Source organism: Acomys russatus, chromosome 17 (assembly GCF_903995435.1).
Source record: "Acomys russatus chromosome 17, mAcoRus1.1, whole genome shotgun sequence".
NCBI classification, from domain to species: Eukaryota; Metazoa; Chordata; class Mammalia; order Rodentia; family Muridae; genus Acomys; species Acomys russatus.
Genome location: NC_067153.1, coordinates 64,777,928 through 64,848,210, shown reverse-complemented (window position 1 = coordinate 64,848,210; position 70,283 = coordinate 64,777,928). Strand labels below are relative to the sequence as shown.

The 70,283-nt window shown below is 52.7% G+C and overlaps 1 protein-coding gene across 2 annotated transcripts; it reads left to right on the top strand.

The window, feature by feature from the left end:
- Positions 1-28,732: 28,732 nt before the first annotated feature.
- Smug1 (single-strand-selective monofunctional uracil-DNA glycosylase 1) lies at positions 28,733-37,275 on the top strand. Of its 2 annotated transcripts, none has more exons than XM_051160466.1 (3): positions 28,733-29,021; positions 35,007-35,308; positions 36,256-37,275. In XM_051160466.1, exons 1-3 carry the CDS (start codon positions 29,006-29,008, stop codon positions 36,799-36,801), a joined length of 864 nt encoding a protein of 287 aa, XP_051016423.1. In that variant the 5' UTR covers positions 28,733-29,005; the 3' UTR covers positions 36,802-37,275. The 2 variants fall into 2 exon arrangements, with proteins under 2 accessions (XP_051016423.1, XP_051016424.1); XM_051160467.1 differs by lacking the exon at positions 28,733-29,021 and adding an exon at positions 29,805-29,924.
- The last annotated feature ends 33,008 nt before the right edge of the window (positions 37,276-70,283 follow it).

Genomic DNA, 70,283 nt, shown 5'->3' with positions numbered 1-70,283 from the left:
CAAAGCTGCCTTTCTCGTATATGGTGGTTGGTTGTTTTGTTTTTTAAGGGCGACCTTACTGACATGCTTTGAACTCTAGCACTTGGGAGACAGAGGCGGATAGATCTCTGGAGAGAGTTCCAGGCCAAGCCCACACACTGAGGTGAGACCTTATCTATCTGAAGGGGTTTGTGGGAAGACAAAGCGAAGGCTGTGGTCAGTTGGAGTGTGGGCATCTGCCATAGGCACTGGGTGGCTTTTGGCAAACCCTGAGCCCACCAATTCAGTGTCAGGACATTATAGGCCTGAGGCTCTAGCCTCCTGCCCGATCTCCACGTTGCCTCTGTTCCCACCGCTCTCTCCACTCAGCCTGTGCCGCCCCCTTTTTATGGCAGTTGCCTTTCGCTTGCTGTATTGTATGTACTTGGCTGGTTCTCTTGTCTCTTCCCCCACCCCCCCACCCCCATTTTCTGATTTCTTTACTTATAAGTGACCTTCATTTTAACCAAATTATCGTGTTTCTTGCAGCAATCTGGGACTCTGTGTGAGCTCATTCTACCCCACGTCTGCTTCCGGAAGCAGGTGCATGCATGTCTTTCTGTGTGAAATACGGCCCTACCCCCCTCCTCCAGGCTAGGAGAAGATGCTGCTGCTGGCCCACTAGCCTTCAGCTCCCTCACCAAAGCCTAGTCTGATAATTTGGTTGTGAGCCAAGGAGGGAGAGATGCTGATGATTTTAAATGGGGCTGCAACCACCCTTCCCCCTCCCTCCTGCCACTGCTGCCTTTGGAGAGGAAAGGGCATACGGGAGCCCGGAGCCGCAGCATTGGTCACAGCTGCTGCAGCTTGTGAAATTCTGCCGCATCTGCAAGGAGACAGAGGAGCAGGCGCCCTTGCCTTGCAGTGTGGGAGTTGGGTGGACTTCTCCATCTAGTCCAAGGCAGCCTGCCTTCCCCGTAATTGTGTATTTCCATTCATGGTGGGAGCCAGGAATGTTCAGCTCCTAGGGACCTGGGCCTGTCTGTCCTTGTGTCGTCTCTACCGCCTGAGGCCCTAGCTAGCTTCTGCCTGACAGTCTCATCCAGGCACGTATGAATGGTTGTAAGCCACCCTGTGGGTGATGGTAGGAACCAGACATGGGTTCTCTGCAAGAAAAGCAGGTGCTCTTAACCACCAAAGCAATTTTCCATAAGACTGGAAGTCGTTGGTTTAAAGCTGCTGGACTCTTTGAGAAACGACGCTTTTATGAGGCAGGGTCTTACTATGCAGCCAAGGATGTCTTGAACTCTTTATTTTTTGGCCTTGGCTTCCTGAATGCTGAGATTACAGGCATGCACCACCATCCCTAGTTTCTGTCTGAAGTAATTGTTCCTTTTATCGTATCTGTAAACATGCCCCATTCACCAGCCTGGGGGAGTGTGTAGGTAGCTGGGATCCTGGTACGTGAGGTTGGCCTCACACTCAACTGTGCACCCAATAGTGAGCTTCAGTGTCTGATCTTTCTGCTTTTACCTCCCAGGTGCTGGGATTCCAGGTGTGCACCATCTGGCCTGGTTTCACACTAGAGCCTGTGCAAGCTAGGCAAAGGCAAGTGCTTTCTCTACCAACCGAGTTGCATCTCCGTTCTCCACCCCTGCCCTTCACTTCTCAGTCTGGAGGAATGAGTCTGGGGCAGGGATTAAAGAGCGGGTCAGTGTAGTTTGGGGATCAAAGTACAGGCTTGGGGGGGGGGGGCGAGGAAGAGGAGGTGGAGAGGGAGAGAGAGGGAGAAACAGACTTGTACCTGTGAAAATTAGCAGATGAATGAGATACAGGAAAAGCAGAGGTGAGAAACTTAGCGAAATCAGATGTGTCACGTGTGCCAAGCAGATTCAAGGACTACAAAGCCTTAGTGGAAGGGACGTGCCTGGGTTCTGCGGCTCCAGGCAGCAGCCTTACGCGCTACAAACACAGCAGGCTAGAACTTCGATTCCTAAGAGCTCTAGGCAATGAACTCAGCCTCTGCCCTCCATTTTCTGAGACAGGAGAGGCTTCCCTGGAAACTGGGAGAAAAGTGGTCCCTATCAGAGATCTCAAGGGCCAAGTGACACTTTTGAGCTCTTCCCAACATCTCTGGGTCCCTCACAAGGAATTGGTTCATCTGCATTCTGATGACCTGGAGGAAATGATTCACTTGAAGATGTTGGTGCTCATTTGACTGTGTTAAATTCCACTGAGCCTAAGCTGAGCCACTCACCAGACATGGGCGGGAAACAGTTGCCTGGAAAACTCAAGGTAGCACACAATCTGCAGATCGTTTATGAAAATGGTCAAACGATGCTTGTGTTGCTGCTAGGAAGGGTTTCCCTCAGCCTAGAGGAAGAAGCTACTTGCTTTCTCTCCTACTTCCTCTCCAAGCCTGCACCTTAGTCCCTACGCTGCCTACCACCCCACAGCTCCTTAATGGTAGGCCTTCGAGTCCTCTGTTCTGGGAGAAGTGAAAAGTATGGGGGAAACGGAACTGGGAATGTGACTCAGTTGCCTAGCACATACAAGGCTCTGGCTTTGGTCCCCGGTACCACATAAAACTAGCCATGCCACCCAGAAGTAGGAAACTGCTGGCGGGAGGCCAGAATGCTTTAGAGGCAGCGCACTCTGGAAGATCAGGCATGTGAAGAGCCCAGGGCACACAAAATGGCAGCATGGATAAGCACCATAAACCCAGAGGTGACCAGTGGACCCCCTGAACACCCTAGGCTCTGGGAATTTGGGCTGGGTGCCTGTCAAGAGAGCACATGCTGTGTGCAACCCCTGCACCACTGACATACAAGTGTGTTGGTTCTGTTGTTGCTGCACAGTCTGCTGTGTAACAGCAGTTAAATCAACCCTCTGTATCCGTTTCCTGAGGACACCAGGATGCATAGACATCCATGCAGGCAAACATACACACTTTTTCCCCCAACAGTTATTTTTATTTTATGTGCATTGGTGTTTTGGCTGCACGTGTGTCTGCGTAAGGGTGTTGGATGCCCTGGAACAGGGGTTATAGACAGAGGTGAGCTGCCACACGAGTGCTCAGAATTGAACCACAATCCTCTGGAAGAGTTGCTGAGCTATCTCTCCAGCCCCCAAAATTTCTTTTTAAGATAGGGACTCACTATGTAGCTCTGGCTGTCCTGGATCTTACTATGTAGACCAGGCTGGCCTTGAACTCAGAGATTTGCCTGCCTCTGCCTCCTAAGTGCTGGGATTAAAGGTGTGTGCCGCTACTCCTGGATTTTAAAAAGTTTTCTAGTGGGACTGGAGAGATTGCTCAGCAGTTAAGGGCACTGCTCTTCCAGAGGACTAAGATTCAAATCCCAGCACCCACATGGCAGCTCACAACTGTCTACAACTCCAAGATTTGACACTCCCACAGACATATATGCAGGCAAAACACCAATATGCGTAAAAGTAAATTTTAGGGCTGGAGAGATGGCTCAGTGGTTAAGAGCACACTGTCTGCTCTTCCAGAGGTCCTGAGTTCAATTCCCAGCAACCACATGGTGGATCACAACCATCTATAATGAGATCTGGTGCCCTTTTCTGGTGTGCAGGCATACATGCAGGCAGAATACTGTATGTAATAAATTTTAAAGTAAATTTTTGAAAATGCATGATCCTTTTTAAAAAGTTATTTAGCTTTATGAATTTTTTTTTAATGTTAGTAGGCTGGTGTGGTGTCTCTGTAAATGTGACTGAAGCCCTGGGCCTGACGCCTGGAGTTTGAGCCCTGGAGCCCACGTAGACGTGGAAGGAGAGAACCAAGTCCACAAAGTTGATCTCTACACATGCGCTGTGGCATGGTGTGCACGCACACATGCATGCTTACACATGCCTCGTTAATTCATTAATTTAAAAATATTTACAAATTATACTTGTATAAACTTACAGGGTTCGAAGTAATCTGTATATGCACTGTGCGGTAATTGAATCGAATAAACATATCCATCACCTCAGATGCTTCCCATCTCTTACTCCCATCTACCTGGACCGCTTCCACCCTTTGACCATCAGGCTCTTCCCAGGCACCTCGACCTACAGCTCAGAGCAAAGTGAACCCGCTCCAGGTGTCTGGGTCCTCTGTAACAGAACCAGGCATGATTCCAGCAGGACCCCCCGAGAGGCTCCTTTCCCAGAGACTTAAGCCCAGTCACCCAACTCTTCCGCTGCCAATTTAGGGCCTGTGACCACTGTGAGAGGCGGGCTCCCCAACGACTAGAAGATAGCAGCTGGGTTAGAGCTATCAGTCCTGAGAACCTCCGGTTCAGGCTGCTCGAGGTGATTTTGGGGTTCGTGCTGCCCTCTGGCAGCCACGATTGAAATCGCGTCCCAGTCGGGTCAGTGCCTGAGCAGACCACCTGGGCCACCATGGAGTCCCATCCAACTGGATGCTGGCAGGACTCAAGCCCAGTGTCCAGGATTGCCAATGACATGTTCTCCTGTCCACGGCCAAGGGAGCAAGAGACACCCTTTCACTCCATGAGTGGGGTCTATCTGGGTCATTCCACGCGTACCGGGGAGTCAGAACCACAGCCTCTTGGTCCCATCTGGAGCTCTCCCTGCCAGGCTTGCACTTGCAACACCCAGGTTTCTCAGGGGTACTTGCGCGTACTCGGGGTGGGGTGGGGGGGGGTGGGGCAGTTTGGAGAGATGCGTAGGAACCGGGCTCATAGGGAGGGTCTTTCCTAAGCGCTTTTCACAGTTACCCTTGAGGCTGCCTGCATGACCTTGGAGCGTCTGTGCGCCATGCTCTTGCTGTTGAAAGGATCTGGCTTCACTGGCTAGTTCACCATCCAGTGTTTGTGACTATCCCTGGGGCTCTAGACTCCGTGGCCAAAAGCAGGACGCAGCAAAGAACTGACATGTTCCCTGTCTTGAGAGCGCTCATAGTCTGAGGAGGGCGAGGAGCCAAATGTCTCTGCAGTGCCTGGCCAAAGGCCTTGGTGCCAGGAGTCCCGTGGAGGACTTTTATCCTGGGGCATGTGTGGAAAGAACCTTTCATACTGTAGGCAAGTGCTCTACCACTGAAATATATTCCCAGCCTTTAAAGATAAGCGTTTTGTTTTGTTTTGTTTTTCCAGATAGGGTTTCTCTGTGTAACAGCACTGGCTGTCCTGGATTTGCTTTGTAGAGCAGGCTGGCCTCGAACTCACAGTGATCCACCTGCCTCTGTCCCCCCATTGCTGGGATTAGAGGCGTGTGCCACCACCGCTCAGCAAAGATAAGCATTATTAATAACAATCATTATTGTAACAAGGTCCTGCTATGTAGCTCTGGCTGGCCTGGAATTCACCAGGTAGCCTCGTCTGAACTGAAACTCAAAGACAATGCCCCTGCCTCATCATCCAGGGTGCTAGGAGTACAGGTGTCAGCTAATACCTGAGACAGTTTTAAATTTTTATTTAATAGGGTCTTTCTACGTTGCCCAGGCTTTGCTGAAATTTATGATACTCTTGTTTCAACCCCTGAGCAGCTGGAATCCCAGGCCTATAGCACCAACTCTTATCTGTCCAGGAGCCGAGAGGGCTGGAGGGCCATCTTGGTGGGCGACAGCTCGTGAGCAATCCAAGGGGTGCAGGTAGTCAGGGTTAGGGTTAAGGCCAGTGGGTGCAAGCCCTGGCCCAGAAGCAAGAGACCAAGCTACACGGGGCTGTTGGCAGAAGGCAAAGAATGACCTCTTCCAGAGCAGACACCATAATCTTTGTTCGAAAGTTTGGAGAGCCCCTGGAGTTTTGGGGGTACCCCAATCACATACACCCCATTTCAACAGGGCATCTGTCTAGGAGATTGCACCAATCCTTCAGGAAGGTCGGACGAGGGGGGAGCCCAGGCTTTCTTGGAGGATAGTCTGAGTCTAAGATCGGGTGTAGGCAGGCAAATGAGGCCCAGGGATGCCCAGAAGGTGGCGCGAGCTGGCGATGGCGGTTGGGCACGGACAGCGGATGCTCCGGTGGTGCTCACTCTCCGCTGTAGTACCGCCCGCCTACCAGGAACCGAGGGCTGCAGCGGTGCGCAGCTGGGTATGCAAATAGGTGCAAATGACACGGCGGCAGCGAAGATTCTAAGGGTGGGGGAGGGAGGGCGGCGCTGTCACCGCTCTTGCTTCGAAGTGGGAGTAGGGTGTGCATGGTCCCAATCCTGCTTTTTGGGTGACTGTTTCTAGTGATCCGGGCTCCCACACACTCAGCCCTTACCCTGCCTAAGGTGCAGGCAAAGAGCAGGCCTCTGGCATGGAGAAATATCTCCGCCCCGCCTGTCAGCTTGAGCACGGTTCCTTAGTGAACAGGCAGGTGAGACACGGCAGGGCAGGCCGTAACAATCCCACGACAACCCCACACTCACACCCGCTCAGAATCCACTCTTCCCAGGACTAGGCGATGGCCGGATCTGAAGGTCTGCCCTCCTCCACCCTTTCGTTGAGATCCGTCTTCCTGCTTGCTACCCGAAGTCCTTCCAGGAGTCTAACCGCAGTCACTCTTGCTGCTGTTTGTACTTCACTTTTCCTTGCGGTTTGGCGAAGCCGTTTCTGCAAGTCCAAGCTGCTGTGTTTTCAGTGTGCGTGAACAGGTTGAAGGATTCGGGCGTGGTGGGGGTGGGGCATTTCTGAGGACGTCGGGGAGTGAGTCCCTAGCCCAGGCTTCGGAGAACCCCGGGAATGGGGTCCTGCGCGTGGCGGCTCTCCCTCGCCTGCGCCTCCCGCAACCGCCACACGGGGTCTTCCTTGCGCTATGAATGGGAACTCGCGCGCCCAGGGAGGGTGCGGGCAGGGTGCGGGACTCTGCGCGGAGCCGCAGACCTCCCACCAAGCACCTCCCTCCCCCTGCAGCCGCCCGCGACCTTCAGCTTCCGACCGTAGGAGCTGCTGCCCTGAGCCCAGAGGGCCGGGAGGGAGCCACAGGCGCAGTCCGGTGCCCTCCCCGGGAAACTGGTCCAGCTTTGTGGGGCTTGGGTGTTGGCGTGGAAGAGGGCCATCAGGAGCAGCGTTTGGGTGGCCCGGATGACAAAAGCGAACGGGATGCAAGATGGGGATCTCGGGGTAGGGTGGGGGGAGCTTTTCCTGGAGGGGGATGGAGTTGTGAGCATGGGAAGAAAAATCAAGGCGCTCACTTTCTCCAATGAGGCTATAACACGTAAGATTTGGCTGCGGCTGCAGTAGGAGAAACGGTGGTCAGACCCCTTGAAGGACTTCCCCAAAGGAGTCAAATCTGGATATCCCGGGAGAAGGGCTGAAGATGAGATTTCCGAGGACTGTAACTTGAAGCCCCTTCATACTGGAAACTGGTGGAGGGAGGAGGGATGGGAAACGCTGCCTAGAGTGAGGCTGTGGGTGGACGCTCAGGTGGAGTGGGTCGCCCTCCCCCACCGAAGCAGCGGCGGGTCGACCAGGTGCTCGCGCGGTGGCCGCCCACTGGGGCGCAGGTGTCCGGCAGGGGGCGCCCGTGAACGTGAGGTCCTGCCCTTGGCGGCTCGCCTCGCGCGCGCCCTCTGCTGGCCGCGACCCTGCGTCAGGCAGGCCGGCCTGGTTCCTCTCCATGCATCCATCCGAGCTGTGGGAAGATTTTTACAACAGCGCTCCCACCCAGTTCTGCAGCCACTCAAGACCAGGAGAGAAAGGAAACCCCTGCAGCCCGACGCCGAGGGATCTTCGCGTCCACCGTGGAGGCCTGGAAGCCAGCCTGTTCCCGGGGTCTCCCAGCCTGGCGCCCCAGTGTAGCAGCGCTGTTCCCCATTTGCCAGAACTGCCTTCCTAACACACAAATCAGTGTGAGTCTCTCTCCTACCTCCACACTGCCCACAGGAAAGGGACACTCCTCGGGCCACCCCAGCCTTGCCCACGTCCACGCGGGGTGCCGCCCTTACACACTTGTTCTGCTCCTCGACAGCCTTGGCCGTGGCTTGTAGCTTTCACTAGTAGGTTTCCTGCTCATTTCCTTAAAGTTCTGTCCAGATGTCCACTCCGGAGTGTTTTCTTCCGACGCAGTCCAGCTGGGCCTCTAGCTTGTAGCAGAGTCTGGCCTTGAACTCCCTGACGCCGGGCGCACACCACCACCCTAAGGTGCATGAACTTTAGAAGCGTCTCTTTTTTAAGGAGACTTTTACCCTAGGCACGATCTATTTACTATTCTACTTTCTGTGCTTCCAGCTAGAAAAAGATGGAGTTCTTATCCACACTTAGCGATGCTGGGAGCTCACCTTAGCTCTCCGTCAAGCACCCAAGCACCCCTGGCTCAAGTGTGGCCCCTAGGCCTAGACTGACCTCCACCTGTCCACCAGAGGGACAAGCCACTCCTGGAGTAAGCTGTGTCTCCATCCTCACCTCCCAAGAGACCTGCTGTCTTATTTCTCTGGCTGGGAACCCGAATCTAAGGGGTCTGCAAAGCCTAGATGCAGATGGAGGGGGCCTCGCTCCCTGGAGAGTCCTGAGGACTCTGGCATCTTCTTGGGTCCTGCCTAACTCTTGTTCATCTAAATTGGGGATTGAGGGCAAAAATCATAGATTTGGAAGGCAAGAGGAGAGATAAAGATCATTTGTTGAAAATGGTGTCGTCAATCATGTGCTGGAAAGAATGTGTATAAAAGTCCTCCAAACATCCAGGCGCGGTGGCGCAGCCTGTGATCCCAGCACTCTGGAGGCAGAGGCAGGCAGATCTTGGGAGTTCGAGGCCAGCCTGGTCTACAAAGTGAATCCAGGCCAGGCAAAGCTACACAGAGAAATCCTGTCTCAAAAAACAAAACAAGGATTCCCCAAACCTAGGTGTTCAGATGCAGGGCTCCAGGCCAATTTGAAGTTGCCAACCTCTAGTCATCTCCTCTCTGCGCTTGAGGTTCCTGTGGGTTCCCTTCTTTTCTCTGTATTATCTGAACTGCCCCTCGCTCCCAGTCCTTTCCTCTCCCACCTGGGAAGGGTTTCGGGATGGAGAGAGGCACCCCAGCCCACCCTGTTAAAGATTATATTTTTGAAAGAGCCTGGAGGGAAGATTCCCAAACTCCCAGTTTCTGAGTTTCAAGTTGAGGACAGCCAGATAAATAATGGCTTGCCAAATTAATTAATTATTTTATTAGCCTGAGTAATTATTAATCAGGCCATTAATCACCCAGCTGTGTCCTATGAATAGCAATTAGTTGGGTGGGGGTGAGGGTATCGGAGAATCAGGTCACGGTTGTAAGGTCTGCCAGCCTAAGAGACTTGGGGAGATTTCGTTGTGTCCCCATCTCTCTCTCTCCTTTCACCCTCACACCCAGGTGTGGATGTAGACTCCAGAGTGGGGTCTGGCAGGACGCCTTTGCCCTCTCTCTTGGCTTTCTGAGGTCATACCGGGTAAGACCACATACACAGGGGAAAGGAAGTGAAAACTGGGTATAGAGATGGTGACATATGCCAGATGTCTCCACAGCCCCGACAGGTCACCGACATAAGAGACGAATGATTATTTTGCCCCTAACACAATGAATGTGACCATGGAGTGCAGAGATGGCTCAATGACTAACAACACCTGCTATTTTCCAGAGGATCCAGGTTCAATTCCCAGCATGTAGAGACTTACAAACTGTAACTTTATTTCTGCAACTCCAGTTCCAAGGAATCTGATGCCCTCTTTCTGGCTTCTGAGAGCACCAACTGTCCCTGCTGTACACAGACAGGTAAAACACTCATATACATAAAGTGATAATAAAATGATTTTTTAAAAATCTAGTGTGTTGGGAGTGTGGAGTTGGGGGAGGTGGAGGACCAAGGAGAGTAGGTCAGGTGGGATGGAGCACAGCTGGGTGGAGGACCAAGGAGAGTAGGTCAGGTGGGATGGAGCACAGCCCGGTGGAAGGAAAAGGATAAATGATGTGCTGGAGACAGATTGGCTTTTTACCTTGGAGTTAGGAGCCTGCCCCTCCAGAATAGATGTGGGGGATGGGGGCGGTGCCATGGGGGACACTCACTGCTAAACCAGCTTTTGGTTTGGGCCTAGCTCTTGATTCTTAGTCCCTTGGTACTTTCTGGCATCCTGTCAGTGCACCCTTGGGTAGGGGTGTGTGAGATGATGGAGAGCTGGTGAGACTGTGATGGCCTGGACGCAGTCCCTGTGCTTTCTCACCCCCTGCCCTTCAGGTGTCTAAGAGCACCCCTCCCTCTGATGCCCTGGAGATCCTCTCCCTTCTGTTTATGGAGGCCCCCCGCTTTGTATTTACAGTAGACCTGTTTGGTTTACAACCTACCCCCACCCCACCCCCCACTCCCCACCCTGGCCCACTCCCTACCGCCCCCACCTCTCCCCCACCCCCTCACAGCTGCACTTGGGAATCTCAGGCCCTGTTCCTTGCACTGTGTTTACTCCTGAGTGAAGGAGACAGTCCTGACAGCTGGGGGGGGGGGGGGTGGGGGAGGCGGCAGATGGGTTAAAGAGGCAGCATCCAGAACACAGACACACTGGGGCGGCAGGAGGGACCCTTTCAACCCGCTTGCTGCCAAGTCAGCTGGGAAAGAGACTTCTCATGCCAGGCCAACTTTTTTGGGGGCTCAGACTAACTATGGCAGAAACAGTTTTCCTCCAGCCTCAGACAGGGAGGGCCAGTCCACCAGTCCCTGTGCAATGTATCTTCCAGCAGAGCTCTGGGGGTCAGAGGTGGGCAGCTTCTGGCCAGACAGAGCTTGCCCTGACATAAACAGGGCCTGGATCCCAGCCTCTTGTTTGGAATTCTTGGCAGCTGGAGTGGTGGTGTGGGAAGGGATGGTTGGGTAGTTGGTAGGAAAGGGAGTGGAGAGGGCAGGGCAGACCTTAGGGCGGGTGGGGATGGAGTGGGTGGCACAGCTCCATGGACTGTGACTGTTGTGGACCTTGGCTTTCAAGAAAGGTCTACCACCCAAAGTCTGTTGAGCTTGCTTGACACCCTCTCTTGCACACGCACGCGTGGACAGGACAGGAAACAGGAAGAAAGAAGGGCTGCAAGACTTTATGGCTTGGGGCCATATAGACCTTCCCCTAGCACCTCCATTGCCCACCCACCTTCCTCAGGCTGGGGGCATCTCAGGAAAAGGCCATGTCGGTGTTTTTTCTCTAGCTCCTCTGCGGAGCTAACGAACTACTGCCCCTGAAACTGTTCCACAAGGGCTACGCTCCACCTAGAGCCTGATTCCTACTCCCAAACCTCGCTAGTCTGCATGCCTGTGACTCCTTTGCAGATCCCTGGGGACCTGGGGACATGGAGAAGAGCCTCTTCCAGCCCCAGGTTCCCAGACAGTCCGTGGCAGAGAGTGCAGTTCTCCGCACTGCCAGCAGAGGGAAACACGAACGCAAGTGCGGGAGAAGGGTGCAGAGGGGCGCTGGTGCACTAGGGCACGTAGCTTGGGCAGACTCAGCAGCGGACCGAGTGTAGGGCTGCTGGCGGAGGGATTCTTCAGTTCTTTGGCTTATTTACAGACTCCATAAAGCTAATCATATCAGCTATAACTTGAAGCAAGAAGTGTGTACCTGACATGTCACATTCTCGAAATAATCGTGAGGAGCCAAGATTTTCATTCTTCTAAGACTGAACTGAAGCTGGGGGAAGGTTAAACCATGGAGCCCAAGGTCACACGGCAGGAACAAGCAGGGGCGCTTAGGTGGTGTTAGGTGGCCCTACCTGGGGGGTCCTGCTCCTCCAGCTCAGTATGCCCTCCTGCAGGCCCCACGTCCCAGCCTCTTCCTTCCGGCGCCCAGCAGGGTTCAAAGGAGGGCTGGGCGGGGAACCACCCCCCTATCCCCCGCCCCCCAAGCCTCCTGGCCAGGCCAGATGCCTTTGGGGCCTGGAGACAAGGGCTGGAAAATGGGGCAGCCATAAACAGTGTCCCGGGCTGCGGGAGGCTGTAAAACTAGCGGAGGCTGGAATGCGCAAGGATCCGGGAAGGGTTTTCCGCAGGGTCTGGCTGATAGCATCTTTGGGGCCCGGGGTCAAAGGGGAACTCACCTCCCTTCCCTTCCTCCACCCCGCAGTCCTGCAGCTCTGGCACTGTCTGGAGATGCCTGTCACGTGTCTGTCTCCCAGACTCTTCCTGCTCTTTCCCAGGAGTAAGGTCCCCACTTGAGCCTACTGGCTGTGTAGCTTCAGGCTTGCTCCGCCTTGCTCCCCTTCTCTGTAAAACCCTAACCACTGAGACCACATCCCCTCAGATCTGCAAATCACGCAGGGCAGGACCTAGTTCACATTTCGATTGTTTATTCATTTCTAAATACCACCGTGTTCCTGATTCTTTTTCTGTGGAGGGATCAGGGTCGGTGGAGCCTCTTTCTTGTTCTTCCTACAGCCTTCACTGGGACTCAGGAAGGAAGGAGTTGGGTAGGGTGAAAGCTGGTGAGCCTACCTGCCACCAAGCCTAGCTGTGGCAGGAGAGGCTGCCACGCCACTTTTGGCCAGCAGGGGGCAACAGACGCCCGGCCTGTGGCACTCAGAAGCAGTGTGCCAGCTGACCGGGCACTGGTGGCAAAGCTGAGGAAGACCAGGGCTTTCGAACCGCAAGGTCAGGCCAATGCCTTTAACTCTGAACCTCTGTGTGTACAAGAGTGAGGTAGGAAAGAGTCTCCTCGTCCACTAAAGTCCCGGTGATATGTATGTCTTAGAATGCAACACCGAGTCATTTTCTTATTATGGTCAGAGGGGACTCAGATTGTCTGATGGCCCAGTCCTTTAATCTTAAAATGAGGTAGCTGGGGGAGGTCAAGCTGCTCATCCAGGCTTGCAGCAGTTTGTGCGTCACTGGTCTGGTCGGTGCAGAAGCTCAGCCTGGGAGCTCGCTCCTGCTCAGCTCCCAGTTCTAACTCTCCTGCCTCTGCCCTGGTCTCTCTCCCTTAAGGCTCAGGTGACCCACTTCATGAAGGCAGAGCACTTTCTTCTCTGAATTCTAGTGTTTGGAGCCAGGGCAGGACATCTGGTAATAAAAAGTGTAAACCTTGGCCGGCGTGGTGGTGCACGCCTTTAATCCCAGAAGGAGGCAGAGGCAGGTGGGTCTCTGTGAGTTTTGATGCCAGCCTAGACTACACAGTGAGTTCTAGGACTGCCACAGCTACATGGTGAGACCCTGTCTCAGAAAACCAAAAAGAAAAGAAAATTCTCTCTCTCTCTCTCTCTCTCTCTCTCTCTCTCTCTCTCTCTCTGTGTATGTGTGTGTGTGTGTGTCCCCCCTCCTCTTGAATCTGTCTTGAATAAGAAGCTAATTGTCCCGATGGGATCAAACCCACTATGTACTGACCTTGAATTCCTGTTCCTCTGCTTCCTCGCTCTTCCCTCCACATCCTGAGTGCTGGTATTACCTGTGTCCCACTATACCTATGATGGATAGAGTCTAGGGATACATAGACGCTAGCGAAGCACGGCACCAACTGAGCTCTGCCCTCAGCCTAAAGCCGCTATTATTCCTATCGCTGTTATAGCTGACATTTGTACGGAGATTGTTGCCACACACATCAGATCACTTAATTACTCTATCCCTCAATAGCCCCACAAGGGAGGCATCCTGACCACTCGTCCTTTATACACGAGACATCGAAGCTCAGAAGGGTCAAGGGTCTAGCCTGAAATCACACAGCCAGCCAGTGCCCAGGCTGTAACGAGCACCAAGTTCCATCCATAGTGTGTCCCATACAATGATGCCAGCCACCTGACAACCTGCCCTGGTAGCCTCTAGGATGCTTATCCATCAAATGCCAAAAAATCAGTTCTCACTTACTATGGCCCTGAATTGCCAGCCAAACCCTGTAAAGCACTTGACAGAGGAGTGAGGGTATGGGGGAAAGGTGCCAAGCCTCTCAGCCCCGTTGTTGTCTGGAGTCTTCACTAAAGTCACAAGCACAGTAGATTCTGAAACAAAACCTGGATTCCCGAGGCCTCTCTTCCAGAGGGACCCAGGTTCAAGTCTCAGCACCACATGGCTGCTGACAACCATCTGTAACTCCAGTTACAGGAGATCTGACACCGTCTTCTGGTCCCCATAGGTACACAGGTGATCTGTGCCAGCAACCCACAGTTAGTCAGTCAGGCATGCGCGTGTACACACACACACACACACACACACACACACACACACACACACACACAGAGGATTCCTGGCCTCTTGGATGCTCTCGGGAGGGCCCTGGTGTTCTGGGAAGGCAGGCTACTAGGTGAGGCTGGACACCAAGGTTCTTTCATCTTCCTGGGTTTTGGTTTCCCCTTCGGCTCATCCCTCCTTTTATTCTGCTTGCTGTCTGTCCTCTCATCCCTCAGCTTCCCAGGTGGGCTCTAGGTCACTTGTTCTCAGCCTGTCTGGACTGGCTTGTAGGTGTGGCTTTGAATGACAGTGCCAGTCTGCCCTGCAGTGCTGCTTAGGTTCTCGCGCTCACCTTACCTAGGATGATGCCTGCACCAGCTTCTTGCAAGAGAGCTTGAGGGCTGGCTGCTGGCTGAGGAAGGAGGCCGACCTTAGCACGGGGTGGGGGTGGGGTATCAGTCATACTCAGGCTGCAAAGGAAAACGAGTTCCCAAGGTCACCTCTGGCTTGCAGTATAGCCAGGCCCTGTTGTTGACTGCTCCCTGCCTTGGCTGGGGTGCTAGTGCCCTATTCCCCAGAGTTTTCCCTGTCCTGACCCCAGCATAGATTCAGGATCTTTGGTACCCTGGCCAGCCCAACTGAGGGAGAACTGGGACCCAGGCCTTTTCCAGACCCTGGCAACATGCAGCTCTACAGTGTCCAGGGGCCCTTCCCGTAGCAGACACCGAGCTAGGCTCAGACTGGCAGAGCCTCTGGCTCTGGGGACTGAAAGGGGATTTGGGGTAGGGGCCACCACAATCGGAACCAGGGGATGCGCACTGAGAGGCAGGACAGTGTGTGTCCCCTCCCCAGAAGGTGGAAGCCAACTTGGTGGGGCCTGGCCTTGTTTCCCTTTCTGTGTCAGGACAAGGCCATGTGAGTGGGTCGGTGGTGACTTAAAACCAGGGGTATGGGGCACGAAGACCCCAATGCCTGGGTTCTGAGGGGTAGCACACAGAGGCAGAAGCCTCTGATCTCCTCAGGCTTGAGGAGATCTTCTCAAAGCCCGTGCCCCCCAAGAGCACTTGTCAGTCCACATGGGGAACCAGTGTGGGTGTTCTCAAGCTAGGCCTCAGTCAGGGGCCATGCCTAGCCATTTCCATCTGAGGTGCGGTCTTGAGGGCATGTCTGTCGCCTTCTCTCTGCTGTGTGTGCTTATTTCTCCTCTTCCTTCCCTATCTGCTGTCCTCTTTCCCACTGTCACGCTCAGTTTCTAATTAGCTAATGTGTTTTCAGAAAATGTCATTGTGAGTCCTGTTCTGGGAAGTCCTCCCTGTGGTCTCTCTCAGGTCTCTCCTCCGAAGCAGCCCACATCTCAGTTCATCCCTCAAGGGAGAAGACAGGCCTTGTGCCGGTGTCCGCCCAACTGTCACAGCACTGTCTGATGCCACCCTGTCTCCCTCCCTCCCCTTCTGTTTACCTCTCTCTCTCTCTCCTCTTCAGAGTTCCAAAACAGTTTCTTGGGTTTGTTTGTTTGTTTTTTGGGCCAGGGTCTCTCTGTAACAGCTCTGGCTTTCCTGGAACTCTGTAGTCCAGGCTGGCTTCGAACTCACGGAGATCCACCTGCCTCTGCCTCCCAAGTGCTGGGATTAAAGGTGTGCGAAACCACTGCCCGGCTTCCAAAACAGTTTCTATGGCTTAAAAAAGGCAAGAAGCGGGGCTGGGGAGATGGCTCAGAGGTTAAGGGCACTGACTGCTCTTCCAGAGGTCCTGAGTTCAATTCCCAGCAACCACATCTATAATGTGATTTGGTGCCCCCTTCTGGAGTGCAGGTGTACATGCAGGCAGAGCACTGCATACATAATAAATTAAAAAAAAAAAAAAAAAAAAAAAAAAAAGGCAAGAAGCTAACCTAACCCCCATAGTGAAACTCTCTAGGTTAGACTTCTGGAAGAACTTCCAAACAGCCCACGGGAATAGCCCTAGAGAGTGTGGGTCCGGGAGGAGACTGGCCTCTGTGTTAGAGTTCCTCCCAAATTGGGCGTGGTGGTGCACACCTTTAATCCCAGCACTGTGGGGCGGGGGTGGGGTCGGGGGTGAGGCAGAGGTAGGTGGATCACTGTGAGTTTGAGGCCAGCCTGGTCTACAAAGCGAGTCCAGGACAAAGAAACCCTGTCTTGAAAAAAACAAAACAAAACAAACAAACAAACAAAAAGGTCCTCCCACCTCCCCCATTCCTTCTTACCACACATTTCCTACCCTGTAAGGACCCTCGGCCTCCCCCATAACAGCTAGCAAGGGGCCAAAGCTCCTGGTCTCCTCAGGGCCCCACCAATGCACAGGCACCCATCTCTTGCCCTTTGCTCCTCGTCTGCTTACAGCCAGCCTACCCAGCCTACGGAGTCTCTGGGCGAGCCACATGTGGGGAGCCCCGAGTGTGGAGATGTGCCTGTGGCTTCAGTGCTGTGGGAGGCTGAGCCTCTTACCCAGGACGGCAGCCTCTGGGCTCTGCTCCACCTTGACCCTGTGAGGAGGGAGAGGATCACAGCCCAAGCGCATGGTGACATGGCAAGGGGGATGCTAGCTCAAGCGCATGGTGACATGGCAAGGGGGATGCTAGCTCTTGAGGGTTCCCTGGTCTCCTGCTGGCCTCTTGTGGTCCCAGGACAAGGCTTGGAGGCCACCCAGCCCAGAAGGTACTGCAGAAGGGCTTGAGTCTTCAGAGTCTCTGTGATTCCTTGTAGGGGATCCCGGGACCCCCAAAGACCTCAGTAGGAGGAGAGACATGGGGGGTAGAGCCCTTGGTGCCTCTGTGTCCAGTACCTGAGCCTTTACCCGTACAATACACTAAAGCCTTTTTGTCTTTGTTTGCTTTTTGTTTTGTTTTTTCAAGACAGGGTTTCTCTGTGTAGTCTTGGCTGTTCTGGAACTCCTCTCTGTAGACCAGGCTGGCCTCGAACTCAGAGATCCTCCTGCCTCCTGAGTGCTGGGACTAAAGGAGTGTGCCTTGCTGGAGTTTCACATGCTGAAGTCTTTACAACTGTTCACAGAAGGCCAGATATGGTAGTTTCAGCTTGTATTCTCAGCACTTGTAAGACAGGAGGGTTGCAGTAAGTCTGAGACCAGCCAGCTCCTCTGGCTTCAGTTCCCCCATCCCCCAGGAGGGCTGGGGGCTGGGGTTACACGTGTGCAGAAATCATCCAAAGTCAATTTGATCTCTTTGGATGGATGAGGAGACGTGCTAAGGGCCGGTGACTGTGAGAGCCCAAGGCATTAACCCCTGTCCTCTGCTCTGGGCTGTCCCTCCAGGCCTCACACCACAGCCAGGCTGGGTGCGAGCTCCGGAGCCAGTCCTGTCCAAAGCGGCCACAAGAGGGCTCTGGGACCAGGCTTTCTCCTTCTGGTGGCTGATGCTGCGAGGACTCCTGCGAAGCCAGCACACAGCTTCTTTGCACCTTGGGTAGTTACCCCAGTTCCTGCGCCCCCACCCCCACCCCGCAGCTACCACCCAGGGGCCTGCTAGACCTATGCAGACTTTGACACCATCTTCCTATCCCAGAATTCCTCCCTTGCCTCAGTCAGCTAGTCCTTCCAGTCGTCTGCCCTCCATTTCAACTGCAACTAGGGGAGAGAGGAGGTGATGGACGCTGCCTCCTCCTCACAGTCCTCCCGCTGCCCCTCCCTAGTCCTCACCTGGTAATCCTCTTCCTCCTCCCACTCCCTCATTCAAGACTGACAGCTGTATTTCGCTTGCCCACCATCCCCCAAAGCACTAGAGCTCTGGCTCTGCTCTGTCATTCTTCAAAAATGGAGTATTAAGAAAGATGTAAGCTCTGGACCAGGAAGGAGTCATGAGCTACAGGATTTGGTGAACTGGAGGAGGCTGAATACAGGAAAGCAGCTAATTCCTCTGGAGCTGGGCTCTGGCTCCGTGTGTGTGTGTGTGTGTGGGGGGGGGGTGACCCACTGGCCTCAGCCTACGTTCCCTCGGGAAGCAGGGGGCAGTGGCAGTCCAGTGACCTGCACTGTGCATCTTTGCGCCTCGGACAACCATAGACACGCGGCGCCAAAAGCGCCTGAGCCTTTTGCCAGGGTCAGAGGAAGGAAGCAGCTTCCGCAGTCACTCGTGTGCCCGGAGGCTCAGACGGCTAGATAGAGGCTGACAGCTTCCCACGAAGGGGTAAACTACCGCCTGCCTGCGCCCGGGGCTACACAGTACCCGGGTCTCAGCGGACGGGTGACAACCTTCTGCGGACTCTTATTCCAAGGTCGGGGAGAGGGCAGTAGGAAGATGGGTAAACTGGCTAAGTGTGTGTATGGCGGCTCACACCTGTAATTCGAGCCTAGAGAGCTGAGGCTGGAGGATCACTGCCAGTTCCAGGACAGCTGAGACCACACTGGGAGACCCTATCAGACAAACAAAGCCCAAATCAAACCAAACCGAAAAACCAGGGCAGGAATGACCAGGCCCAGAGGGATCCGCACCACTGGGCTCCGCCCTGCCGCTCCTCCCTGCCGCTCCTCCCTGCCGCTCCGCCCTGCCGCTCCTCCCTGCCTCTTCTGTCCTTGCTTTGCGTTCCTCTACTCTTCCGTGCCTCCCCCTACGACCCTCCCTTCCAGGCCCTGCCCTTCCATGCTCTATATGCAAAGGGACCATTTGGGAATGCAGAAGGCGTCCTTGGTGCACCCAGGACCCCAGCCTGGTCCTGGCTTCCGGGGTTGCTATTCCTTCCAGACCTCTCCCGGGGTGCGCCCCGGCTGGGTACTTGGAATGCTAAGGAGATCTGAGCCATGTCTCTTAAGTGGTGTGTTCTGGGGAAAGTTGAACAGGATGTGTGGCTCCTGCCTAGTGCTGGGGGTGGCGGTGTTGAGGAGGAACGTTAGGGAGGGCTTCCCAGGGGAGGTGACTGTTGAACAGGTTTTGAGGGGTGCGCTGGAGTTTGCCAGGTTCATAAAGGGAGAAAACAGTTCTATTTGAGAGATCATCATGAGTTGGTCTATAAGCTGTGAATGCCCTGTGCCATCCTCTGGTGACAAGTCAGACAGTTTTAAAGGGGCCTTTCAGCACGGAAGAGGCTGGCTGCAGTTGGGCAAACAGTTGAAGGCCCGGGAGGGGTCAGGGATGGTCATAGCCCGGGCTCCTGGGATTGGCAGGGCCTCCTGGGGCCGGGTGGCTTTAACCCGCGCAACGGCGACTTGTGCTGCAGTGCGCAGTGACTCCCCTAGACTCCACTGGGCTATTTTCTCACGCCCAATGTCACTGGGGCCTAGCTGAAGTCCAAGGCGGGGGTGGGGTGGGGGGGGGGTGCACTGCAGAGTCCGTGGTGGAGGACTGGGAACTGCTACATGTAAATGAGATGCAAATGATGCGCCGGTCACACCCACACTTTGGGCCTGGAGGAGCCACACCCGCGCATCCTAGCAGCTTTGCTGGGCTGCCTCGGCCTTCTCCAGCCTAGAATGTGCCTTGCGCCTTCCTCCACTGGGGAGTCTGGGGAGATTCCTCACGCTCACAGAGATGTCTGTTTCCATGAGCCAGGGCGAAGGGCAGGTCACGAGGTGCGGTGACTGGACCGGGGTCACAGATAGGGGGAACGAAGGGCAGGCGTGGTGAGCTCCGAGGCAGGAGAATGAGCGAGACACAGACTAGAGCCAAGCACCCCAGAGACCCCGGCCACATTCCTGCAGAGCCTTGAGTGACAAGGGCAGGCGGGAGGGCTGGTTCACGTGCCTACCGGCGGACGTGCAGCTGTCTCTGCCTCGTGGCTGTCTGCCTGTCCCCAGCTACAGTCCCTTTGTCTGTCCAGAGCTTTGTGTGTTTCTTTCTTTGTCTGCTCGCTTCTCTCCCATCCCCCTTTCTTCCTCTGCCCGCTGTCTGTTGGTCCAGACCCCGCTGTCTGTCCCTGCGCTGTGTGTCGGCGCCTTGGGTCCTAGCCTGTTTCCAGTTCGGGTCTCCATTTTCTTCTTTCTAGGGTGGCCCAGCCGTCTGTATTCTATCATGCTTGCAAAACTCAAGAGCGTGGGCAGGTGGCTTTACTTGGACTGCTCGGGCATTGTATCTAACAAAGGATTTAAAGTATGTGAGAGGCGGCATGGCTCTCTTATCTTCCAAAGAAGAAACAAGAAGAAAATGAAGCATGAGGCACAATGGTTAGACAGTCAGAAGGACTTCCCCGAAGAGAGGTGCAGCAAATATTAGAAGCGGTCCATAGAGGTTAACCAAAGAGGTTAAACGACCACCATTATACTCTGCATCAGGAGGACGGACGACAAAACCTAGCCGCCCCAAGAAAAGGCAGCAGGGACTTGCACAGGGCACAACCCCTGTGAGGCTGCCACCTGCAGAAGCTCTTAGGTGGGGAAGGGGCGCGCGGTCACGGGCGGCTCTCCACCTCCACTCGGCTTCCTCGCATCCTCAGCTCAGGACCCCGGGCAGCCCCCCCCCCCACCCCGACTCCCCGCCGCTCGCTGAGAGATGTCTGCTGGGGACGGAGTGATGTATGGAACGTAGATAAAATGTCAGCAGTTCTAAATGGGTCCGGAGATGCAGCCGTGGGGGGCGCGGGGTCCCACCCCCACTCCCTGCGAGCCCCGCGGCCGGAGCCCAAATGAGGTTTTGAAGAGGAGCCGGCGGGCGGGGCGGCGGCCGGGAGGGGCGGCGGGCGCTGATGTATGGCGGTTTCATAACTTCCTCGGTATTAAAGGCGGGTTCACGCGGAGGGCAGCGCCATCAATCAGCGGCCTCAATGGGCTGGGATCCTCCGCGAGACGCGCGGCTGCGCGGCCCGGCAGGCGCGGGGGCGCGGGGACCCAGGCCGCACCCCGGAGGATGTGCGGGGTGGCCCGCCCGCACGGGGCGAGGGGCAAGCTTTGAACGTGAAGTTGATCACATGCAAATTGCATGCAAATGTATGCAAGGGAGCTTTTGCTGTGGGGGGCCGCCGCTCCCGCGTCCTCCTTCCCCGGGGAAAGCTGGGGAGGGTTTGCATCCGGTTCCGCCTGGTGCCCCGGGGTGCCTGGGCTCCCTCTTCATCCTGGCTGCGGGGGGTGGGGGCGAGATGGGACCGGGCAGAGTGACAAGGAGTGTTGGGAAAGGCTGCTGACAGACTGGACAAGGAGCAGAAGGTTCCTGGGGCCTGGGCCTGGGCCTGGCGTCCTCTCTGACAGGTGGAGTATCAGCCCAGCGTAGGTGGCAAGCAGGTATCCCAAGTCTGCTCTGATACTTTGTTTCTTGACGTAACCAGCTGAGGAGGATGACCTTGAGTACCCGAAGCTCCTGCCTCCACCTCTCCCTGCTGGACTGCAGGTGTGTGCCACCTTGTCTACTCTGTTATTTTCTTTCTTCCTTGTGGAAATTAGAACCCAGGACCTGGAAGCTGCTAAGCCAGGGCTCCCCAGCCCCGCACAGGGAGTCACTAGAACCCTGGAGAGAAGCAAGTGCCATTCTCCAGGGATACACACAGTCTGGCAGAGTCATAAGCCCTAAAGCTCCACCAGACATGCTGAACTATCGGTTCCAAGGGTTGCCAGCCTGACACAGGCAAAGGGGAATCCTTCCCATAGGGTGACTTGGGATATGGAAATAATTCCAGGCCAGGGGCAAGAGTGGTGTGGCATTGAGGATGAGAAAGTCAAAGTACGGGGAGGGCTGGGAGCCCTCCTGTAGCACTTCCGCGGTGTCCTGTGTGGGAGGAGACTCAGCAGAGATCAGCCTCTCCTGCTGGCTTCCCAACACTGTTCTGTAAGCTGTGGAGTATAGAGGTGAGGAGAGGGTCGTGTGTGTGTGTGTGTGTGTGTGTGTGTGTGTGTGTGTGTGTGTGTGTAGGGGATGTCAGGGGCGTTGGAGGGTACTACATGGGACGGAGTCAAAGAAGGGGGCTGTGGGGGAAGGCCGGTGAGAGAACAGAGTTAAGTGTGGCCTTCAAATCTTCCTTTGTGTCCAGCCGGCTGTGGACACAGTCAGGGGTCAGGGTGATGGCTAGGTGGCATGTTGGGTCACAGGACACCTTCCCACTTGGCTTTGTGGCCTTGCTTCCGGCCTGGATCTCCTTCCTTTCCTAGTTGCTCTGCTCTGCTCAAGCGTGGGAGATGCTCTCAGTCTGCAAAAATCGAAATCTGACGTTCATTTTTCTCATTCCAAGACCTGGGTATCAGTCCCTCGCCCACCCCAAATGCCGTCTGTCTGACGTCTGTGTGGTCCCCTCAGGATAACTGGTCCGAACAGCTCTAACACCACTCAGACAGATTACGAGGCCTCCTAGCTCCCGACCTCTCCCATCACCGCATCCAGCCAAATTACTCAGCACCCCCCTCCCCCAGCCCGGGGCTCAGATGAAATCCGATTAGTGAGAAGTGAGCCTCACTGAGCTGACGGGTCCTCCGATAATTGCTTCCCAAGTAAGCAATGCACATCAGCTCTTGAGCTGCCTACCTGTCTCCTGGGTACCCACGCATCCAGAGCCAGGAGCTGGGCATCTGAGCTGCAAGATTAGGAAGCTGCCACCTGCCTTCAGTTAAGTGGGTTTAAGCCCAAAAGGTTGGCTTCTGTTGGCTTGGGACTGAGGGTCAGAGTAAAGCTTTAGCCAATGGACGCCCACATTTCTACCTTCTCACCACACTGGGGAAATCTCCGTACCTATTTCTCTGTAGGATAGAGGAAGGCAGACATAGAGACCAGAGGCTGGGAATCAGCTTGATATGAACTCAGCTTCCCCGCTTGGGAATTGGGGCCTGGGCACCTGCAGGCAGCACCCTCATCTATAGATTAACTCCTGGAAGTACTGGACAGTCCTGTAACAGATGCCTTCGCAGGCTGATCAGCCTTTGAGGTTTCTGAGCCAGAGTCAAGGATGGCCTTGGCTTCATGCACACGCTTACACACACACACACACACACACACACACACACACACACACACACCCTGCCCTCCCTCTTCCCCAAAGCAGGACATTTAGTGGGTTTGGTGTCTGCTTGGCATTTATTTATTTATGAATGTGTGATCATGTGCCACTGCACATATAAAGGCCAGAAGACAGCCGGCAGGGTCCACGTGCTCTCTCCTTCCACCGTGTGGACTGGGGTCCTTTGCCTGCTGAGGCACCCTGCCAGTCTCGCCCCTCCCCTTTTGTTTCTTTTCTTTTTCTTTTTTCTTTTATACAAGGTCTGGCTGCATAGCCCAGGCTGGTTTCAAACTTGTGATCCTCCTGCCTCAGTCTCCAGTGTTGACATTACAGGTCTATGGAGCTATACCCAGCAAGAAGGGCGTTTTATGTGCCTGCTGTTCTCTCCTTATTGTCTTTCAGTGTGTGTGTGTGTGTGTGCACTGGCATGGGACCCAGTGTGTGCATGCTAATCTGTACTTCACCACTGAGCTATACCCTGCCCTCCTTCCTTCGTCTCTACTGAAAACCCTTCCTTTTTCTGATGGTTCATCTAATCTCCTCCCAACCTTTGGAGACTGAAAGGTACTGTGCACCACTGACTCCCAGGGCTAATCCTAACTCTGGTAGAGTGTGCTCTCTGATGGACTCTCGGGGCGATGAGTTGGCTAGTACTGTGCCTTTGTGTCTGGCCATGAGGTGGAGGGCTCAGTCCAGCATCCCCTACAGGCCTGCCTGTAGCCATAGCAACAAGGACTAACCTTCACAGGGCCCCTTCTGGGCCAGGGCTTAATAAAGCACCTTGCCAGTTAATTTATCATGAAAGACATAGAGATTTCAAGGATTGTACCATTTTACAGCTGGGATAACCGATGCACAGAGAAGTGAAGTAACCTGCCTGAGGTCCCCATCGGTAAGCCAAGATCATGTCTGCAGATCTAGCCCCGTTCCAGATTATCAGTTTTCATTCTGATGTTCCCTCATGTTTGCTGACCTGGCTGGGAAAGAGGAGATCAGAGCGTGGAGAGAAACCCCAGAAAGGCCTTTGGAGTTCCCCAGGGAAGTGGCCAGGTGACACCTGGTACCCGGAGAGGGGGAAACGTGGCTTGCATTCATCCAATAGGCAATTTTAGCATTGTGCAGCCATGGAGGCCCTTTGCAAGGGAAGGGAAGGGTTGCCTGGCCTAAAAAATCTCAGCGAGGCAAAACCAGCTCCCTCAACAGCCGATAGGTGGCACTCGTGGCCCAACACAGCTCCTGCAGCCGGGGAAATCTGAGGGAAACAAGAAAGCAAATTAACCCTTCTGCAGGCTGAGTAGCAGCGGTTGGCCCTCAGAGGCCTCTCCAAAGCCCAGGGCACACCTGCTAGCTCCTCCTGAGCCATGGCCAGGATCTACCGTCCCCCCTGCCTCTCAAGGTCATGAACCACTGTCAGCCTGTAGATTGAAGGCTTCTGGAGGGCCAGGAGACTAGGGAAGGGCTACGCCCACCTCTCATCTCTGGGAAATCTCTGGGTCTCATCTCTAAGCATCTTTCCTCCAGCAGAGCTCTAAGCCCACGATTTCTGAAAGAGAGAAGGACTTTGGGGGAGGGCTTCCTGAGCAAACTGTTCTAGGAGAACTTGGAAAGATGGAGTGTGTAATGGCTCACAGGGGTCAGCATTAGCAGTTCAAGGTGACTGCCTGCACCTGTTTCTCTTTCTCTTGGGACTTGCTCTGAGCTTCCAGGAGTCAGTGGGCTCATAGGGACAGAAAAGCCACTCAGTTCTACAGAAGTAGACATTAGGTGTTGAGCATCTTTTTTTGTTTTGTTGTTTGTTTGTTTGTTTTTGTTTTTGAGAGAGGGTCTTACTATATATTCCAGAGATCTGTCTTCTCCAGCTCACTGAATGCTAGCATTAAAGGCAAGAGCCACCATGTCAGGCATGTGGGGAGCAATTTGTAGGCTCTCTGTTTTCCAGTTACTCACTTTACTGATTGTTGTTCTGCCTGAGGCCAACTTGGGTGCTGAGGGGTTGTTGTAAATAATTGGCCCACATCAGCTTTTAGTCCTAGCATTCAGGAGATGGAGTCAGGCAGATCTTTGAGTTTGGGGCCAACTTGGTCTGCATAGTGAGTTCTGGGACAGCCAAGATGAGATCCTGGGGGGCAGGGGTATCTAAAAGGATGGTAGGACCTATAATTAATTTCTTCTGTCCCTCCATCAATCTCTTTTCTTTTCTTTTTTTTTTTTTTAAGATTTATTTTTTATACACTGTTCTGCTTGCATGTACACCTTAACATCAGAAGAAGGCATTAGATCTCACTATAGATGGCTGTGAGCCACCATGTGGTTGCTGGGAATTGAACTCAGGACCTTTGGAAGAGCAGGCAGTGCTCTTAACCTCTGAGCCATCTCTCCAGCCCTCAATCTCTTTTCTTTTTTGTCCCTTTTGGACAAGATTTCACTTGGCCTCAGATGTGACATGTAGCAGAGGGATTTCTTAGCTTATGATACTCCTGAATCCTGGTGGGATTACCTCACCAGGTTCTTAGGATTTTTAAAAAAAGATTTATTTATTTATTTATTATGTATACAATGTCCTGCCTGCAAGCCAGAAGAGGACACCAGATCTCATTATAGATGGCTGTGAGCCACCATGTGGTTGCTGGGAATTGAACTCAGGACCTCTGGAAGAGCAGTCGGTGCTCTTAACCTCTGAGCCATCTCTCTAGCCCCCCCCCCCCCTTTTTAAAAAGATTTATTTATTTTATGTATGTGAGTGCTTTGTCTGCATTACCCCTGCAGGCCAGAAGACAGTGCTCTTAACCGCTGAGCCACCTCTCTAGGCCAGGTTCTTAGGATTTTTAAAAAGATGTACATTGGTGTTTTGACTGGACATACGTCTGTGTGAAGGTGTCAGACCCGCTGGAACAGGAGTTACAGACAGTTGTGAGCTGCCGTGTGGGTACTGGGAATTGAACCTGGGTCCTCTGGAAGAGCAGTCAGTGCTCTTTACTGCTGAGCCATAGGTCCAGCCTGCTCTTAGGCTCCTTAAATAATAAGATGACCACTATGGTGAAGTCCCTCCTCCCTTATTTTTGTTTGGAGAAAGGAGAATGTACAAATAATGAAATAGAAGTTTATTTTCATTTATTGCAGAGGAAGCAGAGACATTGAGATACACCCAGGGGAAGAGAGAGGCGGCTAGCCACAGAGAGAAAGCCACGCAAGAGGCAAGTGACAAATCTAGATTTGCACAGCAGAAAAGGGGCAAGACTCAGAGGGAAGAGGCTGCTGCACGCTATAGCTCAGCAAACAACGGGCAGTCTCTGGTGTCATGGGAATGCAGGTGACTCCTCACCTCTATGCTAGAGGTCATAGCAGCCGCACCCATTGCTTTTATCTGTTCATGGGACACTAGAACAGTCTTGGCAAAGGAATAGTGTTTTGGGCACACTGGTTTTCTTCCCTAACAGCTGCTGGGGACCTTACTTTATCGTTGAGAACCCTGGATTTCTCAGGCATGTGTGTTGGGGGAGGCAGAGGACCCAGAAGATAACTATCTGTATAAAAGATTCCACAGTCAGCACACAGAAGCATCCAGATGGTCAGGAACAAATCAGGAACCGAACAGCTTTGGAACTCAGTGCAGAGGAGACAGATAGTCAGGTGTATTTAGGGACTAGGAGTTGTTGGGGAAGGTCTTGTGGGTAGACTATAGTAGGAGAACTTGGAAAGGTGGGAAATGCAATGGCTGTGTTTGTTTGTTTTCCAAGACAGGGTCTCTCTGTGCTAGCCTTGGTTGTTCTGAACTCACTTTTTGTAGACCTGGCTGGTCTCGAACTCACAGCGATCCACCTGCCTCTGCCTCCTGAGTGCTGGGATTAAAGGTGTGAGGCACCACCACACCCGGCGCAGTGGCTAGTTTTATATGTCCACTTATGTGGGCTAAGGGACACCCAGAGTTGGTAAACAACAAACATCTGAGGTTTGAATTGGCACACCAAGTCGGGAGAATTCTCCTGGGCGATTCAATCTGGGTGGGCAGCACCCAACATCTTCAGAGCCCAGTGGAACAAGTGACTGAGCAAGGCTCTCTCTCTAGGGCCTCCCTGTGTAGCCCAGGCTGGCCTTCAACTGATGGTGCTGCTTCAGCCACTCAAGTCATTGGGTTACAGGTATGCGCCACCACACCGGCCATACTGGCTTCCAATTCTGTCCCTGCAGACTGGGCCGTGTCTACCCTCTGCCTTCAGGCATCGTGGGAGACTTGTCTGAGAGCCTTGGTTCTCAGATCTTTCCCTGCGGCTTCTCTCAGAAGCTTCTTCTGTAGAACCACTTCAGGCGCAGACAACTGCACAGAGGGCTTTCCTCATAACTTGGGGCAGCAGAAGGGCTAAAAAGGGTCTCTGGTGGGTGAAGGATTGGAGATGGCTGGAGAGTCCAGATTGTTGTGACGTCTTAATTTAAATCACATTATTAAACTACAATCCCCAGCGACCCGTGGAGCTCGTGTAGCGAGCTTCCCGGGGATCTGGCATTTCCGGAGGAAGCGGACGCTGCTAGCCATTCTCCTTGTTTAAATGCTGTTGACTACGACTCCCAGTGTCCTTCTCGCCGGAACGAAGAAAGGAAGCGGAAGCTGCAAGGGGAGCTGGTGCAGGTGAGGGCGTAGTGGGGCTGCATCTATGCGCTGGGCGGAGGGGCCTCGTGGGGCTCCGGAGGGGTGGGGCGCTGCGACGCCGAAGCCTTACAGGGACCCCTGTGAGCCCTGCAGCGCTATTTTGATTGAAATCCTGTGGATTCCTGGAGTGCCTACAACGGGCAGGGGCTAGCTAGTGGCTTGGACTCTTGTTTTTATTTTAGGGTTATTTATTTATGTATTTTACACATATGGGTGTTTTGTCTGCACACCAAAAGAGGGCACTGGATCCTATAGGATTACAGTTAGATTGTTGTGAGCCGCTTTGTGGGTGCTGGGAATTGAACTCAGGGCCATTGGAAGATCAGCCAGTGTTCTTGCCGGCCGAGCCATCTCTCTACCCCATTGTGGGCTGGGTTCTATTAAACTTCTTGGAGTTAATTTCACAAAGGTTGCATAAAAGTATGAAGTTTACCCCTGACCATGTGTATCTCAGTGTCTCCCTTTGCTTTTAAATGTATTTCGAAATGTGTGATACATTTCTTAAGCTTTTGGTTTTTTTTTCTTTTTGAGGAAAGAAAACGCATAGTCCAAGTTGGTCTAACCCATGGTATGGGAGATTGCTCTTGGTCGGCTCATCTTTCTGCCTCTACCTCCTGAGTGCTGGCCTTGTAGGCATGCGCCTTAGTTCTTGGCTTTCCTTAACCCTGTCTTACATTTTATTCATTTAGGAGACTGATATGTAAGGGACTCATAAATATTTAAAAATAAACATCAGCTGGTGGTAAGTTGGTGGAATATGTGGCTCCTGTCAAGAAGAGCCTTAAAATGCAGGAGAGTCTTCTTAGGTATCTTGGCTGGGAGGGCATTTGCTGCCAAACCTCATAACCTGAGTTCGATCCTCAGAGACTTGACAGAAGAAGAGAACCAGCTCTCAAAAGTTGTCTATGACCACACGTGTGATACAGCTTGCTGTCCCCAGTTAATACATAAATGTTAAGAGGAAATAAACCAGGACTAGAATTCAAGTCAGCTAACTTTTAGCTTGTGATACTTGCTGTCAGACTGGGCTTTAACAATTGAATAGTGAGCCGGGCGGTGGTGGCCCACGCCTTTAATCCCAGCACTCAGGAAGCAGAGGCAGGCGGACCGTTGTAAGTTCGAGGCCAGCCTGGTCTACGTAGTTAGTCCAGGACAGCCAAGGCTACACAGAGAAACCTTGTCTCGAAAAACCAAAAAAAGAACAAACAAAACCAACCAACCAAACAAAAAACAATTGAATAGTGAAAACAAAATCTTAACGTTTTCTGTTTGTCCATTTTCTGTATGTCTGTCCTTGCTGTCTTCAGCAAACAGCAGGTCTACCTCAGACCTGAGAGAGATCACGACTGCTGCTTTTTCTAATATTGGTCCTGCACAGGGAACTGTGAAGCGAGGTCCCAGAAAACCCAGTTCAGCACACCATCCTCAGTTTTCCAGAATGTTCTGGGAGCCCATGTGGACAAATCAGTTAAATATTTCTGGCCTGGTATGGTGACACATGCAGGTAATTCTAGCACTCAGGAGACCAAGGCGGGAAGGATGCCACCAGTTTGCGGTTTGTCTGGTCTCGGAACACATAACTTAAAGATAAAGTCGAAAAGAAAAGAGGAGGAGGAGGCGGCAGCAGCTGGTGATGTGGCTTAGTGATACAGAGTTATTATACTGTCATAACTGTCTTCCATACTGGGGCTGTGGGCTCCATCACGAATGGTTCATTGATCGATGGTTCAATGATCAGGGCAGCTGACTAGTAAAATTCTTGTCTGGCCCCAGGGCTCTATCCCTAACACAGAGAAACAAAAACGCATTGTTTGAAGGTAGCTTTATTTATTTTTTATTTTTTTGTTTTTTTGAGACAGGGTTTCTCTGTGTAGCCCTGGCTGTCCTGGACTCACTTTGTAGACCAGGCTGGCCTCGAACTCACAGTGATCCACCTGCTTCTGCCTCTCCAGTGCTGAGATTGAAGGCGTGCGCCACCACTGCCCGGCTCTGAAGGTAGCTTTAAACAAGACTGATAAAGTAGAAATGGAAAGAATTGGGCAGGGATTGCTAAGAACCTAATAATTCCTAGGATCTTGTAGATGTGGCAGGGAATCAAACAGAGCCTGGCCCCTGGTCTCCCTGGCTCCGGTTGGGGAGGCAAAGGGTGAATTCATGAAGAAGCCACTAAGTTTGGCAGCACCCCGAGGCTCTCAGCTTTCACCTGCTCGTGCGAACCACGCATTGTTTGAGACACTTATGCATTGGCTTCGCAGCCAGCCTCCTTGTGTTCGATCTGTTAGGCGATTTATTGCTGGGATAGATCCCCGAAAAGAAGAGCACGAGAGAGGAAAGATAACCCTGGCTCACACTCAGAGGGTCCAGTCCTCGGTGGCTTGTGCTGAGGCAGGGCACCCATGATGGAAAGGTGGGTACAGGGCAAAGCTGCTGGTAGCCTGTTAGCCAGGAAGCAGAGCAGTGGGTGGCTGGAGGGGACCAGGGCCAAGATACACCCTTCAAAGACCCTACTTCCCTCCAACTAGGCCTCATGCCCAATAGCCTATGAAGTTAGCATCTTCATTCATAGAGCCATCTCTCCATAGTGCCGCCAGCTGGGGGCCAAGCCTTCCACATTCTATAATCCTTGCTGTGGGGTGGGGCTGGGCTCTGAGGAATGTCCTGGTACACTGAAGAGGCAAAGCACCAAGGAGATGGTTTGAGCTGCACCTTGAAGGATAAGTATGAACCGGGTCGCCCTCTTGGCTGGCTGCCGGTTGGTGTCCTGGTTAACTCGGGGATCGTATTAGGTTGGGTTGGTAGAAGTGACCTGGGCAAAGTGTTGGGAGTTGGGGGTTAGGAGAAACATTTTGAAAGTGAGCAGGATGGCCAGCGACAAGCCCTGGGTGTGCATAGGCGTGTGAGAAAGAACAGCTGTTGCAGCTTAGAAGGCTTGCTGCTGGGTCCCTTCCCCTCTCCCCATTTACAGACAGCTTTATGAAGTGGGCATTATTATGATGCCCCGTATTCAGATGTGAAAGCCCGGTGCTCTGGCCATGGTTGTGTAGCTTATAAGAGTCTACTTAGAGTCTAGTAATCATCCCACTTACCTCTGAGGATTCTTGAGTGTGGGAGATAAGCTGGGCTGGCCTAGGGCTAGGGGCCTGTAGAATTAGTAGGGTGCCCATAAAACCATCTAAGGCAAGATGGTGTGGGTGGTTAAGAGCATAGCGTGAGTCAGATATTGTGGGTTCAAATCCCAGCTTCATTACTTGCTAACTGCATGACCCTAGGCAGCTTGCTTGATGTTGTTAAGCCTCAGTCTCCTGGCTTGTAACTTGGGAGCAATAGTACCCACCTCATGGGGTTGTTATGGAGATCAATGATGTGTACCTGGCATAGAGCAATTGCTCGCCACCTGGAAGATGCTGTAATTAGCCCTCTCAAGTCTCTGGGCTGTGGCTGTGCACCTGCATCTCATTCGTCAGCTCAGTATTTGCAGGACAGGCTCATCCTGGCTGGACTGGTTTTTTTTTTTTTTTAATTAAGGATGACATTGGAGAGAAAGGATGCCATAGATGTGTAGCCTGGCTTGGTGCTGTAATCCCAGCACTTTAGACGTGGAGGCAGGAGGATCGGGGGTTTCTGACCATCAGCAGCCACGTAGCAAGCTTGAGACCAGTCTGGGCACCTGTGACCCGATCTCAATAAATACGTAAGGAAGGAGGTAAGGACCCTAGTGGCTAAGAGTGTGTTCTGCTCTTGCAGAGTTTAGTTCCCAGCACCCACCTCCTTGATCGCCACACATGTAGTGAGCGCGCGGGCGCGGGCGCGCGCACACACACACACACACACACACACACACACACACACACACAGAGAGAGAGAGAGAGGCAGACAGGCGGGCGCGCACGCACGCACACACACACACACACACACACACACAGAGAGAGAGGCAGACAGGCGGGCGCACACACACACACACACACACACACACACACACACAGAGAGAGAGAGAGAGAGGCAGACAGGCGGGCGCGCACGCACACACACACACACACACACACACACACAGAGAGAGAGAGAGAGAGAGGCAGACAGGCGGGCGCGCACGCGCACACACACACACACACACACACACACACACACAGAGAGAGAGAGAGAGGCAGACAGGCGGGCGCGCACGCACACACACACACACACACACACAGAGAGAGAGAGAGAGAGAGAGAGAGGCAGACAGGTGGGCGCGCACACACACACACACACACACACACACAGAGAGAGAGAGAGAGAGGCAGACAGGCGGGCGCGCACGCACACACACACACACACACACACACACACAGAGAGAGAGAGAGAGGCAGACAGGCGGGCGCGCGCACACACACACACACACACACACACACACACACACACACACACAGAGAGAGAGGCAGACAGGCGGGCGCGCACACGCACACACACACACACACACACAGAGAGAGAGAGAGAGAGGCAGACAGGCGGGCGCGCACGCACGCACACACACACACACACACACAGAGAGAGAGAGAGAGAGAGGCAGACAGGCGGGCGCGCACACACACACACACACACACACACACACACAGAGAGAGAGAGAGAGAGAGGCAGAGGCAGACAGGCGGGCGTGCACGCACGCACGCACGCACGCACACACACACACACACACACACAGAGAGAGAGAGAGAGGCAGACAGGCGGGCGCGCGCGCGCGCACACACACACACACACACACACACACACACAGAGAGAGAGAGAGAGAGAGGCAGACAGGCAGACAGAGACATACACACAAATAAAGACAAATATTTTTCTTTTGGGGGGAGGTGTTGTGGGTTTTGTTGTTGTTGTTGGTTTCTTTTCTTTTTCTTTTCTTTCTTTTGGTTTTTTGAGACAGGCTTTCTCTGTGAAATAGCCCTGGCTGTCCTAGAATTCTCTTTGTAGACCAGGCTGGCCTCGAATTCACAGAGATCTGTCTGCCTCTGCCTCCCGAGTGCTGGGATTAAAAGCGTGTGTCACCATGCCCAGCTCTGGTTTTGATTTTGTTTTTTTTGTTTGTTTGTTTGTTTTTTTTGAGATAGGGTCTCTCTTTGTAGGCCTGTCTGTCTTGGAACTCACTCTGTAGACATGGCTGGCCTCAGAATTCACTCCCTGCCTCTGCCTCCTGCGTGCCGGGATTAACGGTGTGTGCCACCACCACCTGGAGGCTTGAGGCGTTTCTTTGAGATAGTCTCCGACATAGCCCTGAATTTACTGTCTAGACCAGGCTGCCTTCAAAGTCACAGAGATCCACCTGCCTCTGAAGTGCTGATTAAAGGCATTACCAAAATGCCTGGCACTTTTTTAAAAAAATGATTTATTTATTATTTATACAGTATTCTGCCCACATGTGTTCCTGCACTCCAGAAGAGGGCACCAAATTTCACCAAAGATGGTTATGAGCCACCATGTGGTTGCTGGGAATTCAACTCAGAATTCAGGACCTTTGGAAGAACAGACAGTGCTCTTCACCTTTGAGCCATCTTTCCAGCCCCACTTTTTTTTTTTTTAAAGAAAAGAAATGTCAGCCAGGCATGGTGGCACACATCTGTAATCTCAGCACTCCAGGGAGGCAGAGGCAGGCGGATCTCCGTGAGTTCAAGGCCAGCCTAATCTACAAATTGAGTCCAAGACAGTCAAGGCTACACAGAGTCTCGGAAAAACAAAACAGAACAACAACAAAAACAAAAAAAGAGAGAAAAGAAATATACTAGATAACCATGCCTGATTGTGCAGGTTGAAATCCCACTTATTTCAGAGGCTTGAGGCAGGCAACAGGATCACAAGTTCAGAGCCAACCTAGGCTAGAGATTAAAAGCCAGCTTGAGTAACTTCGTGAGACACCCCCTTCAAAACGTGGAAAGGGTTAGGACTGTAGAGCACTGCCTAGCATGGTCAATAGCTCGGGTGTAATTTATCACTGGAGGAAAAAAAAAAAAGAGAGAGAAAGGAAGAAAGAAAATGTGCTGTGTGTTCAGCGTGGCCTAAGAACCATTGGCTCTGGCCTCGGCTGGTGGAAGGTTTGGGATGGCTACCGTTACGGATAATATCTAGGCCAATGTGATAGGGTCTGGAATGGCTTTGAAGGCGAGTCTCTGGGTGTGTCTGTGAAAGACTTTCTTTTTTTTTTTTTAAGATTTATTTGTTTATATATGTATACAGTGCTGTGTCTGCATGTACACCTGCAGGCCAGAAGAGGGCACCAGATAACATTACACATGGTTGTGAGCCACCATGGTTGCTGGCAATTGAACTCAGGACCTCTGGAAGAGCAGCCAGTGCTCTTAACCTCTGCGCCATCTCTCCAGCCCCATGAAAGACTTTCTAAATTAGGCCAATTGAGGTGAGAGAACCTGTACTGTGTGTGTGTGGGCACCATGGGCTCGGGGCCGTGGACTGTCTTAGGGTTTCTGTTGCTCGCACAAAACACCATGACCAAAAGCAACTAAGGGAGGGAAGGGTTTGTTTTAGCTTGTTGTTCATGTCACAGTCCCTCACCAAGGATGTCAGCGCAGGAAGCTGAATCAGAGGCCGTGAAGAGGCGCTGCTCACAGGCTTGCTCCCCCCTTGGCTTGCTCAGCCTGCTTTCTGATAGCACCCAGGACCACCAGCTCAGGGGTGCCCCCACCCACAGTTAATCGTCAATCAGTAAAATGCAGCACAGGTCGGTCTGGTTGGGGCTGTTTTCTCAGTTGAGGATCCATCTTCCAACATGACTTTAGCTCATGTCAAGTTGACATTAAAAACTAGGCAGCAAGTGGCACATGTCTGTAATCCCAAGAGGCAGGTGGATCTCTGTGAGTTCGAGGCCAACCTGGTATACAAAGTGAGTCCAGGACAGCCAAGACTACACAGAGAAACTCTGTCTTGAAAAAACCAAAACAAAAACCAAACAAACCAAAACAAACAAACAAACAAACAAAAAAACAAAAACAAAAAAACCCCAAAACCAAAAACCCAAGCCAGCACAGCATAAAAAGGAGAACTCTAGCCAGGTATGGTAACACACACTTTTAATCCCACGTAGAGACCCGAGGATGTCTATGAGTTCAAGGCCAGGCTGCTCGGCATGCTGAGGTTACATAGTGAGCACCTGTCTCATAAAACCACGGCAGGTGGTGGTGTTCAGGGGGAGAGAGATCTACTTGAATGCAGGCGTTCATTGCTTTCTGAGTCTTCACTATGACTCCTGCAGCCGTGGCCCACTTCCATGAACTGTATCCTCTGCGAGCTGGGACAAATCCTTCCTCCATTTGCCTGTGAGGGACTTTGTTGAAACAAGAGAAGTAACTATCTAGCGCGCTCTTGACGTATCAGGAAGAGGGTGGGTCTGGTCGCCCTGGGCAAAGGCCGGGAAATGACAGTAGGACCACCCCCCCCCCCCCCCCCGTTAGTACAGAGCCTAACGTTGGGTTGAGGTTGAAGTAAACGCTGTCCTCTTCTTTTCCAGGTGACAGCAGCATGGCTGTGCCCCAGACTTTTCCACCAGGGCCTACCCATGAGCCCTCAGGTGCCCTGACCGAGCCTCTGTCTTGCACTGGAAGCTTGGCTGAGGCTTTCCTGAAAGAGGAGCTCCGGCTCAATGCTGAGCTGAGCCAGCTGCAGTTTCCAGAGCCTGTGGGTGTCATCTACAACCCAGTGGACTATGCTTGGGAGCCACACCAAAACTACGTCACTCGCTACTGCCAAGGCCCCAAGGAAGTGCTCTTTCTGGGCATGAACCCAGGGCCCTTTGGCATGGCCCAGACTGGGGTAAAGGCCTGGCTTCCTCTGGTGGGGGGGTCTGAGGCTGTGGAGGAGGGATGTGTAATTGGCTGGGACGTGGGTGGGTCCCCTGCCCCATCCCCTGCAGGACACACACACCGGCTCCTGTGGTCTCAAGCACTCTCCCAGCTTCTCTGTGCCTAGTTAACCAAGCACGCTAATGGTAGTTCCGTTTCCCCTGCGAGCTCTCCACTAATTGCCTCTGAGAGCCCTTCCTTCCTGCCCCATACCTTACCTTGCCGGATCTCCCTTGTCCCTAGAGTGTGGTTGGAGTCAGGACTGGGACTGCTGGATCGTGGCTGGGGGTGGGACGAAGGTGCAGGAGCCGCAGGGCATTCTGGTGGCAAATCCCTCAGTCTCGGAAAGGTTCAGAACAGGGCCAAGCTTAGGGGCTGCCTGCTTTTCCCTTAGGGATCAGGGTGAGTGACTGTGGTTCAGTAGGGGGGTGCACTGCAGCTGGGGGAGGTAAAGAGGCCTCAGGGCAGGAGGCTCAATCGCTTTTATTGACCCCAACCGAGTGCTGAAAGGTGGTCAATGATGATCGATGAAATGGCAGCCTGAGGCCTGAGGCTCGGAGGCTCAGAGATCAGCGGTCAGCCTGCCCTGTCTCCTTTCACCCTGGCGATCTGTCTGTCACCAGGGTTAGAGTCATGCCCTCTGTAGGGCCAAATGCCCTAGTGTTCTGCCCATATTTGGCCCTAGTGCCTGGAGAAAGTAGAGGCACACAGTTTCTGCTGGGCACAGTCCACAGTGGGGGGTGGGGAGGTGGGGGGGGAGGGGAACGAAAGAAAACCAACAGTCGCAAACCACAGGGCAGAGAGTCCATAACACAGACCTATGGGTGACAGTGGGGGTGGGCAAGATCATCACGGTAGGTGGAGAGGGTCAGGGCTCCAGGGCGAAATCCCATGTGTGTCTCTCTCCTTCCCTCACAGGTACCTTTTGGGGAAGTGAATGTGGTCCGGGACTGGTTGGGCATTGGGGGCCCTGTGCTGACCCCTCCCCAAGAGCATCCCAAGCGACCAGTGCTGGGACTGGAGTGCCCACAGTCAGAGGTGAGCGGAGCCCGATTCTGGGGCTTCTTCCGGACCCTCTGTGGACAGCCCCAGGTCTTCTTCCGGCACTGCTTTGTCCACAACCTGTGCCCTCTGCTTTTCTTGGCTCCCAGTGGACGAAACCTCACCCCGGCTGAGCTGCCTGCCAAACAGCGGGAGCAGCTTCTGGCGATCTGCGACTCGGCCCTCTGCCGGCAGGTGCAGCTGCTAGGGGTGCGGCTGGTAGTGGGAGTTGGGCGGCTGGCCGAGCAGCGGGCGCGAAAAGCCCTGGCAGGGCTGACGCCAGAGGTGCAGGTGGAGGGGCTCCTGCACCCCTCTCCTCGAAGCCCACAGGCCAACAAGGGCTGGGAGGCAGCAGCCAGGGAAAGACTCCAAGAGTTGGGGCTGCTGCCTCTGCTAACGGAAGAATGCCAGGGCCAGGCCTAGGCCCCCAGTAGAGACCCCAGTCAGCCTTGCACAGCAAGATGGCTACACACAAGGTTTGCTGCGCTCCCTGATGCAAGACAGCGCTTTCAGCCTGCTGTGCTGTCCTCTAATGGCCAGGCAGACGCTGATCCCAGGGTGGGCAGCTCTCCTGCTGTCTTCCCCTTTCTACAGTGGCCGGTTGTGCATGGCATCAGCAGAGGGTGAGCATTTTCTTGTGAGCCTCTGTGTCTGAGGTTGTATTTGCAGTTTCGGAGGAAAGGGTTTTTTTGTTGGCACTGCCTTGTGTACACTGGGAAAGCTCTTGAACACTGATCTACCTCAGCCTTTTAGGCACTAGCTGTACATATTAGAGGGGTTCAGTGTGATGCTTCGACACATGTATTCAGTGCACACAGATGGAGTGCAGCCTCCCCCGTTATCAGTGCTCCCCGCACTTCCCTTCCCCCAACCAGAGGGTACGCTTTCCAGGATCTCCTCTGGCAGACCCCAAGGATGCTTGGGACCAGAACAGACATCACGTTGAGAGCGAACTTCTTAGCCAGGTGTCCTGGCATACCCTTGTAATTTCATCACTAAGCGGGAGGAGGATCAGGAGTTCAAGGCCAGCCTGGAATGCATTAGGCTCTGTCTCAAAAATGAGTAAGTAAATAAATAATTTTTTTAAAAAGTTAATTTTGCCAGGTGGTGGTGGCGCACACCTTTAATCCCAGCACTCGGGAGGCAGAGGCAGGCGGATTGCTGTGAGTTCGAGGCCAGCCTGGTCTACAAAGCAAGTCCAGGACAGCCAAGGTTACACAGAGAAATCCTGTCTCAGAAAACAAAAACAAAAACAGTGAATTTCTTCAGGGAGACCAAGGCTCGATCTGAGGGAGACTTCTGTGTAGTAGACTAGGAAAGATTTAGATTTTCATCCTTTTTTCTCCCATAAGGCCTATGAACTTTTAAAATTATTTTATTTTATTCTTTGGTTTTTCAAGGTTAAGGTTTTCTCTTTGTAGACCCTGATCTGGAGCTCATTTTGTAGACCAGATTGACCTCAAACTCAAAACTTTTGTTTAAAAAAAAAAAAACTCCCTCTGTTTTGTTTTTGTTATTGATACTTGTTTTTAAAATTTTAAATAAGGTCTCATTGTGTTGGCCTGGAACTCATTGTATAGACAGGATCTGCCTGCCTCTGCCTACTGAGTGCTGGGATTAAAAGTGCCACCCTGCCTGCCTTGCTTATGAACAACCTCTCTACGCCTCAAGATCTGCTGCAAAAATGGGGGCGCTGCCTCCTGGAACTGGTGTTGGGTGTGAGGATTGCCTGAGGTAACACTGCAGAGTGCTTTGCAGACAGCTGGCAAGTGGTACTCACTGCACACTCTTTCTGCTGGCCTCCCTCTGCGCTGGGGGTCTCCATCCACTCCTGAGGCCTTTGCCTACATTCCTGCTGAGGAAGGACCAATGATGTGAAAAACTCAGCCTGTGAGTTTTCAGACTAAGCATTAAAGACTCTCAAGCCTTCTTGTGTGGGTTCCCTCTTCTCCTTCCGTCTGCACTTCGCTGAGGTGGGGGAAATGCTGCTTTTAGGACACTCCCTTTTCTTACCTACTTACGTTTGCAAAAACTTCTCTCAGGTAGCGTGGAGAGGGGTGTATGAGGCCTCCGATTGCCTGTCCTGAGGTTCATCAGGTTCTGCGCACTGTTGGGGTCGATGGGGAAGCTGGTGTCTCATCTGGCTCTTGAATGGTTGGTTGGGTGATCTGTGATAAGGGCTGGAAAGTGAGCCACAGCGGGAGCTCCTTAATGAGAGCACGTGGTCTCCTGGACACAAGTCATCTCCAGCATTTTAAGCATTAGCAAGATTTTATTTTTTGTTTTTTTTGAGACAGGGTTTCTCTGTGTAGCCTTGACTATCCTAGACTTGCTTTGTAGACCAGGCTGGCCTCGAACTCACAGTGATCTGCCTGTCTCTGCCTCCCAAGGGCTGGGATTAAAAACGTGTGCCACCACCACCTGGCAAACATTAGCCATTTTTAGCTCCTAAGTGGGAGACTAAATCTTTGAGGGTTCTCCAGTGATAGGAGTGCCATTATTATTCATGTTGGGGGCTCAGCCTATACTAGAATTTGTAGGCCAACCCTCCAGGAAGACCAGCCACATGCTTTGAGGGTTGGGACTCAGCCTGAGTGCCAGGATGGGACGAGGAGGACAGAGGTTGAGTTCTGCCGTGTGGCCCATGCGTGATCTCAACCTCTGGACACCAAATTCCTGCCAGGCTTGCTGGTTGGGGACCACACACACACACACACACACACACACACACACACACACGAATGACACATAAGTTTCTTTTGAGGTAGTTGGTGCTGGTTTGTACATTCTTTCTCTCACTCACATGCTCTGTGTGTCATTTTGGAGGTCTGGGGATTGAACCCAGGGCTTTGTGGATGTGAAGTGTGTGCCGCTCTATCCTGAGCTACACCCCTTGATTTGTATTTGTGATAAATTGTAATAAATAAACACTGCCTTTCCCCATGTGTTTTGTTTTGCATATTACTGAAGCAGAAAAGGTCTCTGGGAACTCTCGAGTTTATAGATCATTGGTCAGAAGTACAACTGGTTTCTGAGGTGACAGCATCATGTTGGGGACCCTCCCGCAGCTGGTAGGGTCTGTGCAGACTCCAGGTAGCCATTGTCAGAACCACCTCACAGCAGCACACCATCACAAGCCGTGGTCCTCTGGTCTCTGCAGCCGCTGCTAAGGATGGATCATGGTAGCACTGTGAAGGCTGTGGCAGTGACGCTGCTGCTGCTGCGCCCTTGCACATTTAGCTGAGGTGGTGAGGAGGAGCTCTGGTGGGGGTGGCCTTGAAGACTGGGAAGGTCAGAGCTTAGCAGAGGGCATGGTCATGTTCAAGGGGGAAAAGCCCACGGATGTAGGAGCCCATCCGGGCACACATCATCACAGAGCCACACCCCGCGTCTGGAAAAGGGTTATTTTGACTCATGATTTACGCAGTCCCAATCTGTGGTCACTTGGCTGTGTTGCTTTTTGTGTAGTCCATCCATGTTATGTGTGTGGCAGAGGAACCCTGCTTGCCTCAGGGAAGAGGTAGCGGCTGGAGTCCTGGTGTCCCCTCTAAGGACACACCCAGTGACTTCACTTCCTCCAAATAGGATCTACTTCTTTATTTCAAGGATCTAGTCCTTAAAGGTTTTACACCTCCCTGTAGGTAAACGGGCTGGTGCCCAAATCTGAAAGGTGGGTTTCTGAGGGACACTGAGGATCCAAAGTTTAGCCAATGAAATGAAGGCACTAGGGAGGGTGGTACAGAGGGGAAGGTGATGCTGCGGTGGGGGAGGCTGGTAGAGACCAATATGGTGCCTCAAAGGCCTGCCTATGGGTGATTGTCTTCCAATGTGACCTGTCAGAGACTGGTTAGAGTCCTGAGCCTCCTTTGGTTACTGTAACAAAAATACAGAGTCTGGATGGCTTAAACAATGAAGTTTACTTTCTCCTAATTCTGGCCACTGTAAGTACAAGATGACAACAGTGTTAGCAGCTTAGGCCCTGCTGAGACCTTTCTTCATTGCAGCAGCTGGCTTCTGTGTTCTTGCCTCACTTCCCACGCCCCCGCCCCCCAGTGGCGGGCTCCATGGTGTCTTCTTCTTTCCTAAAAGGATAGCAATCATTGGATTATTGCCTCACCCTCAGGATTCCATTTAACCTTTCTTTAATGCTTCTTCATTTATTTAAAGGATCTATCTCCAAATATTAGGGCTTAAGCGTATGAATTTTGTGGGGCATAATTTAGTTCCTAGCAGCAAAGTCATTTTATTCCTCACCAAGGTTAACTTCAAATAAGATAGTGCACTCAGGAGAGAGTCATCCCCCCCCCCCCCCCCCAATGCTTCGAACATGATCTGGGTCCTTATCCAGCTGTCTGGACTTTTATCAATTAAATCAAGTAGGTTTCCTCAGTGCAGATAAGAATATCCTTAGGGGAAGGAGCCTAACTGCTATGCGCCTAGACCGGTGCAGAGACAGAATCCCTAGTTCTGGCTGGCCAGTTGGTCCAGCCGGATAAGGAGCGCTGTTTTCACTGAGAGACCCAGGGGAGCACTGTCTATCTATAAACTATCTATAAACTCAAAAATAGGAACAGTACTATAGGAAGACCTTGACATTGACCTCTGGTCTACACAGGCATGCACACACACACGAACACTTACATACACCTGATGTCTCTCTCTCTCTCTCTCACACACACACACACAAACACACACACACACACACACACACACACACACACACACACACACACACACACACGGGGAGGGCAGCTGAAGAAGACACCTGACAACAACCTCTGACCGCTATAGGCACGTACGTACATATAGATTTAGTCATGCTTACACATGCACAAACACATTCAAAACCTGTTATCATGAGAAGTGAAGTCTAAAATCAAACTGAGTGTTGTACAGATGGCTCGTGCGTTGGGTAAAGGCATTTGCCACACAACCCTAAGGATCTGGGTAAAAGTGCTGCCTGCTGACCTAATCATGTACCCATCAGTCACACAGCGACACTTTTTATTTTTGAGACAGGGTTTCTCTGTGTACTCCCAGCTGTCCTGGAGCTCACTCTGTAGATCAGGTTAGCCTTGAACTTGGAGATCAGCCTGCTTCTGCCTCTGCCTCTTTGGTGCTGGGATTAAACATGTGCACTGCCATGCCTAGCCTTACATTTTAAAAAATAAATGAAATGGGGCATGGTGGCGGGGGGCGACTGGAGGCATGACTCAGCAGCTAAGAGTATTTGTTCTTGCAGAAGACCTGGGTTAAATTCCAGTGCCCCCATGGCAGCCCACGAATGGCCATAACCACAGTTCTGGGGAACAAAGCTCTCTTTTGACCTCTGTGGACAATGGACAAACATAAGCTACACAAATATACAAATACTCAAGCACATAAGATAAATGAATCTAAAAAGAAAATAAAGAAAACAGAATTTAGGAACAGCTAGAATTTTGTGGTCTGATACAACAATCAGTAGCCATGTACAGCCTACTTATTGATTGATAAATAACTCCCATGTGGCCTAGGATAGCCTTGAACTTGCTGTGTTGCTGAGGGTCCACTTTTTTTTGACACAGGGTCTCTCTGTGTAGCCTTGGCTGTCCTGGACTTGCTTTGTAGACCAGGCTGGCCTCACAGCAATCCGCCTGCCTCTATCTCCTGAGTGCTGGGATTAAAGGCATGTGCCACCACGGCTGGCTGAAGGTCCACTTTAAAAAATATATATATAATTTATTATGTATACAATGTTGTATCTGCATGTACAACTGCACATCAGAAGAGGGCACCAGATCTCATTATAGATGCTTGTGAGCCACCATGTGATTGCTGGGAATTGAATTTAGGACCTCTGGAAGATCAGCCAGTGAGTGCTCTTAACCTCTGAGTCATCCCCCCAAAGCCCGAGGGTCCACTTTTTGAATCCTGGGAGAGCGGACATGCACTTCCACACCTGGTTCTATATAGTGCTTGGAATTGAACCCAGGGTTTGTGCATGCTAGGTGGGCAAATTACCAAAGGAACTGTATACTTGTACTAATTTTACATTAGTAAGGATTAAGTAAAATTTCCTTCTTCAGTTCGCTAGCCACATTCCAGGTGCTCACACACACTTGGCTGGTGGCGCTGACAGAGCAGGTGAAGAGCCTCTCTGTGGCTGCAGAAGTCTGTTGGATAGGACTGAGGTAGAGGTCAGTGCCTGGCAACCCAGCCATGAATCAGCGTTAACCACGGAGGTTCAGAAAAAATTCAAGTCCTTCTGCTTCACTTCAGGAGATCTTGATTTGAGGCAGCCGCCCAAGGAACCTGCCGCTGGGGCTTTTCCAGAGCCTCTCTCTCCTCCTGCTTCCCTTATGCAGCCCGGCTGACTCTCCAAGGTCTGCATGGGGCTCTGAGGCCAGGAGAAGGGCTCTTTTCACCCACTTCTTCCCTGTGCCTGGCACAATGTAGGCAGGGATCTGGTCCATGTGCCAACCCATGACCACGAGTTTATCCTGTGTCACTGCTTTTGCCCTATGATGCTGTTTAGGTTCTAATCTAGGGGAGTGGTGGATACTTAGAGGTTCTTTCTCTAATACATTGTCTGTCTGTCTGTCTGTGTGTTTGTCACCGTCTCTGTCTTTGTCTCTGTCTGTCACTGTCTCTGTGTGTCTGTCTGTGTCTCCGTCTGTCTCTATCTGTCTGTCTGTCTGTCTCTCTCCACCCCCACCTCCCATAGAGACCAAAGCTGTGCTTCATTGGGGGTGGTAATGCTCCTGAGAGGAGGGATAGAGTGGGCTCAGGAAAAAGGAATCACCTCTTTCCCTCCTTAGCCAAACAGAACAGCTTGAAGGGAGGTTGGGATGAAACAGTGTGTCACTTTTCTCACTTCAGCTGATGTCATCACATGTGCTGTGTGTCCCTCCCGCACCAGGGACTGCACAGCTGATGTCATCGCATGTGCTGCGTGTCACTCCCGTGCCAGGCACTGCACAACTGATGTCATCACATGTGCTGTGTGTCTGTCATTTCTGTGCCAGGCACTGCACAGCTGATGTCATCGCATGTGCTGCGTGTCACTCCCGTGCCAGGCACTGCACAGCTGATGTCATCGCATGTGCTGCGTGTCACTCCTGTGCCAGGCACTGCACAGCTGATGTCATCGCATGTGCTGTGTGTCACTCCCGTGCCAGGCACTGCACAGCTGATGTCATCGCATGTTGCTGCATGTCTGTCACTCCCGTGCCAGGCACGGCAGGCAGTGGCAGTGGGGAATGAGATGACGCTTTATCCTCATTGTGCTAGAGATACAGCATGTACTTTACAGGGCAGAGGAAGCTGAAAGCATGTTGGGAGCGGGGTTTCCACACAGCACTGGACACGCCTTAGTTGGAAGGGTGTGTGTGTACTGGTGGGACAGAGCAGCTTAGCAAGGAGAGAGACTCTAAGACCCTAACTTCCCTTCCCCGTGGTCAGATACTTTTCAGGCCTAACTGCCACGGACAAGGGACATGGGGAGAGGGGGGACCCAGAAGGAACCAGACAGGAGCCAAAGATTGGACATGTCTACATGGAAGATGGGAGGTATAATTTGCTCTCTAAAATCAGACCTTGTTCTAGTAGCTTCAGGGGTGGAGACCTGCAGGACCCTGCGTCAGGGTGTGTTACAGTATCTGGAGCTGGGCTGGCTGCCCACCCAGTATGCATAAAGCCCAGGGTTCACTCAACCCCCACCCAACATGCTCTATAAAAACAAGCCTGGAAATGTAGCCTAGCTGTAGCTGAGGAAAGGAGCGAACAGTAGAATGGGGAAAAAGGTTAGGGGTTAGAGGTCACGGCCTCTCCCAGACCAACTCTCCACTCTTTGAACATTCCTATTTAGCATGTCAGTCTTTTTTTTTTTTTTTTTTTTTTTAAGATTTATTTATTTTATTTGACTGCTTTATCTGCAGAAGAGGGCACCAGATCCCATTACAGATGGTTGTGAGCTACCATGTGGTTGCTGGGAATTGAACTCAGGACCTCTGGAAGGGCAGGTGGCACTCTTAACCACTGAGCCATCTCTCCAGCCCCCCCCCCTTTTTCCCCCTGGTAATTCTCCAGAAAACTCCTACTGGAGCATGAGGCATTGAGGTTAGACACATGAATGAACTGCCCAGCTATGGCCATCATGTGATGCAGAAATAAACCTCTTAAGAGGGAGCCGACTGCTTTCTTTTTCAGAAATCTCAGTATCAACCTGGCCTGAGCCTATGCTATGTGTTATGCTTCGTGGTCAAATGATCATGTCTGTGGGGACACTTTCTCCTCACACTCACAGAGTGCAAGCACACTAGCTGAAATAGAATTTCCCCGTACATTTTGCCTGTTCCTCCCCGCCCCCACACCCCAGTCCACTCAGGCCCTCAGGCTGACGTCAGCCTCTGGGCCCTGCTTGCCGAAGGCATGGCTGAGAGCCCAGAATGGTCCTTTCTGGAGACCTGTGCCAAGCCAGGTTGCCATTTCCATTTTCATTAATTGAAGTAGTGTGACCCTGATTATCTCAGGCCAGCAGCTTCCTGTTGCCGGTTGGGAGTGTGTGGGGGACACGTCTCTGCAGGGCACATTGCCCTTGCATCTACCTTGATGGTGCGGACTTCTCATGTAGCCTCCCGCTGCACAGGAGAGGGGAGAAACCGCTTGCATACACGGCCAGCCTCACCTCTTTGAAGTTCCAGTTTCCACCCTCTTTGGAAGGCCCTGTTGGTGTCTATCCACCTTCCTGCTTGTTGTATTTTTGGGCTCAATTTTGTTTCTTTGTTCAGTTTAAAGGACTTCCTTATAGATGCAGTTGCTCTTGTGGTTTGGGAAGGCAGAGTGTCACTGAACAAAAGGTAATGCTTTCCAAGCCCGGAAAGGTACAGCAACCATGTGCCGGCTTGGCTGAGCGTGAAGACGAACGCAGGCAGGGTTCCCTCCTTACTCAGCTTCGGAGAGCCTCTCTGCATCACCCTAGGAGGTCACTGTGTTGGCATCTCCTTGTGCCCATACTTGGCAGTGTCATTTTGTGAGCGCTATTACCCGCTGGAGAGGTCAGGTCTTGCAGCATGAGATTGCAGTATATTAAAGGCATCGGTGTTCTTCTGTGGTCCTGGGGACCCTCTTCTTGTTTGCCACTCTTGATCTTCCAGATGGACAGTCGTGCAGATGAGTGTAGCCCTTTTTTGCTTCTGCTGTGTCTTTGTGTGTCTGCGGGTTTGTGTGTGTGTGTGTGTGTGTGCGCGCGCGCGCGCGTAGCCTCTGAGTGTTCAGTCTTCACAGGCTGGTGTCTTTCCGAGTGTCCTCTGGCCTGGTTCAGAAGGGAGGGAGAGAGGCATCGGAGGCGGAGGATTGGGCGGGAGGGGGTGCGTGGCAATCTGTGACTCGGAAAAACAGACGTGTAGCGTGTGCGGGGCGGAGGCGGGGGCACTCTGGCCCCCAGCTCCTCCACAATCCAATTAAATAACATTTAAATGCATAACCAGCCCGCGCGCCGATGAGGCTGGAGATTGGAGCGGGCGCGGCGGCGGGCCGCGCGGGCGGCGTTTTGTGGAGCTCAGCGATTCTGCCGGCAATTTCCCTGCGCGGTGCGGCTTTTACGAGCCCGCTCCCGGCGCCCGCCCGCTCCGCTGAGCCCGCCGCCTCCGCCCGCCTCCGCCCGCGCAGCCCGGCAGCGTGTGGTCCTGTTGCCCGTGCCGCCCGCTCTCCTAGCCCCTTCCTCCGACGTCAGTCTGTCCCTCTGGGCAGGATGCCCAGTCCTCAGGTCACCTCTGCTTTTCTCCTGTTGGCTGCATCCACCTCTGACATGGGCTACTTTGTCCAGGCCTCTGGGTCATAGGCTCCGCTCAGCTTGCGTTTCTCCCTGCCTCAGTTTCCCCCTCTCAGGCCTCCTGTACCCTTTGCCCTGAGCCCTTCCCTTTCCTCTTGAAGCCTGCCTCCTAGCGCCAGAGGAGGTGGGAGGTGCTCGGAAGAGATGGCTTGTTCTCTGCATCCTTTAGGCATAGAAAGGGCAGTCCGCCAAACAACTCCTGTCCGAAGTCCTGAGGGTGCTGGAGAGATGTGGGTCCATCAGCCTTGCGATTAGGATGGAAAGGGGCCTCTGTCTGTAAAACTAAGAGCAGCCCCACTCTGAGACCCCTCATCATCTGAAGACAATGTCCCAGGGAGACAGCAAGACAAGCCATTTCAGGTTTTGTGGGGGACCCGACTCCCACTCTCTCTCCCCCTTGCATATCTGTGTTTTGGCCCCCCAACATACAGAGTCTGGCATTTACCAGATGCTGCGGGCCCAGGCAGATTTAGGAAGATTTTTCCATGGCGGACACAGAGAACAGCACAGGGAAGCCTCCTGTGAGCCGTGTCTGGCAGGAAACAGCAACGAAGCTGGCATGGCTGGATCAGGGAAAGTAGGGAAGGGAACGACTGGTGGCTTTTTATAAGGTCACAAAAAGCCAATCGTGACCGCGTAGTGACTAAGGAGTCACAGCAAAACTTCCTTTTCTGCTCAATAGCCGCTGGAGAGTCGGGGCCTGAGAGTGGCAGCCATGTTTCCCATGAGTACTCAGGGCTGTCCTGTTGAGAGTGCTGTGGGAAAGGAGGCGAGGAGCAGGGTGCCCAAGAGCGCACTGCACCGGCAGGTAGAGACGGTCTGGGTGCTGTGGAGCTACATGCAGCGTGATATGGAAGACATTGGCAGAGTCAGCTCTGTGTGTGTGTGTGTGTGTGTGTGTGTGTGTGTGTGTGTGTGTGTGTGTGTGTGTGTTGCGGTGAGTCAGATGGGAAGTGTGAAAACAGCAGAGTCAAGGATAAACTAAGAGGGTTTTTGCATTGTGTTGCTTTGTTTTACTTCAGCGACCAGGACACAGAACCTGCCATTACCTGGCATAGCGGGCTTCAGGGGACGTGCTTGCTTTGGACACGTTAGGTGTGTGATTCCTGCTAAATATCCAAGTGGAGGAGGCTTGTGGGTCTTAGTTTCCTGCGAAGACCAGGCTGAAGATAGAGTTTTAGGAGTCCGCAGAGGTACTGGGTAAGATCCTTCAGGGGGTCCAAAGACAAGAGCACAGGCACCTCAATATTGCCACAGAATTGAAAAGATTGCTGAGGAGGATTACGGAGGATTGGATGAGGGATGGGCTCTTGACTCGGTTACTCTTCATTTGGAGCAACCCTTGCCAGCCCTTATCTAAAGGACCCCCTGTCACTTGTTTCCCTGGAAACGCTACACAGCAGCCACCCTGGCCACCTTGGCCACCCTGTGTCACTCACTCTTGACCAGGGCCTGCAAGATTTCAGATGCTCAGTGTTCTGGCTCAGGAAAAACACTGGAGATCAATAGGGTCTGAAATCCTGCCTCATGTTAATGCTTCGTCAATAGGGAAACTGAGGACTTGAGAAACAGCTTGCCCAGGGACTCTTGCCAGCAAGTAACCTGGGCTCCTAGAGCAGACTGTTCAAGTCAAGTATCTGCACTGCCACAGGCCGCAGAGGGTCACTGAGCACAGGACTGTGCCCATCCGTGAGAGAGGGCTTGAAGAGACAATGGAGACGGAAGAAATTCTCGATCTTCAGAAAGATGTCATCTGCTCTCTCCCCACCTCCCCTGTTTGCTTTCACTCTTGGTGACTTCCCAGGATGGACTCTCCTCTCCATAGCTGGTCCTTTCTGTCCTTCGAACCTTACTCTGACCCGCTCTTCCAGAACCAATCCCAAGATCCTCTTGGATTGTGGAGCCTGTCAGGTGGCTCAGGCCCTGAGCCGACAGCCAACCATCTTCCTCCTTTCTCTTAGGACCTTAGCACCGAGGCCAGTATGTAAGTTCTTCAGCCTGTTTATGGAAATGCAGCTAACTAAGCTGTGCACTTCAGTGTCTCCACCTGAGGAATTTCAGTCGAAGCCGCTAGTGCTCACCTGTGTTGTTGGCTGCTGCAGACTCCTACCTGATGTACCTGCTGGTGCCATTCTGCATGCAACAATCACTCATCCATCCAGTCCCACTGGTCCCCTGTCCTGTGCTTACCCTGTTAGGTGGGGCTTGCCTCTACTGTCTCAGTCTCTGGGCTCAAGGGGTCTGGAAGAAACTGACATGACTTTATCTACAGGAGATATCTGTCAGAAGATCAGACTGGCACCCCGGAGGGGCCCCTAATAAAGAGGTCAAGGGCTGGGGCACAGCTCAGTGGTAGAGTACTTGCATGGCATAGCTAAGTTCCTCGGTCCCACTGCAGGGTGGGGAGACAAGCTTGAGAATTGCCTCTGGAATGGTGGGGCACACTCAGGACTTTCCACCTTTTCTATTTACTTGTGCTCGGAGCATCTCTGCGGCCCCCGCCCTCCGTATGACCCGGCCCTGTCACTACTCCTAATCCAGTCTGTTTCTTGATCCAAAGGCTGGATCTTATCAGCCTCAAGGGTGAAAGAGTCTTCAGTTAAGCCCCTGTTCTGCGGAGCTGGGAGCTGGGCTTAGACAACTCGGTGAGAACAGACCTCCCAGCCCAGCCACCCAGACCTTCCACAGGTATCTGTGTTTATTTAATGTCTCTGTCTGTATACCATGTGCATGTCTGGTGCCCAGGGAGGCTGGAAGAAGAGGAGAGCAGGCTTCTCTGAGATGGAAGTAACAGATGGTCGTGAGCTGCCATGTGGGTGCTGGGGATCAACACAAGGTTCTCTAGAAGAGCAGCCAGCTCTCCAGCCCCATTCACAGCTTTATCCCCAGTGCCTGGCGGTTTCCACTCAGCACGTCCTTATTCCTTATTTATCGAATAGGAACTTTAATGAACGAACAGCTTGGGCGTTCTGCCCTCTGTGTGGCCCCTGGGTCTGCCTTTCTGGACGTGCAGACTGTGGGCTTCAGCTTCAGTGTGTTCCACATCACCTGGGGGTCAGGGGCTTACCATGGGGGGGCTTGCCGGGGGTGGGGGGCTTACCATGAGGTGGGGGGCTTGGCTGGGGATGGGGGGCTTACCCGGGGGTAGGGCAGACTTGGCTGAGGGTGGGGGGGCTTACCATGGTGTGGGGGGGCTTGGCTGGGGATGGGAGGCTTGGCTGGGGGTGGGGGGGCTTGGCTGGGGGTAAGGGTGGGCTTGGCCAGGGGTAGGGGGCTTGGCTGAGGGTGGGGGTGGCTTGACCCAGGATAGAGGGTCTTACCCGGGGGTAGGGGGCTTGGCTGGGGGTGAGGGGGCTTGGTCAGGGGCAGGGGGCCTTGGCTGGGAGTATGGGGGGCTTGATGAGGGGTATGGGAGCTTGGCCAGGGGTAGGGGGGCTTACTGGGGGTAGGGAGGACTTGACTGAGGGTAAAGGAGGCTTGACCCGGGGTAGGAGGGACTTACCCAGGGGTAGGGGGGCTTGGCTGGGGGTGAAGGGGCTTGGCCAGGGGTAGGGGGCTTGACCAGGGGTAGGGAGGCCTTGGCCAGGGGTATGGGGAGCTAACCTGGGGGTAGGGCAGACTTGGCTGAGGGTAAGGAGGCCTTGACCTGGGCTAGGGGGGCTTACCCAGGGGTAGGGGGGCTTGGCCGGGGGTGAAAGGGCTTGGCCAGGGGTAGGGGGCTTGACCGGGGGTAGGGGGGCTTGGCCGGGAGGCATGGGGGGCTTGACCAGGGGTATGGGGGCTTGGCCAGGGGTAGGGGGCTTGACCTGGGATAGGGGGGCCTTGGCCAGGGGTAGGGGGGCCTTGGCCGGGGTAGGGGAGCTTGGCCAGGGGTAGGGGGGCTTGGCCGGGGTAGGGGAGCTTGGCCAGGGGTAGGGGAGCTTGGCCAGGGGTAGGGGGGCTTGGCTGGGGTAGGGGAGCTTGGCCAGGGGTAGGGGGCCTTGGCCGGGGTAGGGGGGCTTGGCCGGGGTAGGGGGGCTTGGCCAGGGGTAGGGGGGCTTGGCCAGGGGTAGGGGGGCTTGGCCAGGGGTAGGGGGGCTTGGCCAGGGGTAGGGGGGCTTGGCCGGGGTAGGGGGGCTTGGCCGGGGTAGGGGGGCTTGGCCACGGGTAGGGGGGCTTGGCCGGGTAGGGGGGCTTGGCCACGGGTAGGGGGGCTTGGCCAGGGGTAGGGGAGCTTGGCCAGGGGTAGGGGGCTTGGCCAGGTGTAGGCCCAAGAGTTTGCATGCCCAGCATTCTTCTGGACATGCTTATGTGGAAGCCTCTCAGGCTACACTTTGAGGATCCACCTCTCAGGTACAAGATGCCCTCAGCCTAAAATTGAGAGATCACAGACTGAGGGAGAGAGGTGATGAGATAAAGAGGCGAACTCCAAGCCTCCCAAAGCCACTCAGAAGTCCCTAGTGGGACAATTTCAAGAAGGCTAGAAACACCACAGCACATCAAAGTCTCCTTCTCAAAGGCCACACCCATGATGGGGACAGGCCTTATGGAGTCACTGCTGCCCTCCAGTCCCTAGGTGGCCTCCTTACTCTGGGAACCCTGTGAGCCACAGAGAGGATGAGGTCAGGTCCAGAGTGTGGCCCAAACTGCCTCTCAACACCAGGCACACAGGTGCACTCAAGAGAGAGGCCCATCCAGGGAGGGGGGGAGAGACGTGGGGACAAGCAGGGACTGCGGATGCAGTTCATTTGGTGGAGTGCCTATCTACCACGCATGGGGCCTTGAGTTTCACCCCAGCACTGCACGCAATGGGCTTGTACAGGATATATACCTGTAATCCCAGCAGCACTCGAGAGACAGAGGCAGGAGGACCATAAGTTCAAGGGTATCTTGGCTACAGAGTGAGTTCTAGGGCAGTCTGGGATATGTGAGATTTTGGGTTTTTTGTTTTGTTTTGTTGTTTTTAAAATTTTTGTTGTTGTTGTTGTTGTTGTTGTTGTTGTTGTTGTTGTTGAGAGAAGTGGGATTTAAATTTCCCCTTGGAGGAGGAGGGAGGGTATACTGATGAGAGTGCTGGCCCTGGGAAAGGTGTGCCAGACAGTGAATGGGTGACTCCAGGCGTTGTCCCGTGGAAGCGGAAGGCATGGGATTTTATTTTCGTTTGGTTTCTTTTGTTTGCCACTGATGTGCTGCAAATGGCCAGAGAAGCTGGCTGGCAGGGGCTGAGTGTGTGTGTAGGGGTTGGAGGCAGGCGCCCACTGGAGGACTGGCACCTCCCCCTGGGTTTGGCTTCTCTGCTCTGGGAGCTCTGTGACCTCTGCCTTTTCTGTTTCTCTCAGATCTTTAGCTCCTCCAGCCCAGCTGCCCTCCAGTCCTATAGCAAACATTCTCTGCCTCACATCTCAGGAAAACAACAAACCCTCGAACTTATACAGTGATGAGGTGAGACTGTTGGTGATAGATTTTCTCATTTATTATTATTATTTTTAATTCCGAGAGAAGTTCTTTCTATGTAGCCCTGACTGGCTTGGATCTCACAGAAATCCTCCTGGCTCCACCTTTCCAATGCTGAGATAATTTTTTAAAAACTGTTTTTATTTTTATTATGTGTATGCATGTGTCTGTAAGTAGGTGTTTATATGCGAATGGAGGTACCCACAGAGGACAGAAGAGGCTGTTGGGTTCCCTAAAATTGGAATTACAGGTGTCTTAGCTGCCCAACATGCTGGCTGGGAGCAGAATTCATGCCTTCTATAAGAACAGTGGCCTCCTTCAGCAGATGAGCCAGCTTGCCAGCTGCTCGCACCATTGTTCTTTAAAGGTTTTAAAAATGTTTGTTTTGGGGCTGGAGAGATGGCTCAGAGGCTAAGGGTGCCGCTTGCTCTTCCAGAGGTCCTGAGTTCAATTCCCAGCAACCACATGATGGCTCACAACCATCTGATGCCCTCTTCTGCAGCAAAAGCACTCACATACAATAAATAAAACAAATAAATCTTTAAAAAATGTTTGTTTTATTTTATATATGTATTATTTTGCCTGAGTGTATGTATGTGTACCACATGTGTGCCTGGTGGCCTTAGAGGCCAGAAGCGGGTGTCAGATCCCCTGAAACTGGAGTTATGGATGGTTGTGAGCCACTGTGTTGGTGCTGGGGATTGAACCTAGGCTCTTTGTAAAGCAGTAAGCGCTCTAAATCTCAGAACAAACTCTCTAGCCCTGTCTTTTTTGTTTTGTTTTGGTTTTGGTGTGTGTGTATATGTGTGTGTGTGTATGCGTGCACACACACAGATGCATGTTTTCTTTAATTTAATTTATTGGTTGGACAGATGTTTAAGTGGTTAAGAGAACTTGCTACTCTCGTAGAAGACTGATTTTGGTCCTCAGGGCTGCTATGGTGGCTCATATCTGTCTGAAACTCCAGTTCCAGGGGACCAGATAGATACCCTCTTATGACCTTCGTGGGTACCATATATGCACATGGTATACATACATACATACACACATACATGCATGCATGCAAGCACTCACACACATAAAAGTAGGTACATCTTTAAAAATTATTTATTTATCAGTGTGTGCATGTGCCATTGAAGGCTCGTTTGAAGGTCAGAGGGCAGCTCTGTGGAGTTCATTGTCTCCTTCCTCCTTTACCTGGACCCCAGGGATCTAACTTAGGTCATCAGTACCTTTACCTGCCGAGCCATCTTACTGTCCCTGCCTGACAGTAAGGCTTTTGCTGCAAGGCTGGGAGCAGGAACGGTAAGCCTTCTGGTATGGGGGAGACTTATTCATTATTTGAAACAGAGTCTTATGTAGCCAAGGCTATCCTGGGAATCAGTGTGTATTTGAGGTTTAACTCCTGGTCCTCTGAGTTCCATCTCCAAAATGCTGAGATTGCTGATGAACCCCACCGTGTCTGGCTAGGGAGAGTTTTGAAGCTCCTGTCTAGTTCCCTTTATTTTTATGTTGGGAGTCAAGGATTAAGTTTTTGAGTTCCTCTTCTGTAGCTGTACATTCTTGGCTCTTCTTCCCAGGAACATTTCTCAGCCCACTTCTTTATTTGTCCTGGTGCTTCCATGGGTGGGTCTCAGATGGCAGCTCATCTCTGGTCCTTTGGGGTGGAGAGTGGGAGATGGAGGTCCAGAAGACACGGCTGTCATCTGTCACAGCGTGCTGCAGCTGCTGTGTGATTTCCTTTTTGGGTGGCCGCCTTCCAGCTTATTCCCGAGTGAAGGGGCTCCAGGCTGTATGCAGCCGCACCCACGTCTGTTGGGAACCCCTGGAAGGGGAACAGAAGGAAAAGCACCTTGAGATTTTGTGAGGCAGCACGTTGGGAAGAGAGACGTGAAGACTGCATGACAGAAAGCGGTCAGCGGGGAGGGGTGTGTAGTCTCCTGATCCTATTACACCAGGCCTTGGTATCTGGGAAACGGGTATGACAGCGGCTCAGGAATCAGAATCGGTTAATACCCGTAATGTTCTGGAATGTGTGTGGTGGGTTCTTTGAGACTGGGACTTGTACGTGTGAAGTGCTTCTCTTTGTTTTGTTTTTGTTTGTTTGTTTGTTTGTTTGTTTTTTGAGACAGGGTCTCTCTGTGTTAGCCTTGGCTGTCCTGGACTTGATTTGTAGACCAGGCTGGCCTTGAACTCACAGCGATCCACCTGCCTCTGCCTCCCGAGTGCTGGGATTAAAAGCGTGTGCCACCACACCCGGCTATGAAGTGCTTCTCTTTTCTCTGTGGTGGTAACTGCTACTTTCCTGGAGGTCAACCTGCTGGTGTAGGGGGCTCTACCAGGAGGAGGCTGGACATTGAGGCTCTGCTTGGGACTCCTCTTTCCCTGCTATCTGGTGACCAGAGTCCAGGCACCCCAACATGCTCCTCTAGCAGGCTTGGTGTGGGACAGTGTGTGTGTGTGTGTGTGTGTGTGTGTGTGTGTGTGTGTGTGTGTGTGTGGAAGGCTGAGGGAAGGCAGGCTCTGAAAGTGAGAGCTGGGAGGAGGCCATGGAGCCAGCTTGAAATCGTGCTCTGGGAGAAGCCTTGCAGCTCTGCCTTGCTGGTTCCAGCTCCAGGCTCCTCTGTTGATCCCTCTTCTCATTTCTTCATCCGTCTCCACTCTCTACCTTGCCACAAATTTAAATTCCAAGGGGGCTCCTCTTTATCTCCTCCTGGGCTTTCTCTTCTGTGCCTCTGGCCCATCCATCTCTCTCTCCTCTCTCTCTCTGCTGAAGTTTATTATCTTTTCTATTTCTGTCCATGCCCATCTTTCTCTTACACTTGTGTCTCCTTATTGAGACTTCTACCTATCCACACAGCCTTCCCCATACACCCCTCTCCTTCTCTTGCCTTTGGTAGTAGCACCCCATTATTGGCCACACTGTTGGATGCAGGGAGCTATTGGCTAGGTCCAAGGTCCATGCTTAACCTTCACCTGCTCACCTGATGAAACCATAGTAGCAGCAAGCCTTCGTTTAATGAGCAGTTACTACAGAGCTGTGTGCAATCTCATGTAATTCACTCAGTCACTCTGGAAAAGGAATATTAATTGTGTACATTTTGTAGATGAGGAGAGCAGGTCTAGAGACGCTAAACAGCTCGCTGAAGGCTTTTCCACAGTGGACAGACAGGTGCAGGCTGCCCACCTGAAGGACTCTTAACCACAGCCCTGGGGAAGATTGGTTCCACTCTCCCCGTGAGCCTGAGAATCTCAGTTAATCAGAGTCTGTGTCTGCCTGTCTGTCTCGTGTGTGTGTGTGTGTGTGTGTGTGTGTGTGTGTGTGTGGTGTACACATGTGCATGTGAATGTGTGTGCCTGTGTGGCGGCTAGAGGTTGACTGCAGGTAGTTTCCTAGCTGGATCTTTCTTCACCTTGGTTTTTGAGACAGTGTCTTACTGACCCTGACACTTTTCAGCTAGACTGATGAGGGATCAGTGGACCTGCCTGACCCCAGCACTGGAGTAACAGTGTCGGGGTTACAGCCATGCCTGGGTTCTATATGCATCCAATGGTTGCACAATGAGCATTTCGTCTTCTCAGACATCTTTGTGGCGTCCCCAGAGTCCCCCCCAGAGTCCCATGGCCCTCCTGCCATTTGCACATTCCTAGCTTGGCCCTGAGCATTTGTCCTACAGTGCCAGGCACAGATCTAGGTGCCTTTATCTACTGTATCTCATTTAGTCGTAGTAACTCTGGGAGGTGTCTGCTACTCTCAGTCACCTTACCGGGTGATGAAACAATGGCACAGAGAACTTGTGTGGTGAGGGGGGAAGGTCACACAGTAAGTGTCTGGGCAAGGATCTCAGCCTGGCGAACTTTGGCTGTTCAGAGCCTACCATGTCATTAGAGACACTGCATCACACAGCTCTCAAAGTAGAGTAGTGGTACCCACTGTGACCAGCCGGATGCTTTAAGCTGCTCTTGCACCCGACGCCAGCCTTTGGCCACAGCTTGCTTCTATAGGCACTTCCCGCTGCGGTGTCCTCTGTGCCGCAAGCTCTGACGTCTGTGTGGACTGCTGGCCCTAATGGGCTCCTGAGGGGATTTATAGACAGTTATTCCCGGGGAGCAGGAACAAGTGTTTTCCTCTCTAGCCCCACTGTGCAGCCTCCCAGCCCAACAGCTCCCGCGTTCCGGCCCATCGGCCCATCGCAGCAGCTGATTTAACTCCGTGGCTGGGGGATTTAGCTGTGGTACTGGTTCCTACTATAAATCCCCGGGCAAATAACCAAGTTGTGCATCAAAGCTGCCCAGGAACGAGTGGGAGCAGATGGTCATATGGTCTTGGGGCGGGGCAGGTGGGGAAGACTCCAGGCCTTTCCCATCCACCCCTGGCCACAAGACCAGGCCACACCTTCAGGCCCACCATGCAGTCAGTCAAGTCTCACCAGCTTTGTGTGTTCACCACCTCAGATGCAGGCTTTGGCTGGCGGCAGAGTCTGATCTCTACCGTCCACCTGACACCCTCTCATCCCCAGAAAAGGACAAAACTAGACAAAACTGACTACTGCCCTAGGGTCTGGTCCTGTTTCTCAGCTGGGCTCTGCTTGGTTTCTCCTTAGCTGTCCAACCTAGGCTCAGCTGGAAGGGATGAGATGCTTAGAATGTAGGGACCAGGGTTGGGGCTGAGGCAAACTTAAAGACCAGAAAAGGGTGGATGAACCCCAGAGGTTAGAGGCCATTTTCTAAGAGTGCAGAAGAGAGGGATGGGTAGCCATAATTGGGATCCCCCAAACTTTCTATGCTTTTGCCCATACTCGGGAAGGCACTGTGTGGCCTCTGTGGGTTCGCACGGATCTGGGGGATTGAGGTGGCATTCTGTTGTGTTTGCCAGCTCTTCTGATGCTTCTGACACCTCTCTTGGCTTCCTCAGTAACTGTTCCTTGCACCCCTCCCCCGCCTCTGCTTCTGTGTGTTTTTTATTTCTTTTTGCATAGCTTTCTTCCTCCATACCTTGAAGCCGCCTTTGCCTCGGCTTACCAGCTGGTGGTGATGGGGCCATGTTGGAGCTCTGGTTCTGGTTTTGCTCTCTGGAAAACCCCCTCCTCCAGAGCCTGTCTCTGGTGTCCATGCTCTTTTCGTCCTCATCCATCTTCTCTGTCCCTGTCCCTGCCCCCCTGCCAGCCGACAGCCTCGGCTTGGGAGATTACAGACACTGAATCAGCAGCCCTTACCAGTGTTCTGCTGACAGGGAACTTTTTGCCTCTGAGGGCTCCTGGGTGGGATCAGGGTCCCCTCCTGGGGCCTGCAGGCATGGAGCAGGGGAAGGAAGGAAGGAAGGAAGGAAGGAAAAGTGGAGAGAGAGGGAGAGATGAAGAGCAGACAGTAAGAGGGCAGGAAGGAACGTGGCCAGACAAAAGAAGAGGGGAGGGAACCTGGGAAAATATGGGGTGGGTGTAGTGGTGTGGGCCTGAAATCCACAGAGGTGACAGAGGCAGGTGGATTGCTGTGAGTTTGAGGGCAGCCTGGTCTACCCAGTGAGTTTCGGGTCAGCGAGAGATACATAGTGAGAACTTCTTTTGAAATAAGATAGATAGATAGAAAGATAGATGATAGATAGATAAAAGCAAGGCTGGAGAGACAGCTCAGTGGTTAAGAGCACTGGCTACTCTTCTATAGGACCCAGGTTCAATTCCCAGCACCCACATAGCAGCTCACACCTGTCTATAACTCCAGTTCCAAGGCTTCTGACATCCTCACACAGACACACATGCAGGAAATACATGCACCAATGTATTTATACATACACACACACATACATACATACATGCATACATACATGCACCAATGAACATAAAATAAAAATTAAAAATAGTAACTCCTTACCCAATTGACAGGGTAGTAAAGGATAATTGATTTTTTTTTTTTAACAAAGAAAAAGAAAAAGAAAAAAAAGAAGAAGAGGTACATCAAAGATGGGGGAACAATGCAGGAAATAGAAAGGCAGAGGCAGAGAGGCAGAGAGGCATGGAGTATACAGTGAGCTTGTCTCAGCAGTGTGTGAACCCCTCTCCCCCACCCCTGTGCTTACCCCAACCAGCCTTGGGCCCAGAAGGTACCTAGGAGGCCCAGGCTCACTGGGCCTGGGTTGAGGGGTGCAGGCTGAGGCCTGGGGCTCTCCCTCTCTCCCTCTCACGTGGTAGTTTGCACTTCATCTTGTTTGCGGGGCGGCTGGGCCTGCTCTCGGGGTTTAATGATCTGTGCCATTATTTATAGCTTTGCGCGCCGAGAAACACACTGAATTTATCGCTTGCTTCTATAAATAACCCTGGCAAACGGGTGCCCAGGGATGAGGGAGGGAGAGGGAGGAAGAAAGCAAAGAAAAAGAGAGGTAGGGGGTGGGGCAGGGGAGGTCTCTGTCCCTAAAACAGGGGGGTATGCGTGCACAAGGACAGCAGAAGCTGGGCGGGGGTACGGTTAAGAACAAGCTAATAGGATCAGGGCAGCCTGTGCCTCTGTGAGGGGGCTGAGCAGATGCTTGTGTGTTTCCGAGGACGCTCGTGGGTTGACTGTTACTGGTTGTGTTTGTTTCTGGTGCCATGTTGGTGACAGTGAGATTGAAACAACACAAATGAGCCCCAAGAAATGGCTCGTTTGTACATGGTTGTGTACAGGAGCTGGGGTAGGGGGATGGAGAATTCGGCTCCTTTCTCTGTAGTTGGGGTGACAGACTGTGGGGCTGATTTTTCTTTCTCCCTCCTTTCTTCTTCTGTGTGTTCAAAGCCGTAGGTGGGAAGAAATGAGGCCTGAGGATGCGGGTTAAGCCAGTAAGAGGGAGAGGGCTCCCGGTGTCCTAGGGGGCAGGGACCAGGGTCGTCCTCCACAAGACCTGGGAGGACCACAGCTTTGGGCTTGGGAGATGGAGAGGTGGGGTGTGTTGAGGAGAATGCTGCGCTTGGCACCAGCATTCCTTCTCCTGGTCTTGGTCCTGACAGGAGCAGTGCTCTGCTCTGTCCAGTCGGCGCAGGCATAGTCAAACACCCTATGCAAAGCATTCTGGTTGCCTGCCCACAGCTGCCCTTTGACCCTACCATAGGCTCCTCCCCATGCCCTCCTGAGGCCTGAGGTCTAGGATCAGCTTTAGGGATGGAGAGCCCTAGCATACCTTTTCTCCTACCCATAGTCCTCCCTGCCCCAAACCCCAACCCCCAGCACATCTTCACAGAAACACTGCAGCCATCAACTCAGGAAGTGCTCTGCATTGCTAATGAGGACATTTGCATACGTAATGAGAGCCCTTCACAGGTGTTGGGGAAGTCGCCCTTCTCTCCTCCCTGTCTTCTCTCCTGCCAGCTGCCACTTTGACCCTGTAGCTCTGGGGCTGAGGAGGGGGTTTGAAGACGTGCCAAGGGGTTAGAGAGCTAAGTAAGTAGCAGGGGTTCCTTACCTGGGTCAGACACAGTCAAGGTGAAGTCCGTTGTGTCAGCATCCAGGACAGGTCCAGGGACAGTGACTGCAAGCCTGTGCACACTTACAGAAAGTAAGTACAAGGCCATCGTGTCCAACTCTGCCTTGTGTACTGTGTGTGGCACATTAGATAATATGTCCCATCAGTGCAGATATTCAAAAACACGTCCTGGGCTACACCCACACCAAACGGACACGGCTGCCAGCACACACGTCTTCACACGCACCGCCTGGCAAGGCTTAGCATGACCTGGCACGCACATGGGCAATTGGGGATTACACCTGCCTTGGTGTTTCTTCCGTTCAGCTTCTACCCTTCCCTTTCTCCCTCATGGGGGTGACAGCACCTACCTAGTCAGGCCAGAAAGCTGTGTCTGTGTCACTAGGTAAGCACACAAGACACCATTGCCCTTTAACAAGAGAGAGAGGAGCACTCGGATCTAAACCAGTGAGGTGGAAGGGCAGGAGAAAGTGCTAGAGCTAGGGAGGTGGGCCTCAGATGAGGAGCTAGAGGCAGATGAAAGGCTGTCTTGGGAGACAGGGCAGAGCCAGGGGCACTAAAGTCCCTACAAGGTCATGCTCAAGTTATCCCCCCCCCCCCCAACAGCTCTCACAGCTCCTGCCTCAGCCCAGCCAATCCCTAGCTCAGAGGCCTCCCTTTACCCTCCTGTAGGTCCTGCCCAGTCACGTGACCCTTCCCATCTCTGGCAGCTGCCCTGATGATGGATGCTGCTGCTTAGCTGTACCTGTTGGGGGACAAGGACTGCGCAGCTCCTAATTACTTCCTTCTAGAACACAGACTGGGGGGCTGGGCTGTCTGAGGCAGCTTTCCCTCTGGGGCTAGGGCTGCCATCCCGAGCTGGAGGCAGGTGTTCCCTCAGTGCCCCTGGCGACGGGGGTTACAGGGCCATCGGTCAAGGCTGTGAAATGAAAGAAGCCATTCTGGAAGGCTGGTACAATGAAAGCTTGTCAAAGCCACAATGCCAGTGACCTGGTATCCTGGCATAAAACTTAAAAATAAATGGCCTTCACCCCATGTCCTTCCTACAGAGGGCAAGATCAAGGACAAGCATCACAGAGGGATGCCTAGTAGTCAGGGATAAGACACATTTGACAGAAGGCAGAAGTGAGGGACCAGGAGGATGGGGTTGCTGCGAGTGCTGAGGTGGGTCTCCTTTTCTTACCCACAGGCCTCAGCTGCAGACGTGGTCTATAGTTAGAGCAGGAGGGCATGAGGGAAAGCCTGGGATCACTGCTTGGAGGGGAGGAGTGGGTGACACTGGCTGGCTGTTTGAGAAGGGTGTCATATGCTGGTGCAGGAGGCTCTGGTCTGGGTTGGCTTGGGGAGGAAGGAAAGACCTCAGGATTGGAAAGATGGCAAAGCTCCTGCTGATGTTTCCCTGGGGCCACCAAGGTCTTCAGAGTCAGAAGCTTGTGTTCAGCAGCTCCCCGTGCTCAGAACTTGAGGGACAAGCAGACAGACATGGAGGGTATGGGACCTCCACAAGGTTTGCTGCTTCTGAGTGAGAATTCTCCACACATGTTAAGAAGGGGGACCGGGGAAGGGTAAGCAGAGAGCTGGTAGACAGCACCAGGCACCCAGCCTATCTCTGGGCTCTGGGTGGCGGAGGCCACAATGAGGTAGCGCTGAAAATTGCTAAGCACTGTTAGTTGATATATCTCAGTGATGACTGCCTTGCCAGGATTTATTGTTTGCAGTCACCTATCATTGGGGATCTTGGGTGAAGGAGGAAGGGTGAGGCACAGCCTAAGCACCTTGGGACCCAGGGTTCGGGGAAAAAAAAAAAAAGACAAAAGAAAACAGCCATCTGGCATGTGATATGAGAAGGTTCTTGTTGACCACAGTACCTGACAATGGCTTTCAGCTGATGCTGAGAGAAAGATGCATTGTGGCTCAGGGTTCCAACTCCTCATGGTGAAGAAAGCTTGGTGAGTCATCTTAGCTCGCAGTGGTGGGAGGGCTTGGCAGATGCCATTCACACCGCAGCAATCAGGAAGCAAAGTGGCCGGGTCTAAACATCAAGGATACTTCCACTGGCAAGGTCCCCTTTGTGTGTGTGTGTATTTGTACTCACACGTGGCAGGTGCACATCTGTTTGTGTGTGTGCACCGTTAGCTTATTTGCGTATGGTGGTGAGAGGTTAGCCTCGGGTGTTACTCCCCAGCAGCTCTGTTTTGTCTTTGGTCAGAGCTTCACAATTAGCCTAGGTTGGCTGACCTAGCTATAACACCCACCTCTCTCCACGTCTCCATCACTGAGATGGCTTTTTTTGTTTTTGTTTTGTTTTGTATTGTTTTTTGTTTGTTTGTTTTGAGACAGAGTCTGTGTTAGCCTTGGCTGTCGTGGACTCGCTTTGTGGACCAGGCTGGCCTTGAACTCACAGAGATCCGCCTGCCTCTGCCTCTGCTGGGATTAAAGGCGTGCGCCACCGTGCCCAGCTCTGAGATTGCCTTTTACTTAGCTTCTGGGGATTTGTCTTAGGTCCTTATATGTGTACGGCAAGCACTTTACTGATCCAGCATCTCAGCATCCCTGGCTCACCCCGCCCCCCAAGACAGGTCTCTGTGTAGCTTTAGCTGTCCTGGAATTCACTCTGTAAACCAGGCTGTCCTTGAACTCACAGAGATCCGCCTGCCTCTGCCTCTTGAGTGCTGCTGGGAGTAAAGGTTGAGCTGCCGTGTGAACCATCTCTCCACCAAGCTCCGCCACAGGGCTAGGCTCACCCTCTGAAGGCTCCAAGGCCTCTCAAAACGACACCACTAGTCGAGCAACGAGCATGTGAACCTCGGACCTGTGAGGGGTTTTTCCACTTTAAGCCACTGGGCCTCCCTGACTGCCGTGAGGAGTGTGGAGAGCAGGAGGAACCGGGCAGGAGGTCCCTAGCGCCTCCCACTGACTTCCCTATACATAGTTCCCCAACTCTGCTTATATCTTTCTAAGGTGTTGTTTTTCAGTTATGTCTCCACTTCAGAGTTTAAGTGGGTCCCATCAGTTGGCTTGTCCTCACCAGCAAGGTCCCGCCACCCCACTCCGAGCACCTGGCCACAGGATGGTCAGTCCCCCTCCCATGCCGTGGTGTCAGCCACTACTGGCATTAGCTGTGGGGCGTTGCCAGGTGGGGGAGATGCTTACTCTGTTGCTGGCTCTGTGTGTGTGTCTGCAGAAGTAACTGCAGAAATAGATTGGAGTTAGAGCAGGAGATCGAGGGAGAGCCTGGATACACAAGATGCCTGGGGGAGGTGGATGCATTCTTGTCCATCCTGGTGGTTAGAAGGATGAGGAGGCAAAAGGGGAAGGCAAATAATGGTCCACGGTCTCCACACCGCAGCAGGCTGGGGTAGTTCGGTGGAAGCAGGCTTTCTGGACTGAGCACCAGGCTTACATAGGCATGTGTGTGTGTGAGCACACACTCACATCCAGAGATAGTATCACACCAACATTCTTGTTGCTTTAAGTTTTCTTGCAGGCAGCCTGATTTGTGAGTGGCCTCCAGGGCTCACTCTATAATCCTGTGCTTTCATTCCAGATAGAAACCGCCTGTAACTCCTTAGTACTGATGAAGAAGAGTCAAGACGTCCAGTAGGAATTCACAGCTTTCTCTGATCTGGTCCCAGCCTGCCTCCTGCCTTATCTCATGAGCCTCCAGTGAAGACTCTGTGTCTGCATTGCCTCAGCCTGAGTGACCAAAGCTTTCAGAGGCCCACGGTGCCACTCGTAGCTGCTGGATTGTGCCTGTCTCATTCAGGAGGCATGGGGACAGGGTAGAGGGCAACCTTCGGTGTCATTTCTCAGGCTACCTCCACCTTTAAGAAATATTTCCTTTTATCTTACGTGTGTTTTTTGTTTGTTTGGTTTTTGGTTTTGTTTTGTTTTCTCCTGCATTTGCCTGTGTACCATGTAGTACCTACAGAGGCCAGAAGAGGGCGAAAGATCCTCTGAACCGGGAATTAACAAATGTTTATGAGCTGTTATGAGATTGCTGGGAATGGAACCTGGGTCCTTTGGGAGAACAGCAAGTGCTCTTAACTGCTGAGCCATCTCTCCAGCCCCTCTCCAAACTTGCTTTTGGCTTGTTTAGTTGACTGTATTTATTTGAGGCCAAGTCTCACTATGTAGCTCTGGTTGTCCTGGAACTCACTGTATAGATTGTGCTGGCTTCAGACTCACAGACATCCACTTGCCTCTGCCTCCCGAGTGCTGGAATTAAAGGTGGGCACCACCATGCCCAACTCTCTTTAGTCCTCTTTTTGAGGTGGGGTCTTGGTGTGTAACCCAGACTGGCTGTGAACTCCTGATTCACTTCCTCCCTGTTGAGCACTTGGATTACAGAACCATGTCAGTATACATGGCTCAGGAGGTTTGTTTGTTTATTTGTTTGAAAGGGTCTCGTGTAGCTTGAACTTAATATGTGACTTAGGATAACCTTAGACTTCTGCTCTGCTTTTATTTTCCAAGTGTCAGTATGACCTGGTCCGTGCAGTGCTGGGCGTATGTCTGCTAGGCACAGTCTTTACCGGGTTCCATCTTCAGCCTCAGGCGAGCCTTTGGATTGGTCTTGCTTACAGTAGCTTCTGCCTTAGGACTGCTGCTTTCGGTCTGGAGAGGGTAAGTCCCCCTGCAAGGTGTTGTGGAAGGCCCTCTCTCTTGCTGAGCCTCAGACTCGGGGCCCCTATTAATTTTCATTCCCACGGCCTCACACGGTGCCTGGCACGTGTGTGTGTGCAAACATCTGAGAGCTTGGCTCCAGAGGAAATCAGTCTGACGAACCGATTCAAGTCCTTGCTCTGGTTTTGTCCTAGCTGTGTGGCCCTGAGCAAGTAGTTTCTTCTCTCAGTTTTGTATTGTACCATGAGGTGCTTGGGCCTCCCTACTCTGAGATTTTGTGCGTCTGTGGTAGTAAGACTGGAGACAGGCCTCGCTGCAGACTGACACACAGACAGCTGCTTCTGAGTGGTAATCCATGGACAACACTGAAAGTGAATTGGGGAGAGTTCTGGATCCAGAGACGGCAGCTGAGTGTGGAAAAATCTAGGCAGATTCACATGATATTAGGCCACTTTCCTGTTGGTTATACTTTCAGTTTATTTATATTAAAAATGGGATTAGTGTTACAGAGTTGTGTTTGGAGTTTGGAGAAGGTTAAGAGCTAAACCAGGCTTGGAGGGTACATGCCTTTCATCTCAGGAAGCAGAGGCAGGTGGATTTCTGTGAGTTTGGGGGGTCAGCCTGATCCCCCAGTGAGTTCTAAGGCAGCTAGCAAAGAGAGACCCTGTCTCAACAGACGGACAGACAGACAAATGGTGGGAGCTTACCTGGCTCACACACAGTGCTACAAGGACTCCGGTGTCTGAGGAGTTTTGTGTAGCCCCCTCACTCCCATTCCTCTCTGGTGGGCTCTACTCTTCCTGTTCCCCTTGACAGCTGCTGGGGAGAACCCACACTCATCTTCCCTAGACCCAGCCCTGTAGCTTGGCGTCGGGCCTTCTCGGGGTCCCCACTGGGATTCCTGGGCTGCAGAAGCTCGGCAAATTTCCAGTGGGCGCCCTGGCGAGGTCTCCGCTCCTGCTGCTACCTCAGGGACCAGAGTTTCCCATCACCCTGGGTTCCCATATTCCTGCCTCCTGGCCCACAGCCAAGACATTCTGCCTTCCATGCCTGACCCTAACCTCTGGGGCCCTTCCCAGCCTGAGAACAGGCCTCCTTGCTTTATCACCCCTGCCCTGAGAACAGAAAAATTCTAAGAGACCAGAAGAATTCTTCCAAAGTGTGAAGAAAGTGGGAGGGCTCCTATAAGACCCCTCTCCCACATTTCTGCTTCTGGCTAGGCCTCATGTTCCCACAGCACCCCTGGGAGAGGAGTTGGTGGAAGCTCCATAGGGTGTACCCCTAGACTTCTGAGCTTCACATATCTTACAGACAGGCTGAAGGGGGTTAGCACATGTTCAAAGCGCCCCAGGGTCCTGGCCCATACATCTCCCAGTCTCCCGGTGCTCCCGATGCTCCCGGTGCTCCCGAGGATCTTGGATATATCTAGAGGCCCAAGAGCAGCTGCCCCTTAGCTTTCTCTAGAGAGAAGAGGGGAAAGGCCATGGGAAAAGCCATGAAAAATGTTAAGAAGACATTGAGGGGTGGTGGCTCCTTCCTCAGAGCAGCCTAATAAAATCCACCTTTGAAGACTGAGGGCAGAGGAGGGTCTGTGGTTGCCGGGGGCCTGAAATTGCTCTTAGTGAGAGACCTGGCAAGATCCCAAAAATGAACCCTGCCAGGGCTCTGTGAGTGAAGTTTGGCTGTGAATGTCATGCCAGGGCATCTCATCTTGAGTAGGTATGAGGCTCCCAGAGGCAAGGGCTGAGTCATACTTTATTTTATGAGAGCTTTGCTAACAAGTGACCCAGAGACGGAAAAGATCCGGGCCAAGTCACACAATACTTGTCTGCTCCCTGCGGTTGGCTGGGCCTGGCTTTCTCCTGCTCTCGTTTTCTCAGCTGTTCTTCATATAACTTAAAGAAATACATGCACCCTCTACTCTCCACTAATCCCATGCTTATTCCAAACCCTCTTCCTTCCAGCTAGTTACCTGTGAACTTTGACCTCAGGAATCCATTTGGGAACATTGAGAGGACAAGATAGATCCACTTAACTCCCCAGAGCTTGCATACAGTCTGCTAAATTGCCTCTTCAGAGGACAGTTAAAGCAATGTGCGCTTATGCCATTGTTTTCTTGGGCTGTAGGGCGAAGTGCAGCCCAGGACTGAGATACATGTCAGGGTGAGACACCTGGGCCAGCAGGGCCTGACACAGCTGCTTCAAACCCTGGTACCCCGCTGCCTGTCAGAGTAGACAAGCCTATCCAGCCTACCCCAGGAACTCCTTCCTGGGGCCTTTCTTCTTTCCCAAGGAGGCCCTTTAGAGCACCTGTTCTTTCTGGGGCCTCACCTCCTGGAGCATCAGTGGTGGGGATTCTGAGACCACATTGCCAGGGTCCGTGGACACCCCAGGATTTCTTCTGACAGGCTGCTTGGGTACAGGGAAGAGGACCCTCAGTTTAGGCTCAGGCTGTTTTGTTCTTGGCCTTGCACTGTTTTCTCCAGACAAACTTGTTTTTGTTTTGTTTTGTTCGTTTTGTTTTTTGTTTGTTTGTTTGTTTTGTGTGTGACAGGGTTTCATGTAGCCCAGGCTGGCTTGGAAGTTGATATGTAGCCAAGGATGTCCTCTACTTCCTGAGTGCTGGGAGTATAGGCACGAGCCACCACACCCAGCTTATAATGGCGGTGGGGATTGAACTTGGGCTTCATGCATTTTAGGCAAGCATTTACCAATTGCGCTGCCTCCTCTGGCTCCGTGGTCCCCACCTTTGCTGTGGGAGTCAGAGTGAGTTATTTTCCCCCCTTCCTTTATTTGCTTCCAGGGAGGCCTTCTTGAAAAGAGGATCTACGGTAACTTATCCTAATAGAATGGTCAGGACAGAGGAAGCCACTGTCTGCTCATTATGGCTTTAATACGAGAGCTCTGCCACACAGGCTTACATGTAGAACAAACTGGTCCCCAGCTGCAAGTGCTGCCTCGCTAGGAGGCGGGCTTAGATGGAGGAAGGTGGCTGGCACATACCGCTAAGGTTACCCAGTTCCTGGCTGCTGTGAGGGGGGCAGCTCTGTCCTCTCTGCCACCCCAACCTTGACACTGTGCTTCCCTGGATGTAGCGTTGCCCCAGCCGTAGCTGAAAGGTCTGGAACTGTGAGCAGAGACGTGACCTTTTCAGCTGTTCCTCAGGCATTGACGCAGTGACAGGAAACCCAACACTACCTGTGCCAAATAAAGTCTCCATTGTTCAACTAAGGGCAAGGGCATGTCTTGGAAAAGATAGTTGGCCAGTAGGAAATCTGGGTTCGGATTCTGACCCTTGTCTCTTCTCTCTGGGCCTTAGTTTCCTCATGGATAAGACATGGATCTGGGGCCCGGAGAGATGCCTCAGAGGTTAAGAGCACTGCCTGCTCTTCCAAAGGTCCTGAGTTCAATCCCCAGGAACCACATGGTGGCTCACAACCATCTGTAATGTGATCTGATGCCCTCTTCTGGCCTGCAGGTGTATGTGCAGGTAGAACACCGTATACATAATAATAGATAAATCTTGAAAAAAAAAAAAAGCCATGGATCTGGGATTCTGTGAGCATCAAAGCTCCTTGAGAGGTGGGTGATGTAACTGAGCAATGACAATAGCCAGCGCATTTGACCCCTAGGATGTTCTGGGTCCTGAAATTCAGCCACATGGTTACATAGCATCATTCCTACGAGGAAACCAAGGCACAGTGAGGCTCAGTAACTGAGGTCTGTAGGTGGCAAAGGCAGAATCAGGACCTACGCAACCCCTATCCAGGGCTTGGCTCTCACTTACTGTCATGTTGCCATGTGAGGTCTGGATCCAGGTCTCTTAACCAGGGTCAGGGACTAACCCTGCTGCCTGCGGTCCAGTGTTCCCTCCACTTGGTTCAGCCACCCGCTCAGCCATGCCAATGGTGACTTCTAGCTATCTGGAGCTAGAGCTAAGCTATACCCCACCGCATACACTTTGAGAAAAGGCCTCAGGACAGCATGAGGATTCTCTGTTGTTTTGTTTTGTTTTATTATTTTGAGAGAGGGCCTTGCGGTGTGGTCCAGCCTGGTCTTGAACTAGAGATCTTCCTGTTTCAGCCTCAGAGGCAGGTGGATCGCTGTGAATTCGAGACCAGCTTGGTCTACAAAGCCAGCCCAGGACAGCCAAGATAACATAGAGAAACCCTGTCTCAAAAAACAAACAAACAAACAAACAAATCTCTTCCTGGGTTTCCCCAGGCTGGGTATGTGGCTCAGTGGTAGGACATTTGCCTAGCATCCGCGAGGCCCGAGGTCCACCTCCAAGAACAGAAAGAAGAAAAGCCTTCTCTTTAGTCACGTGGGTGGCACACATCTCTAATTCCAATCTAGATCCCTCCTCTGCCTCTCATCTGCCCCAGGAGACCCTGTGGCAGGAGCTGGAGTGGCCCACAGAGCCTGAGTGTTGGTCCACCTCACCCCACGCCACACAGTTCCTCTTGCCACTCGGTATTTTCAGCCTCCGTGTTGGGTTTGGCTTCCTCCTCAGAAGACAATTTATGGCGACGTGTCGAAGACTCTGTTTTAATGAAGTTGCAAAAGTAGGTTAATGGGCTGTGGGTGTTTTTCATCTCGTCCCCCTGCCCCATCTCCACCCCTGGGCAGATGAGTGATGCGTCTTCCAGGGAGAGGCAAAGTCGGACTGAGCATCACCCAGCCTGTACATCCTCGGCCTCCCACTTGCTGCTCAACCTCCACCATCTCTACCACGAAGTAGGTGCTCCGAATGCCTAGCCCCAGTTGCTCTGGCTACAGCTAGGGCCCAGAAGATGCTCAGGCAACCTTCCTCTCCTGCCCTGAGGGAGGGGCAGGTCACAGGTTGAGTGGCAAGACATGTGGTGAGAAATAGAATCTGGAAAGAAGCTAGAACGCATACCTTTTGGATTATCGGGGGCATGATGCAAAGGCCTTGAGTGTCAAGGTCAGTTTGGTTTTGTTTGTTTTGTTTGGAGGAGGAACTGAGTTTTTGGAGCCCTTCCATGTGCTGTCCTTGCCTCTCAGGTCTCTGCGCCTCCTGGACCTGAGCCTGCTATATATACCATGATGTGTGAGAGCAAGAGGCTCTACCCCAGGTCTTCAGGGCATCCTTGCTCACCTCTGAATGTCCATCAGCTTTGTTGCTCATAGACTGTCCCTACCTACTTCTCCACCCAGCCCTTGCCTGTACGGCGTCCATCTCAGGACGTTTGACAGGATAAAGCTGTGCCAAACTTTCCTGTCTGCTTGCCTGGACCTGAAAGTTCAGGGGTCGCCTGCAAGAAGGCTCCAGATCTTACCCGTGGACTTTCCTCCGTGTCAGAAATACCCAAGGCAAAACTCTCAGCAAGAGGTGGGAACTCAGAGCTTGCTTGGAAACCCAGGAGGGCTTTCCTGGGAACCACACCCCTGTACCTCATCTTTCCAACCCCCAGCGGAAGTCAGCTCTGCACTCATCCAGGGCAGCAAGAGTCCATCTCCAGCCTAAGGCCTTCCCTGCAGACAAACGAGGCCGTGGCCCACAGTTTGGGCTTGGAGAGTGAGACCATGCAGAACATGGCCTAGCTGCCTGGCTATCTGGCAACTCCATTCCCTGCCCCCTTCCTCGGGCACCTCTGTCCTCCTTTCTAAGCCGCCTGGCTCTCCCCTACCATTACAAACCTCTCTAGGGCGGGAACTCAGTGTAGGCTGCTTTGGATGGGCTTTCCACCCTGCCTTCTCATGTGCATCCCATTCTGCTTCTCCAGACAGAATGTCACAACTTCTCCTGGCCCTTGCTCCCAATGAGTGTTGCTTAGAGGTAAAGCTTGGCGTGTGCACAGGGCACCCGTGGCCAGGGCAAGGCTTCAGGTGTAACTGCAGGGCCCTGTCACTACCACCTTGGAGCTCAGCAGGAGTCAGCTGGAGATTGGTGAAGTGTGTAGCCTCTCTTTCCTTGGTACCCGGTGGGGGGGGGGCAGGGGCAGGGCACTCCCTCACTTGAGATGCTAGACAAGACTCAAGATCAAGGTGGGTCAGGGGTCTCCTGGACACAGAATGGAACCCAGAACCGTGGTTGCGTTTCCTGTGGGGATTTTCCACGGATGCAGGAGGGCTGCTACCTCCAAAGGCCACACATGGAGCCCTTGGGGTTTGTAGGGGATCAGTAGTGAGGATGTGGGTGATGGGGAGCCGGACAGAGGAGGAAGGCGGGGGGGGGGCGGTCTACACCCCACATCTGGGGATAGAAAAGAGACTCACATCCAGGACCTGACTTAGGAATAGCTCCAGAGGGTACAGGGAGAGACAGGAGAGTAGTAATTAAAACAAGGGCTGCATGGAGGCGCTAGCCTCAAGTTGAGACAGCGATCTCTGATACAGAGGCAGGCACAAGAAGCTGCCTCAGGAGACTTTGGGACTCCAATTGACTACTGCTTTGAGGGCTCTTTCTCCTCGTTTGTAAACAGGAAGTAAGTGCATGGAATATTCCTGATTTTATTTAAAAAGCACTCTCTCTCTCTGTCTCTGTCTCTATGAGTGTGTGTGCGTGTGTGTGTGTGTGTGTGTGTGTGTGTGTGTGAGAGAGAGAGAGAGAGAGGGAGA

Bases quoted from the DNA above. Each gene is read 5' to 3' on its own strand.
- Smug1 (XM_051160466.1), top strand. The intron at 35,309-36,255 runs GTAAAGGCCTGG...CTTCCCTCACAG, and splicing joins TTGGCATGGCCCAGACTGGG to GTACCTTTTGGGGAAGTGAA.